Here is a 72089-nt window from a genome sequence, read left to right on the forward strand (position 1 = left end):
AATGAAAAAAAAAATTGGAGGCGTGTCAATAATAGTCCTGGATATTGATACTCCACGTGACGTTTGTTAACCTGCTTCAGCAATATCATTTCCTCCTATCTCTTCATAGGTAGTGATATTTATAAGTATAAAATATTTCATGAGGCAAAGAGATATTTGATATATATAAAAGTAGCAAGAATGTAAACAAAGCAAACTTATAAGCAGGATTGTAACCAAAATAGCTTCAATATATAAAGAAAACAAACAGAATTACAAGGTTAAGTTGGCAAATTCAGACTTATGGTAGGAGGTTCATCTTTCCAGCTCAGAAACAGATAATCAGATGAAATTATTAAGATACACAGATGTGCAATGCACTTAAGAATAAAGAATCTTACACTCAACACAATAACAATTATTTTCATATACAAAAAAATTAACACAAATAACCATATATCGGCCTCCCCAGTGGCCCATGGGGTTGAGTGCAGAGCTATGAAGCTGTCCACAGCCTCTGCTGCGAGAGTTTGATTCCCCGCCCACCATGGATATAGCCACTTGGCATGGCAGACCTCCCCTGTCCCACCCCTGCTCCCCTCAGCAGTATATTTCTGTAGGTCTGCCTGTTCTGCACCCCACTCTGTCTCTGGTGAATTGTCTCACCCTCCCGTGCTTCTAGCCTGTACCCCAGCTCTTGTATATATAAATAAATCTTTTAAAAAACATATATCCAGAAAATACACCTCATCAAATAGAAAAGAATCAATATTATACAGAACATTCTCTGGCAATATAATGATAATATACATAATATATGAACCATGTAAACCCAATGGATTTGGAAACAATCCCACTTTTAATAATTCATGATTAAAAAAAGTTAAGAAAATTACTCAATTTTTGAATATTTATAATTAGAACACTACCCATCAAAACCTGGAGAGTACCTAGCCCAACACTTAAGTAAAAGTTAACAGTTTTAATGCACTTATTGGAAAATAAGAAACTGTCCACCCAACAAGTCAGAAAAAGAAGAAATCTGGAAAAAGGAAGTAAAGGCATAGGTAGAAATGAAAGAAACAGAGCGATCAAAGATTTTTAAAACAGAGTTAAACAATATAATCAAAATTTGGTTCTTTTAAAGGAGTTGTAGATAGAGAGAGCTTTGAAAACCTGTTTAAAGAAAAAAAAAGAATAGGCACAATTAATGTTATGAATGGAAAAAAGGATCAAAAGTATAAATAACAGATTTTTAAAAAAAAATCTTTCAAAACACATGAAAATGTTAATAATTTTAAAAGAAATAGCATAAACACATATTTAGAAAAATACACATTGTCATGTTTCCTGGAAAAGAATTAAAAACCTTATTCACCCTCTGCTATTGAAGAAATTAAACTGAATGCTAAAAACGGCCATCTCTTAAAGTCACTAGACCCAGCTAATTCACAGAAGAAATTTAACTTGTCTTTTCTGAAACAGGTTATTCCTCCCTTATATAAAATCTTGTATAATAGAAATTGTGGCCTTTTGATGCCTGGAAGGACCTATGCATCTGCAATGTTTCTTCCCCCAAAAGGTGGCCACTAATCAATCTTTGGACTTTTCATACCCTAAGTAACTTCACTTCAATGAAATGGCATGTCATTTTCAATGCTGGAGATCCATGGCAACTACCGCCCAGTCAATCCCATATAATTCATTCTCCTACTCCTTTCCAGAAGGTTCCCTTAGTTTTACAAATCTTATCTTGACCCTGACATCTTGGAAAAATCTATAAGCCAGCCATGTTTTTTTAGGACTGAGCTCTCTCCTTCCATTGCTTTAACTTGATTTGGGGGTCAGATATGTTGTTGTTTTTCTTTCTTTTTTTTTTTTTCAAACAAAGACCTATGTGCTTGTTTTGAGGCCAGAAATATTAAGTTCTGAATTATCAAGCCGTTCATTGTTTAAGTCATGTCCATCTTCACCTTACTAACTTAGATAAACTTATCCAAATTCCTTTTCAGGATCCTTGCATCATGCACTTCAGGCACAGGTTGATCACTTTTTCCTTCTTGGTTCCTTTCTAAGGTTTCTATTCTGTGTGCTTCTTATTGGAGAACATATAACTCTAGAAATTCTTGGTCCACTAGAGCTCAGGGAAAACATGAATCTATATGTAACTTTATCCCTCGAAATGTACTTACTAATGCATGAAATAGTCTAAACTAATGGTCCACCATCTTGGCTTAAGCATCTATGGAATACTATACAGATGTGAAAAAAAGATGAAATAGTGGCTTTGGAGACAAAATGGATGGTCCTCAGTGTAATAATGTTAAGTGAAACAAATCAGAAAATGAAAGATAGATATTGGATGGTTTCACTCATACAAGTATGAATTACCAAAAAACACACAGACAAAATACAGCAGGAATAGATCTTAAACTCAGTGAAACAATTTAATGGTTACCAGAGGAAACGGGGTGGGGGGAGTGAGAAGGCAGCGAGTATAGAGATGCCAATGCCAAGGGGGTATTGACATGAGTGATATGGTGGAGGGTGAGTGGAACATGTGTGCATATGGAAAAATAAAATTAAAATATAAATACAAAAATCCGTTGATTTTTTTTTTGTAACCACTGACTAGCTCTTCTATGCTTCAAGAGCACTTCTCCAACAAAAAATCAAAGAATTGATTTCTGAAATCATATCTACCTTTCACTAAAATTTCTTAAAATTGCTCATCATGAAGATCTGTGCAACTCTAGTGCAGAGCAGATACGAGATATGAAAGGTGCAGTCTGAGGGGAAAACACTCACACACGGGACTTCTGTCTGTTTTCCTAATAATTAAAGGAGGAGAACTAGAAGGAGAACCAGAGGACCAGATCTAAACCTGTAGACAAGGAACAACAGTAACAAAAAAACAAAAACAAAAAACAAATCAGTAACCATTTGGGAAACTTTTGTAGAAAAGAGGAGAACATGCCCATACTTTTACTTGTAATCTAATTTCCCTAAAGCTTTCTTTCCATAACCACCATACCCCTGTTTTCGATTCACATGATTAAGGATGATAAAGTCTAATCAGTTATTATTTAATTTAAAAACCAAACAAAAAGTTAAGAGTAGGTGGCAAAAGAAAAAAATATATATTTTAAATATATATATATGCTTGTGTGTGTGTGCAACTATGTAAAGAAAATAATTCCCATAGTTACAGAGTTTAAAGAAAGTTTTATATATATATTTATATATATTTTATTATAACAAAATAGGCAGTTATTGTGGGTATATATATATTCATTTACCTTCTGCACTTGGATCCCCTTTGGGAGCATTACTACTATTTTCTCTGATATTTCTTTTTTTTCAGATTATAGCCACTCTCTGACCTAGTTAAATATTTTTTTATATAGAGGCATGTTATTTATTTATTTGTTTGTTTGTTTGTTTGTTTTGTTTATACATGCACTGGGTACAGACAGAAGCGCGGGAGGGTGAGAGAATTCACCAGAGCCAGAGCGGGGAGCAGAGCAGGCAGAAGGACTGAAGTACACTGCTAAGGGGAGCAGCAGGCGGCAGGAGAGGTATGCGCGCCATGTGGGACCCTCCTCTGGTGGCCAGGGAGCAGCCGGGGATATAACCGGCACTGCAGAGGCTTCAGGCAGCTTCGCAACCCAGTGCTCAACCGCTGCACCACCAGGGAGGCCCTGACCTAGTTAAATATTAAATTATCTCCCCCCTTTAAAGTCCTATCTCAATAATATTTCAGATCTTGTTTGCTTTTTTTACTTTTGTGTGCTGAGTACAACCTTCAATATCTCCTTTCTCCTTTTCTAATACTTCCGTTAATGAAATCTCTATTTTTATTTCCCTTAAGCAATCTCCAGTTTGTTTTCTACTATTTCTTTCTGGGTATCACTCTAGTACAGAAAATGGGAAATTCACTTTGTTATACAAAAAGGAATTTAAGGTCAAGGTTAAAGTAACTACTTTAAAAAGTTTTATTATGAGTGCTGTGAACCTGATCCCAATTCAGCAGGACCCTGTTTTCTCTTGTTTCAGAGCCAACAAGTTCCAAATGCACAAAACTTGTCAATCCTCTGATGTGTCAGTCTTACTAACGTCTCATTTGACCAAGTTCGCCAAACTCAGAGTCATTAAGAAAAGGGACCACGGAATGTCACAAATACTGACAGTCAAGATTCAATGGAGGCCACTGATGTTAAGAGTTGACCACACTACCATGATATTGATACACAACTTACCAATGTTTCCCCCACATATTATATTCATGATCAGTTCTTGCTGTTGACGCTATTAATCCTTACTTCAGTTTCTTTCTGAATTATTCATGTTTCAGCTTTAGAGCCCCTTCTCAATGTCTGCTGCAACTCTTACGATTTTAACCCAGAAAAAGAAAACTATGAGGAGCTCATAATGCCTAGGGGCAGCTTATTACACAAATTGGAACAACTCTACTGCTTTAAATCCTAACAAGGAAGAACGAAGAAAGGAAAAAGGGCTCATAAGAAGATACAAGATACTTCCTATCTCATTTAGCATAAAGGCACCTGAAAAAATCCTAGAGGATCTACATAGTACAGAATCCATTTCAGTTAATGTATCTACCATATCTTAATTAAATAAAACTAGAGTACAAGAAAGGCCAGGAGGGCCGTCTGAGTAGTGAGAATAAGCAGCTACATATTAGTCAGTTGGAAGGTCCTTTCTTTGCTGCCACTGCTGTATTCTCACCCATATTTGAATAACATTGAGTCTCCAATGGGTAACAAATGCAGGAATGAATAAGCCACAGTTCTTGTCTCTGAAGAGCTCATGGTCAAATGTAGGAAACAAATAATCACATTACTTACTAACACACAAATTTAAAAAGACATGTTATAAACAGCAGTGGGCAATATCCCTTCTTTCCCCTCACCAAACTAGCTCTAGCTAACCTGAGAGAGTGGGACTAAAAAGAAGGAAATTGGGAAGAAAATATGGCAGTGCACATGTACAGTGTCCCCAGTTGAGGACAACTGGGGAACAGAAGGAGAATAAAACTACCTACTGATAAAGGTAAGGATAGCAGGTAACTGAGCACTCGGTTATGCTTTGTCTGCTTGATTGGATCTAGACTGCTTATGCCTAAGAAGCAGATGAGATAAAATGTTAAGTTCTAAACTATGTTCTTTAATATCCCAATTCCTTTCCTGTTCTCATACAGACGGTATTTTCTAAAGTATGGAGGATCCTTCTCTGGGAAATTGTATTCCCATACTCAGTTGAAAGGTCAGGGCATTGTGTCAGTCGAAAGGAAGAAACCTAAGAAAAAAACCGACTCCCATGCCATGTCATTTGTATGCCATCTTGTCTCGGCTAATACTTGGTATGATCTCCAGATCTGCAGTCAATACAAAAGAGTTTCACAAATCAAACATATCAGGGAAACTCATAGAACAATCGGCCTGATCTTTTTTTCTTAGGCATTGTAAGAAAGCCAAATTCCTCTGTAGGTAAATGGTTTTCAGGCTTTTCTGCCCTCCCACTATTGGGATAGCTCTGCCTGATGGGGCCCTGCAGTTGTTACATTGTTGCCAGTTGTCTCCTTTACTTCTGTGGGCCATGGGAGGAGTATCCGATAGCCACCAAGAGAAGCAGCAGCAGAAGAGGCAGGAGAGAAAGACTTGGAGAAAGAAGCCAGAGAAGCCCAGAGTGAAGACTTGCCGGGGGCTTGGAGGCTTGCAGGACTCCTGTTCCCCAACATGCCCGCCTGCTCTGTACCTGTTTGCCATACTACATGTAAAGCTCAATGAAAGCCTGAGAAAGCCACGGAGGGCTCCAAGCCTCTCCTTTACCCGTCTGCTGGATCATAGACATCCTGCTCAGTGGCCCTACCTGCCACTACACTTCTTATAGTATACAACAAAATTGGCAGGAGAAAAATTAAATAACGGCAGTCTTTTTTGACAGACATTCTAGACTCAAACAAATGTTAGTAATCTATTTAAGTAGATTAATAAAATAATCTAGGAGAAGACAGGATAATATAGAATCCTGAAGCATATACTTGCTTTTCTATAAAAGTTAGTACTTAACAGCGACTGATTTGTGAACTCTTGTAGACATTCAGTAGTTGTATTCTGAGGGGGGAAATATGCTGACATGATGCTAAAGAAATATCACAGAGATGGTCAGTGAGAGGCCCTGTGCCTGGATTTGCTTCATGGTAGAGTAGCCCTCCTGCTAGTTTACTGTAACTTTCAAAGCAGAAAACATGTGCCCTCTTGTGGTCTCCCTTCAACCATGACTTTATGGAAAACCAACATTCAAAATCTATTTCTCCTTTAAAAGATTGTAAAAGATATTCCCATAAACTCTTAGAGTAGTCTTATAATCCGGAGATTGTATGGAAAATGCTTTTTCTACTTGCATTAAAAACATAATTGCTATTAATGCAAAGTGATTGCAACCATGGGAAAATGCCAAGCAATTTTCCTTATAATAGGAACTGTACATCACCCGCCTTTCCAAAGCCCAGTTAAAAGCATGCTCAAAGAGGCTTTTCTTTGACTGAGTCATTCTCTTCCTAGAGAGAGGTCTGTCCATTCGGCCTTGGTACCGTTGCTATTCCAAGGAATTTGTCTGTTTCATCCAGTGTGCACAATTTGTTGGCACGTCATTTTTCAGAGTAATTTCTTATAATTGTTTTAAATTTCAGAATGATCCATGGTAAATTTTCATTTCTGATTTTAGTCATTTGGATTGCACTGATTTTCTCTATTTATCAAGTCTCTAATTTATGCACATCCATTGTAATTTTCATTATTTTCTTCTGCTCTGGAATTTTAAAAACATATTTTGAGGCTACAAACTCCTCACAGTTTAGGATTGCCCCATAAATCAAACTCTTTGTCACTATGTGGTCACCTCTTTATCTGCAATATTTTTTATTCTTCTGAATATCCACTTTTCGTGATTGTAATCTAACTACTTCAACTTTCATGACTAGCATTTTATTAGTATTTCGATTTCTCTTCACTTTTAAAATGAAAAGTGGGGCCTCCCCAGTGGCACGGCGGGTTGAGCGCCACACTGTGGAGCTGTTCTCGGCCCCGGCCAGAGCGAGGGTCCCACATGGCGCGGCAGACCTCTCTTATCTTGCCTGTTGCTCCCCTCAGCAGTGTATTTCAGTCAATCTGTCTGTTCTGCTCCCCGCTCTGTCTCTGGTGCATCCTCTCACCCTCCCGCGCATCTGGCCTGTACCCCAGTTCTCAAATAAAATGGATCCTGAGGGCGGGAGCGCAGAGGCTGGAAACCACTTCCCCTCCACTAGGCCAGCTGGAAAGACCTGGCTCTCCAGCAAAGTACCCCCCTCACAGCCCACCTCTGCATTCCAGCATACACAGCGGAGGTCAAAGGTCGAGGGGCTGTGACCCTTGGCACAGCCTCCCTGTGGATTCCTCCCCAAAGCCGCTGGGGGCGGGGTGGGGGGGACTGAGCATGCCATCCAGTCACTGCTTTCCAGGTCTCCTATTGAACAACTGGTTGGTCCTTCCGGAAATGGGTGTCCATTCCTACAAGGCTGCACCCCAAGGAGGGTTCAAGCAAGGGGAGGCTTCAGGGGCTCAGAGGCCAGAGCAGGAGGACTGGCACGAGCCAGAGTCTGAGAGCAGAGCAGATCCTGAGGCGGCAACTGGGCCCCAGCAGCTCCCCGCCTCCGCTGGGCAGCCGGAGCAGGTCCTGGTGTCCAGTGAGGGGCAGGAGCCCGACGTTAGCCAGGCTTCAGGGCCTTCCCCAGACCCACCCTGCCTGCGTCTGAGAGAGGGGAATCACCGATCCCGGAAGCCCAGGGACAGCAGCCACCCCCTGGGAGGCCCCGCTGCCACACCAACTGCCTGGAGCAGCCCCTCGCCCAGGGCTTCCAGAGGATGGGGCTGGCTGTGGGCTCGCACCCCTGGCTCTTCCTGCTGGCGCCCCTGGTGCTGACGGCTGTCCTGGGCACCGGTTTGATGTACCTGCCCAGGGAGACAGAAGAGAACCTGGAGGAGCACTACACCCCTTTGGGCAGCCCAGCCAAGGCCGAGCGACGCTAGGTGCAGGCACATTTCTCCACCAACGAGTCGCACCTGTTCTCCCCGTTGCAGTCCAGCACGGAGGTCAACTTTGCCTCCATCCTGGTGGTCTCCAACACTGCCAATCTGCTGGATAAGTCACCTTCTCAGAAATTAGTCAACTGTATGAGGCGGTGCAGATGCTGACTGCGCCCCTGGGAGATGGAACCCAGGTTCTCTACCCTCAGGTGTGTGCCAGGTACCAGAGCACCTGCATGCCTTCCAAACCACTCCTGTTCATCTGGCAGAAGAATAACAACATGGACCTGAGAAGCATCACCTTCCCTATTTACAACACTTCTGCTGCGCCCCTCTACTTGGCCGGCCTCTTGGGAGGAACCGTCCTAGGTCCCGGCTCAGGAACAAGCCGGTTACTCCTGCACGCCAAGGCCATGTGGATGCAGTACTACCTGAAGACCATGGACCCCGAGGACAGTGCGCGCAGCCAGAAGTGGCTGCTCGAGTTCCTGGACCAAATTCATGCCATTGAAAAGCGTCTGGCCTTGAAGAACATCCTGGTGCCCTGGGCAGGGTTTAGAGGAAGGAGAAGGTGGGAGGGATAAGACCTGTCCAGGGATGTGCCCACACCTGGCTACTTGGTGGAGGCCTTGACATGGTACCGGGTCTGCTCCACTCTCTTTGAAGCTTAAGCCAGCTTTCTTCAAGGGACACCAAGGGAAGCCGCCCGCCTAGATACTGGGTCACATTCTAGTGGGAAACACTCATTTTATACTCCAGGGGTGGGCGTGTTCAGGGCAGACATTGATCTTCAGGGTTCCTTTTGGTTTTCTAGTCAGAATTCTCTCACTTCACATCTGCACTTTTTATGGAACCCCCAAAACTTGCTTGGTGTCACTGGAATAAAAAACAAACCTTTAAGCTGAAGTTCCCTGGTGTTTTTGAAAAACACAATTAGCTCAGGTTTCTCAAGTATTTTCTAGCATCCTGCCAGGCACCTTAGATGTTGAACAAATGCCTGGTGAGAGACACATGCTGGGAAAAGGCTTTGGATACCAGGCCTTGCTGAAATTATGCTTTGTATTTAAATAGCAAAAGACAGCAACCTACTCATCATTTATAAAAAGCCAAAATTTTGACAGTTATCAGTGATTACACAGTATTAGAGAAAATTGAGAATTTGTATACTCAGGAATATTAAACATTGTTTTTTGAAAGAAATCTTAGAAAGCATGCCATGAGTTGGTGGGGAACATTTTTTATTACCTTTATTCTAAAATCATAATTCACACTATTTTAATCTTTTACCGAACTGTAACATGTTTCAATCAATAAGCTATAATTTTTTGATAGATCTTGTCACTCATACACAAATATTGGAATTGAAAGTTATTTTACCTGACTGTATTTTTACGACAGGTGGTCTACTTCACATCACTCTCTAGGAAACTGGAATTTTTTTTTTGTTTTTTTTTTTTAAAGATTTATTTATTTATACAAGCACTGGGTACAGTCAGAAGCGCGGGAGGGTGAGAGAATTCACCAGAGGCAGAGCGGGGAGCAGAACAGGCAGAAGGACCGAAGTACACTGCTGAGGGGAGCAGCGGGCGGCAGGAGAGGTCTGCGTGCCAGGTGGGACCCTCCTCTGGTGGCCGGGGAGCAGCCGGGGATCGAACCCGCACTGCAGAGGCTGCGAGCAGCTTCGCAACCCAGCGCTCAACCGCTGCGCCACCGGGGAGGCCTGGAAACTGGAATTTGAGGCGACTGCTAGGTCAGTGGTCCCTTTGTTTTACACGGCATACCTTCTGATCATATTATTTGCAATCGTATCATGCTACAGGTAAAAAAGAACTTTTATTAGTTTTTAAACTTAAAAATATTTGTTGTAAGATTTTTTTAACGTAACACTTGCCATCCTAACCATTTTAAGTGTACAGTTCACTGGCATCAATCACATCCCCACGGCTGCATACTGTCGTGACTGTTTCCAAATATCTTTTCTAACCCGAAAGAAGAACTCTGTGACCAGTGATCAGTGGCTCCTGCTGCCCTTCTCTCCTCCAGTCCTGAATAACCTTGACTCTATTTTTTCTATGAATTTGCTTTTCTTAGATTTTCATGTCAATGGAATCATACATTTTTTTGTGACTGACTTATTTCACTTATCATAATGCTTCCAGGGTTTGTCCTTGTGCACAAGTGACAGCTTCATTCCGCTTGATGGCTCTGTGCTCCATTGTATGTGTGCTCCACAATTTGGTTACCCACGGTCTTTTGTGGGCACTTGGAATATTTCCTTCTCATGACAATCGTAACACTGCAAGGAACATGGTGTGCTCATGTTAAGAGAATCATTTACAGGTGGAATTGGTGGGTTGCGTGAGAATTCCATAGTCAGCTATTTGAAGAACCATCACATTGTTTTCCAGAGTCCACACCATTTTCGATCCCACCAGCAGTAGATAGGGGCTCAGCTTTTACACACTCTCCCTATAAACCAAAACTCATCCTTTTCCCTTTTATCAATTTTACCTGTCTTCTTAGTTGGTGTCAAGAGGTATCTCATTGTGATGATGATTCATGTTATATGATCATGTTGATTATCTTTTCAATTGTTTATTGGCCTCTTGTATATCCTCTTTGGAGAAATGTCTATCCAAGTCCTTTGCCCTTCTTATAATTGGGTTGTTTGACCTTTTGTTGTTGATTCAAGTTTTTCATTAGCACTTTGCATATTTCAGTTATTAAGCCACTTCTCAGCTATATGACTTGCTGATATTTTCTCCCTCTTTATAGACTGTCTCTTCACTTTCTTGACAATGGCCTGTAACAATTAACATTTTTTTTTATTTTTTTATGAAATCCAACATATCTAATTTTTTGGTACTTGTATTTTTGGTATTATATCTAAGTGTACATTGACAAGCCCAAGGTCATGCACACTGACCCTGTGTTTCCCTCTACAAGTTTTTATGGTTTTAACTGTTTTATTTAGATTATTGATCAATGTCTAATTCAGTTCTGTTTACGGTATTTAGTAAGGTCCCAGCATCATCCTTGTGTATGTGAAGATCCAGTTTTCAAGAACCATTTATTGAAAAGACTTTTCCAGTTTGTTAGACTTACTACACTTGTCAATCAACTGGCTATATTTATGGATTATTTCTGGACTCCTAATTCTATACTGTTAGTCTGTATGTTTATTTGCATGCTAGTACCACATTGCATTTGTTGTTTGTTTGTTTGTTTTTTAAGATTTATTTATTTTATTTATACCAGCACTGGGTACAGTCAGAAGCGTGGGAGGGTAGAGAATTCACCAGAGCCAGATAGGGGAACGGAATGGGCAGACTGACAAAATACACTGCTGAGGGGAGCAGCAGGTGGCACGAGAGTTCCGCGTGCCAAGTGTGACCCTCACCCAGCGGCCAGGGATGGAACTGGCGCTACATAAGCTGCGGGCAGCTTCGCAAGCCAGTGATCAACCGCTGAACCACTGGGGAGGTCCCCACATTGTTTTAATTACAGTAACTTGTTGTAAGTTTTGAAATCTGGAAATCTCAGTCCAGCAACTTTTTCTTATTTTTCGAGATTGTTTTGGATATCCTGGGCTCCTTGCAATTTCAAATGAATTTGAGGGTTGGCTCCTCCATTTCTGAAAAAGAAAAAAGGAAATTGCAATTTCAATAGAAATTGAGTTGAATCAGTAGATTGCTGGGTGATTGACATTTTAACAGTATTAATCCTTCACATCAACTAAGGTTGTCTTTCTATTAAATTAGGTTTTCTTTCACCAGTGTTTTATAATTTTCAGTGTACACATCTTTTACCTCCTTGGTCAAATGTATTCTTAAGTATTTTCTTCTTTTAGATACTATTTAAATAGAATTGCTTTCTTAATTTCTTTTGCAATTGCTCTTTGCACATCAGAACTGATGTTTATAAGTTCTTCTTGTATCTTGTAGCTTTGTTGAATTTTTTGTAACTAGTAGTTTTCTTGTGGATGCTTTGGGATTTTCATATCTGTGATTATGTAATCTCTGAAACAGGATACTTATATTTCTTCCTTTCCAGCTTGAATTCTTTTTATTCTATTCCTTGACTAATGGCTCTGGCGAGCAATTCCAGCACAATGCTAAATCTGGTCAGCATCTCTAAGTTTCACTTGTTTGTATTGTATATGTGTTTGTTGGTTGTTTTTTTAGCTTTTCAGCTCCAGAATTTCTGTTTGGTTCCTTTTAAATTTTTCTATGTATATTATTATTATTTCATTCATATATTGCTTTCCTTGTCAGTGTTCTCCTTGAGTATTCTGAGCATATTTAAGACAGTGTTTCTCATAGGATTTGTCTAGTATGCCTTCCTCCTTTCCACACTGCAAGACTACTTCCTGGGTTGGAGCAGGCACAAAGAGGAAAATAACCAGGAAATTTCTGTTAGCACAGGTGCTGAGTATAGTCCTAATACTTGCCTTCCTTGGACTTGAATATATGTAACTGATTTTCCTGCTAGTGCTTTTGTAGATTCTTTTGGCATCTCGCCCTCCCTCTCTCTGTTATCAATACGACTATCTTATGTTTGTTTAGCTCAGGGATTCAACACATTTGAGCATTCCATATTTTTTTGGCTTGGAATGAAATCATTTGGACAATAGTAAGACCTTCCCAAGAGAGTATGGCCAAATTGAACACCATTCTATGGCAAGTAGTGGTATATTGAGTTTGTAGTCTATTTCAAATTTGGCATTTTAGAAATGACAAAACTTATTATGCCAACTATTAGATCAATTTCTGAGAAAATCTGGAAAATCTTTCTCCTCTCAAATATACTTTAATTGTTCTTGTGTTTAATAGACATCATTATCTTTTAGAAAGATGTGGCCTCCACCCCAAACATACAGTTTTCTAAGTGTAATCATTTCCAATTCAGCCCGATGCTGTCAAGTTATTAGAATGTTCAGAAAATTGGCCATTTTGCTGCCAAGGATGCCTCAATTTGACTGACCATTGGAATCGTGTTTGGAAAATTTTAGATAAAATGATTCTGCGCAGCGTCATTGTAAACCTACTGAGTGAAGATCTGTTGATCCCAGGTCATAGGAAATCTAAAGTTCGATTATTCTCCAATCATTTTGATAAACTGTTTCTATCAAGTTTCTTGTAGGGTTCTAGAATATCTGTAAGTGCATTCATCAGTCTCCTACAGTGTCCATTTTCATATCTTTCCTTCACTTATAATTAATAACAGTTGCTTAGAAAACATCAGCACAACTAGTCAAAGTAAAGTCACTGTAGCCAACAATTTAACTTCCTACATCAGTGTCTAAAAATTTTACATAAAAAGGCAGAAAATTGTAAAAGGGATTGAGACTAAACATGTCCTGTGTAGCTCTTGCTAATCTTTTTGCATTTGAAGTTTATCTTTGTTATGTTCTTATCTTAAATATTTATAAATATTGTTTTCAAGAAATATTGCAAAAGGAAAACATTCATTATGTTCAAATTTGTTGTAACCAAGCGATTTACTTTTTCTCTGAAATTTGTGTGTGTGTGTGTGTGTGTGTGTATTTGGGACACTAAATTTAACTCGAGGCACCAGCAGTTTGAGAAAAAGTGAAACACATCAACGGTGCAGAAAACTTTTAATAAAAAGAAAGTTTTGCTATGTGAATATGGTCTGAAAAAGTCTTTTCGTCACATTCTGTTTTGGAATCGGTAGCTCCATTTCCTTAGTTTTCTCTCCTAATCTTCACACTTAGTTTCTTTTTCCTATAGAAGTCCAGAGAGACTTTTATCAATCATTTGTTTTAAAACTCTTCACATAAAATTAAAATATAAAACCACAGGTGGCTGTCAATATTTTAAAATGTAATGTAGTTATTGTGGAGGCAAAGTACTGCATACATGCTTTCAAATGCTCTCTCTATATTCACATTTCTGGTGCAGAAAAGTCTTGTGTTGATCCAAAAACAGTACATTTCAAAACATTTTTTTTTTTTTGCAATTAATAGCAACTTTTCTGAACCCACTTCATCAATAAAGGAGAATCTTGAAACTGTTTTAGCAGGATGCTTTCATGCATTTTATTAACCACATACTATCTCTGTTGTACAGGAACCCTTTAGGTTGGTGTTAATAGCTAGTTGGGATCAGGAAATGAGTGCAAAGATAATTGGATGTGGGTACTATCTCAACTACAGCTGCCTGCCCTTTAGTGTTGTGTTCGATTCACACACAACTCCTTGAACACTAGAGTGGAATTAACCATCTGCTGAGCTCCAGTACATGTATGTTGTTCTGAAACACCATCAGGGAATTAGTGCTTGGCCAGCTGCATAAGAAGATAGTTAAGTTAAAGCACAAAATGCCAACTTTTATTTTCCCTCTTTGAATTGGTATAGTTGGTCTGGGATAGTGCATGGGAATTAAAGGTCTCCAGGAGACAGGTGTAGAATGATTGCAGGAGCGATTTCAGAACAGGTCCAAATCAAGAATGTCATGAATTGATGGAATTTGAGTATGGAAGCTGCTTCTAAAAATTCATCATTTTTCCCTCCCTATTTACAGGTTTAGCTGTATACGAAACAAAATGTTTATTGCAGTCGTTGGAGTGATTTCTGTTGCCTTGGCAGTGGTGAGTGGCTTTGGCCTCATGTTGAACATGGGGGTGCCATTTGTGACAATAGTTGCAAATGCACCATTTCTAATACTAGGTGAGTAAAGCAAATGTGAGGCTACACTATGTGTGTGTTTGGGAGAAAGTAGATAACAGAAAGAGTTTATGATAGATTAAATAAAAGAACTGTGCTTAGATGACGACAGATCCAAAATAAGGTGTCAGAAATGAAGACAAACATTAAATTGTGTCTTCAGAGCTGGAAAAAATAAGGACCCCAAATGGAAAAGAAAAGAGAATGACATGAGCAGGCAGTTCTCTCTCTCTCTCCTCTCTCTCTCTCTCTCTCTCTCTCTCTCTCTCACACACACACACACACACACACACACACACACACACACACACACCCCTGAAAAGGGAAAATACAATACACTGAAAATGTAAGGGGGAAAATATATGACCTCTCAATCAAGGGATGCAAATTAAACCAAAACTTAGATGCCTTGTTTTCTTATTAGAATAATAAAAATTGCGAGACTGAAGCTTTTGGGGTGGTTGTATGTAATGAACACTGTCATCTGCTGCTAGGAGAAGATTATGAATTGGCTCATACTTAGTCCAATTTTTGTATCAAATCAAAAGGTTTACAAGGGGATTCAAGGTGCATGTCTTTCACCTCTTCATTCTACTTCTAGGAATTTGTCCTAATAATTGAAAAAATGCTCCAAAAAGTAGAGTAAGTATGTTCATTTCAGTGTGATTGAGAATTGAAAAAATAATTAAAAGCAATCTACCATATCCACATGAGATTGGTGAATTCAAACCTAGGAAACCTTTATATTCCCACCAAGAAAGTACTAGGGTTCTTTTTCTCCTTATCTTAACCAACCTCTGTGGTTTCTGTTAGATACACATGTAGACCATTCTCACTGTGAGGTGGTACATCCCTCTGCTTTTGATTTGCCTTTCCATGATGATACGTGATGTTGAACATTTTCTTCATGTGCCTGCTGGCCATCTGTGTGTTGTCTTTGGAGAAGTGTCTATTTAGCTCTCCTGTGCATTTTTGATTGGCTTGTTTTCATTTGGTTGAGTTGTCTGAGTCCTTTGTAGATCTTAGACATTAGCTACTTGGCAGGTGTGTGATGTGCAAATGTATTTGCCCATTCAGTAGGGTGTCATTTCATTTTGATGAGACTTCCTTTCGCTGGGCAGAAGCCTTTTAGCTTGTGTAGTATCATTTGTTTATTTTTGCTTTTGTCTTCTTGAAGTTGGAGTCAAATCCCCAAAGACAGCCATGAAGCCAATATTATGGCGTATTTTGCCTGGTTCCTGGAGAGAGTGGTCTAGTTCGTTTTTCTACTTGTGGCTACCCAGTTTTGCAGTACCGTTTGTTGAAGAGAACTTCGTTTTTCCATTGTGTACTCTTGACTCCTGTTTTGTACATAAACTGTCCATAAAATTATGGGTTTATTTCTCGGCTGTCATTTCTATACCATTGGTCTGTGTGTCTGTTTTAATTCCAATACGTTTTTTGGTCAATATTGCTTTGACTATTGGGGGTCTTTTCTGGCTCTATATAAATTTCAATTAAATTTGCTCTATTTCTTTGAAAAATTCCACTAGAACTTTGATAGGAATTACATTTCATCTCTATCTGTCTTACTTTGGAGAAGGTGTACACGTTAACAATATTAATTCTTCCAATCCATGAGCGGGGAATATCTTTCTATTTTCTTGCATCGTCTTCTATTACTTTTAGCAATACCTTATCATTTTCATTGAATCGATCATTCACCTCTTTATTTTTTTTTACTTTTATTTCTTTTTTTTTTAATTTTTTACATCATTGTTCATTTTTCAACAATGTTTCCTTCCCCCCATCCCCTCATGTGTAGTCCCCATAGAGTTTCCTTCCCCAATGCACCCGTGCACCATCACCTCAGTCCCCAGTGCTCCTCCCTCCCTCTGATCCCTCTCCTTCCTCCTCCCCTGCAGGATGTCTCTGATTTATAATTTTGTCTTTGTTTTGTTGTGTTTTGTGCTGTTATTATTTTTTTACGCTGATGTCTTTTTTGGTTCCCCTATATTCCTGCTTTAAGTGAAACCATCCGATATTTTTCTTTTTCCTTCTGGCTCATTTCACTGAGAAAAATCCTTCTAGATCCATCCATGTTGCTACAAATGGCATGAGTTTATCTTTTTTGATTGCTGAATAATATTCCATTGTGTATATGTGCCACCTCTTCTTAGATCATTCACCTCTTTTGTTAGGCTTATTTCTAGGTATTTAATACTTTTCAATGTTATTATAAATGAGATTGTTTTCCTGAGGGCTTTTTCTTCTAGTTCATTATTTGCATATAGGAATTCAACAGAATTTTGCATGTTGCTTTTGCAGTCTCTCACTTCACTGATTGTTCGAATATTTTGTAAAATGTAGTGTTTAGGTTTTTCTATATGTATTATCATGTCATCTATAAATAGTGATAGTTTGACTTCTTTGTTTCCAGTTTGGGTTCCTTTTGTATCCCTCTCTTGCCTAATAGCTTTAGTACCTCCAATACTCTGTTGAACATAGGTGGGGATAGTGCACATCATTGTTGTGTATCTGAAATCTTGTCCTATTCTCTCCCTGAGGATGTTACCTGTGGGTGTGGTATAGATGCCTTTTATCTGTGGAGATATGTTCCTTCTACCCCCTTATACTAAGAGTTTTTTCTTACTGAGTCTAGCTAGAAGTTTTCTATCTTATTTTTCCCCTAATTTCCAGCTACTCATTTCATTGATTTTTTAAATTAAAATACATTTTTAACATTTATTTATTTATGCATACAAGGTGGGGAGTACAGGTCAGAGGTATGAGGGGATGAGTGGATTCACCAGAGACAGAGCGGGGAACGGAACAGGCAGACTGATGAAAATACACTGCTGAGGGGAACAGCGGGCAAGTCAGGAGATATCTGCTGCAAAATGTGCGCAGCTCCCTGGTCAAGGATCGAACCCGTGGCCCAGTGGCTTCAGATAACTTCATAGGATGTGTCTTACCCTTGCACCACCTGGGAGGCCCTCAATGACTTTTTTAAACTGTCATTTTAAATTCTATGTCATTTATTTCCACTGTGATTTTTTATTATTTCCTTCCTTCAACTAGCTTTTTTGCTAATTCTTTCAGGTAATGTTAGCATATTTATTTGAGTTCTTTCTTATTTCTTGATGTGTGCCTGTGTTGCCGTGTACTTCCCTTTTGGAACTGTTCCTGCTCCTGGCCAGAAGTTCTGATAGGTTGTGTCTTCATTTTCCGTTGTCTCCAGGTGTTTTTTAAATTTCTTCTTTGATTTCCTCATTAACCCAATAGTCATGAGTGTGGTGCTTTATAGTCGCCACCTACTCAGGGTTTTTCCCACCTTGCTTTTGTGCTTGATTTCTATTTGATACCATTGTGATTGGAAAAGGTGCCTGACAATGATTTCAAACTTCATGGATTTATTCCCACTTGTTTTATGATCCAACATGTGATCCACTCTGGAAAATGTTCCATGTGACCTTCGGAAGAAAGTGTGCTCAGCGTTTGGGGAGTGTAGTTCTCCATAAATGTCTGGTGGGCTCAAGCGGTCTATTGCTCACTTAAGGCGATTGTTTCCTTGTCGATTTTCCCTCTGGTTGATCTGTCTTTGATGTAAGTGGGGTGTCAAAGTCTTCTACCATCATTGTGTTGTGGCCAATGTCTGTTTTTAGGTTTGTCAAATAGTTGTCTTATATATTTGGGTGCACCTTTGTTTGCTGCATGTATACTGATGGTATATTGATCCTTTCCTGATGTGTTGCTCCATTAATCACTATGCAATGACCATTCTGCCTCTTGTTCCCCTTTTTAACTGCAAGGTTTTTCTTTGTCTGATGAAGTATGTCTGTCTCTGCCTTTTTGAGGGTCCCATTCACTAGTAGGATTTTTTTCCCAGCCATTTATTTGCTTTGAATCTGTTCATCTTCTGAACTCACATAGGTCTCCTGGAGACAACAAGAAGTTGAATTTCTTTTCAGATCCAACCATCCTTTCTGTGCCTTTTGCTTGGCAAATTCATTCCATTCACACTTAAAGTGATCATTGATATAAAGGTATTAGCTACTGTATTTTTGTCTTTAGTTTTCTGTTCTATAATTTAGCTTCTTGTGACTTTTCTCATGGGAAATTCAGATAGGAGTTCTCTTTTCAATATTTCTTGAAGAGGAAGTCTAGTGATAACAAACTCCTGCTTTCATTTGTCTGGGAAGTCCTTATTTTCTCCCTCACATCTGAACGAGAGTCTTGCAGGATATGTATTCTTGGCTGGCAGTTTTGATCTTGGAGTGTTTCGAATACATTATTCCATTCTCTCCTCACTTGTTGAATTTCCTCAGAGAATTCAGACGTAAGCCTGAAGAGGGTACTTTTATAGGTTATCTGCTTTTTTCTGCCTGACTGCCTTCTTCGTTCCGTCTTTGCCTTGAACTCTTTCTAGTTTCCTTACTGCACATTTTGACATAGGTCAACTTCAGGAGGGGACCTACCTTGGTGGATTTGCTTCCAGGCCCTGAGGTCTGCCAAGGGCTACTTCCAGGACTGCCTCCTGCCTCCCCCCCCCCACTAGAGATCACTGATGTCTGCACCAATGCCTGCTGTGGCTGGTCTGCTTCCAGTCCTGCCCTGGCTCACTGGGAACTGCCAAGGCCTGCAGTCAATGGGCCTGCTTCCATGAGCCACTGCTGAGCTCACAGATCTGAACCACTCTCTGGGGGCCTGGGTGGTGGTTCTGCTTCAGGACCCAGTCTGGAGGCTTGCTGAGGTCATCCAAATGTTTCTTTGTAAGCACATTGCCAGTTCTGCCAGGCCCACTGGGGCTCACCTCACTGCCTAGGCAGGCTACCTGTTTGGCCTGTTCCACTGCTGGCTGGGGTCTCCCTCCTCTGGATGGGCACTTAACTTGTACTGTAATTGTCTGTTTTTCCTTCAGGAGTCATTGGCTTTGTTCTGTTGCAATCTAGTTTGAACACATGGAGAGGGTGAGCCCAGCATCTTTACTGTGCTGCCATTTTGCCCCTTTGGCATTATTTTTTAAGTGAACTTTCTATGCCTTTATTTTTGTTACTTCTAGGACCCATATGAGATGGATGTGATTTCTCTCTGTTTTCCCAAAAGGAAAACATGATATCCTTTTTCAAATTCCTTTTTTCCTGCATTGTTATATTGTGTGTTTGCCAATATGGTGTTTCTTGAGCTCACCGATTATTTCCATTGCTTCTGTTTGCCTGCTACTGAGGCCCTCAATGAATGTTTTTCATTCAGTTATAGTGTTTCAGACTTCTGTGATTTCTAACTGTAGCCACCTCATATTGCTTTGTTTGTATTCTCTTGTTGGCTCATGTCCTCTGTTATTGGAGTTCCATGGCTTTGTTAGAACTGTTGCCCTAAATCTATGTCAGTCATGTGTTGCCGTTTTGCTTGAATGGGGCTCCCATCTTGTTTGTCTGTCCCCTCGTTTTTAATTTTGATGGGTTGTAGTGGGGATAGACTTTCAAATCGTTGTCTATTCCCCTGTTGAAGTAACAAGCGAACTGGTACTTATGAGGGGCAGAAGGTACAGTGAGTGCCAGGGCAGTGGGGCACCAAAGAATCACCCCAATGAATGCCAGGAATTCAAGCTTCCTACTGTGCTGTGGATACCAGAGGTGGTACTGCAAAGTGCTCCCCACTTCTTTGCCCACTTCTCAGCCTTAATGACCTTCATGGCTTCATGCTCACGCTAAGCTGTTCTTGAATGCTTGAGCGTGAGCTTGAGCACTGGGCTCAGATTGCAGCTGACATGGACTCACAGGCAGGGAGTTCTCTTCTCTTTTGACACTCAAAGCCTTATCCTGGGGTGTGAGTGCCTGTCATTAGCAGGCACTGAGCTCTAGTTTACCAGGATTCCTTTGTTGTTTTGGATTTAGCCACATGTTAGGGTGGCAATTTCTCTGAATATCCCAGTCTCGAGTAGTAGCCTTTTCTATGGGAAGACACAGGTGACCTGACTCAGCTCTCCCTGTTGAGAGGTCAGGATCCAGCTGTTCTATACTGTGAGACTCCACTCAAGCCAGTAATGCTCATGCTGAACTACCACCCCAAAGCTTTCCAGTTCCTGGCTGTCAACTTGCTGACTCCCTTATTCAGTGCATTGCCAGGTCTCAGGAGTCCCTGGTATTGCTGTGTGTCAAACCCACAACTGTAGGGGTTTCCTTTAAGATTTATTTATTTATGTATACAAGAGCTGGAGTACAGGCCGGAGGAGAGGGGGCATGAGAGGATTCTCACTGACTGAAATACACAAGCAGACTGACTGAAATACACTGCTGAGGGGAGCAGCGGGCGAGTCAGGGGAAGTCTGATCGCCATGTGGGTTGCTCCCTGGCCAGCCAGGGCATCGAACTCGTGCTGCAGAGTCTGTGGATTTCTTCACAGGCTGTGTCTCAACCCCTTGCGCCACCAGGGAGGCCCAAATGTAGGGGTTGTTGCATAGCATGTGCCCACCCGCCACGAGTTGTGCAGCCCCAATCTCACTACACAGAGTTTGCTTCATGTTTTCCCACCCTTGGGCCTGCTGCTCCTCAGATATGCTGTGGAGGTCTGTTTTTTCCTTCAGGGGTTTTGGGCTTTGCTCTATTGCAATCTAGTTGTGGGTATCTGGAGAAGGTGAGGCCATCTTGCAAGATTCAGCTAGGGAAGTTCGAATGACATAATCTGGATTTCAAAAACACACTAGCAGGAAAACTAGTGTGAGTGTGCCTGTCAATGACACCGTGCCTCTCAAGTCATACTGCAAAGATAGATTGATGCTGTTGGTGGTCAGATAGGTTCAGTAACAGAAGGTTGGCTGAAAGTGTTTATGCATTTCTGTGAAATGGCTTATGAGAGAAAATGGTCTCTGAAGTAATCTAGTGGAATCAGAAACAGATTGCTAATCCTGCTTGAACTAACATGCATCCACCAGGTTTCCTGATCTCAACACCGAGGTACCATAATTGGAGAGGTGGAGTATACTGCACGGTGCGTAAATAATAGGAATCCGTGCAAAGCACAAGCTTATTACAGAGGGAGGAGTATGCTCTGTTGTGGACTCAGAGACAACCAAGGAGAGTGTTACCTAAACACAGATTCTGTGAGATTAATAAAACCTGAAGGACCAAAGAATAAGACCTTAAGGGACAAAGGATCATTTCACTTAGATGTGGAATATAGGGAAACTAGACAAAGGGTCAGACAAAGACAAACTTTCAAAGCAACTCTTGAAAGCTGTCCTAGAGCTGAGACAGCCAGGAAGCAGGGGGAGGAGGGGGGGTGGTAAGAGGGACCGGAGGAGAGCACAAGGACGCTGGTGGAGGACCAAAGGTGCGCTGGTGCTGGGAGAGCGAAGGTGGCCACACCTGAGGGGAGAAATCCTAGACTGTCAAAAACTCAACAAGGATGTAAAACAATGTTGCTTCATTCAAAAGAGAAAAAGGGGGAAACCTTTTGAATTATGCTATTTACACTTTTATGGATATTAATGTGCATTAAGATTTTTTTTTTTACAGGTGTTGGCGTTGATGACATGTTTATCATGATTTTTGCCTGGCAGAAGACCAACATCATGGACAGCGTACAACAGCGAATGTCTGACATCTACTCCCACGTGGTGGTGCCCATTACCATCACCACTCTCACAAATGTCCTGGCCTTCTTTACAGGGGTAACAACCTCCTTTAAGTCCGTGCAGTACTTTTGCATTTACACGAGAACAACCTTGCTCTTCTGTTATTTTTATAACATCACCTGTTTTGGAGCCTCTATGGCCCTAGATGGTAAGAGAGAAGTGGCCTGTCAGAGCAGGCTGCAAAGGTCAGAGGGTAACCCGGACCAAAACTCTTCCTCGCTGATAATGTGCTGCTGCCTCCCATTTAGTTCTCTTCGAACTGATGAAGAATCGAGCATCCATCCAATGGACTTGTTCTTTAGAGATTATTTTGGCCCCTTTCTCACAAACACTAAGTCCAAATTTGTGATAGTGGTTTTATACCTTCTGTACATCGCATTCAGTATATATGGCTGTTTCCAAGTGCAGGAAGGTTTAGACCTTCGGCATCTGGCAAGTGATTCCTATATCACACCCTATTTTAACATCCATGAAGAGCATTTTTCAGATTATGGTCCCATAGTGATGGTTATCATGACTGAAACAGTTGACTACTGGGATAAAGACACAAGGCAAACATTGGGGAAATGTCTGATCGCTTTTGAAAACAGTGATTATGTCGTTGAAAATCTAACACAGTTTTGGTTACAAGCATATATACAGTATATGGAAGCCAACAACTTAGCTGTAAATGACAGAGATAGTTTTATAAACAACATTCCTGTTTTTTTATTGAGTTTCCAATTTTTACATATGATATTAATATTTCATCATCACATGAGATTACTTCTTCCTGGGCCTTCATTCAGACCACGGGTGTTTCTTCTTTGCGCAGTAAGAACAACATGTTATTCCAATTACGAAGTATTGCCAAAAGGTGTGAGATTCCCCTAATGGTGTATAACCCAGCATTTATCTATTTTGAACAATATTCTGCAATCTTAGAAAACACTATTGGAAGTGTCATTGTTGCAACTATAGTTATGTTCATTGTTTCTTTATTGTTAATTCCCCACCCACTGTGTTCCTTGTGGGTCACTTTTTCTATTGGGTCTGTGATTGTAGGAATAACAGGTTTCATGGGATTCTGGCATGTCAACCTTGATTCCATATCCATGATGAATCTTGTGATTTGTATAGGGTTTTCTTTTGATTTTTGTGCACATATTTCATATGCATTTGTTTCCATTTCTAAACCCTCAGCAAACCAAAAAGCAATTGAGGCATTGTTTTTGCTAGGTAACGCAGTGTTACAAAGTGCACTGTCAACAATAACAGGAGTGTCTGTTTTATCTGTAGCTAACACATACATCTTCAGGACCTGTTTTAAGATTATGTTTCTTGTCATGGTATTGGGGGCTATTCATGGCCTAGATTTTATTCCAGTATTCTTAACCATTTTTTGAAGATTTGTTGGAATATCCACTTACAAATCAGAGCCCCATCCTAGAATTCTTGACTGCCCCAACCCAGTCTGGTAAAAATGCTCTATTAAGGATAGTTGATAAACTGAAAACAAATGCATGTTTCCTTGATTGGGAAATCTCATTCCAAGCTGTTCTTTAAAATATCCTTAGAAAAATTAATTAGTCCTACATTAAAATGTTTTATAAATTAGGAACTGTTGTCATCTTTATTTTAAACTATAAAAATTGGGTGTAACCAGGCATATGAAAAAATGTTCAACATCACTTGCAATCAGGGAAATGCAAATCAAAACTACAATAAGATACCATGTCACACCAGTGAGATGGCACATATTATAAAAACTAGCAACAACAAATGTTGGCAAGGTGGGAGTGTAAACTGGTCCAAACACTATGGAAAGCTGTGTGGAGATTCCTCAACCTACTAAAGATAGAGCTTCCATATGATCCAGCAATCCCACTCCTAGGTATTTACCCAAAGGACACAGAAACATCAATTCCAAAGAGCACTTGCACCCCTACGTTTATAGCAGCACTGTTTACAATAGTGAAGCTTTGGAAACAGCCCAAATGCCCAAAAATAGATGACTGGATCAAGAAGATGTGGTACATATACACCATGGAATATTACTCAGCATTCAAAAAAGATAAACACATGCAATTTGCAGCAACATGGATGGAGCTGGAAGGGATCATGCTCAGCGAAATAAGCCAGAAAGAAAAAGAAAAATACAGGATGGTCTCACTCATAGCAGGAATCTAGAAAACTTAAATAAGGGATCAGGAAAATAAATAACTATAAGAAAGTGAAAATCAAAATCAATAAACTATGAACCAGAGACAGTCTATGGTGGGTACGGGTCAGGGAGGGGAGGGATTGGGGTCAAAATAAGGGGGTTGCAATTGTATGGGGAATATAAAAATAAAATTTATTTAAAAAATAAAAAAAAAGACACATTTCCCTGTAGATTACTATGGCGATCCCAGGTTTAGCTCTGCTGGGATGTCATTGTATGCACATTCTGAACAAAGTTTTGAAGTACCTAAATTATCTCTTCAGAAGAATAGAGACAATAACTGTACCTGTGTCTTTTAAAAAGAGCAGAAGTGTCGACCTCCCTACGATCATCCTCAAAGTTTACTCTCTCCCCATCACCTATTTTCTTGGCCATCTCCAGCCTCGGGCCTGCACAGACTATTGCCACTTCTTACAGAGACAGTGTCTATGAGTAAGAGATGAAATTATTTTATCTACTGCCACAGTAACCTGTTTTATTCCATAAATACCTCAGACCATCTGGCCTAAAGACACAAGAGCAAAATCCAAAGGGAAGGACCATCCTATTCTTATTCACAATCAGGAGGCATGGACCTCAACAGACTTTGCGGTGTGATATTTAATCTACAGTGTAAGAATCTCCTAAGGTGAGAGCTACTTTAAGCTAGACATGGGGCAGCTCACTGGGTTTTAAGTGTCATTGGATATAGCTTTTTGAACATACATTATTACACTGAAGGTAACTGAAGATGAAGAAATGAGGAGCTATGTGAAGATCAAAGCTTCTATGGCAGGAGCCTGACCTCCTTTTAGGTTTGGAAACCCATGGGGCCTGTTTGTGAAACACTGCATTTAAAATTAAAAAATGCCCTTTAGAGAACCATTCAGCACAAAGTTCATTGTGAAAACAGAAGAAAATAAATGCTGATGCTGATAGCAGCAAAGGGGCGGGCTAGTGTCAGGACCCTTCTTTCCATGAGGTCACACATTCCTTCCCCATGGGTCTGTTTGTACACTCCCTTCCTTCCTTGCTCTAGCAGAGGATTCCTCCTCAGCTTTCTTAAGGCAATAGTTATGTGCTCATCTTCCCACCAGGAGGAAAAGTCACTCCCTTCTCACCATTCATCCCATCCATGCATTGCCTGCACAATGTCAAAGAATGCATCAGAGAGAGATCAACATGGCAGAGGGGAAATGCTGCGAGTAAGTCCTCCCATAAAAAAAAAAAAAAGTTAATAGGGAGGAAAAATGGCAGGTCCCTGTGAGAACTGGGATGCAGAAGATAAACGGGTGACTCTGGCAAACTGCACAGAGAAGAAAGTTGTCATAAGAGGACAAGAAGGGAGGAAAGCTCAGAACCTGGCTACCCTCTCCCACCCACAAAGTCAGCACTCTCCGACCAACAGAAAGGAGGAAAATAAACAAACAAGCAAAAACAACTAACAAGAACAAACTACACATCAAGCAGGACTGTGAGTCGAAAGGAACTATTTCAGGCACTGTACCCTGTGAACTGGAACTGTGGAGATCTGGGCAAGGATAACTGCGGAGGTGAGTGAATGGCTCGCGCCATTAGAGGAAGATAAGGACTCCACGGAGACCTATAAATAGCCCAAGACCAGCCCAAATAGCCCAAGACCAGCCCGTAAGCTTGTGCTGAGGAAAAGCAGTGCACTTGAAAAGAATATGCAGATTGTGGATCCCAGCTGCCCAAGTCCCTGCTCCTGTGGGGAGATGCGCGGGAGCACTCATTGAGGTGGATGTCCCTCACTGAGTAATCAGAAACCAGGCGCCCAGACATGGGAGCAGGTTGCAAAAGGCGCACCATGTCTGTGGATACTAAACTGGGCTACAGCCCGCATCCTGGATCTGAGGGCTTCGGAACTGAGAGCACAAAATTCGGGGTGCAGGATCTCCACGACAGTGGGGCACAGGGAAGTCCCTGCACCCCCATGCCTTGGAGGCTCTCCATGCCACTCCCACTCTGTTCCCCTGGGCCCATGGGGGAGAAAGACAGTTCTGGAAGAACACTAGAAAAGACCTCTGGCGACACCTAGTGACCAGAAAAAATCACCAACATCCTGAGAGTTGGAAACCAGGGATCCCAAAAACACCCTCAGGCTCCAAGAGAGGGTGGGCAGCGCAAAAGGGGGTAAGGAGGGAAATAAGGCATAGAGCAAGACCCCATCCTAAAACTGAGAGCCAGCCACAGGATCCGGGGCATGGGATGTGCCATAACAGCAGGCACTGCACAGGGTGACAGCCAGCATTTTGGATCTGATAGCGCTGCAACTGAGACCTAGAGTGCAGAAGTCAGGGCATGGAATCCATACATCTGTGGGCACAGCACCGGGTGAACACGGAGCAGACACAGCACCCAGCTTGAATAAGAGCCCCTGTGTTGAGGTGCTCACCCTGGTAACCCTCCTACCCCCATTTCTCACAGAGAACCACTGGGAAAAAGCACAGGTCAGCAAGTACGGATCTCTGGTGCCACCTGGTGACCAGAACAAAATCACCAACTAGTTGATTCCTTGTTGGAACAGTAAATACAGAGAGAGGGAACTGTAAGGGACAGTGCCCAGCAACACAGCATCAACACCCTGGTGGAGTTTAGGCCTACCAGTGCTGGTCTCAGTCTGGTAAACAGTTTTTAGAACCCATAAAGGAGCACTCCAGAGAGACACCTGCCAACACCAGTGGCACAACGTCCCAACACATAGAACTAATTAGAAAGCAAACAACCGGGAGAAGAAAACATATAAATAACCAAGTAAGCCCGCAGGAGAACACACCACAAAAAGAAATAAGGTCACCGGAGCTCAACAATGACATGGAAGAACTCGGCCTATCAGATAGAGAATTAATGATCATCATGGTTAAAAAGCAGAAAGAAAACAAAAAGGGAAAAAAATGAGTTGAGACAAATAATCACTGAACTTAAGAATGAAATTGAGATATTAAGAAAAGAAAGAAAAGAAATGCAGGAGATTAAAAGATTACTAGAGGAGCTAAAGAATTCTGGGGAAAGCAATGAAAACAGAATCAATGAAATGGAAGAACAGATCAGTGGTATTGAAGATACAGAAATAAAAAGAGCCAAAAGAGAAAAGGAGAGAGAAGTGCAAATGAAGCAGTATGAGGAGACTCTTAGACAATTACCAGGCTCCATGAAGAGAGGAAATGTAAGAGTCCTGAATAGGAAGTCCTTCCTGAATAGGAAGGCAAAGAGAAAGACAAAGGAACTGAAAAATTATTCAAGAAGATAATTGAAGAAAACTTCCCAAGCATGAAAAAGGAGATGAGTGTAGACATACAAGAAGTGAGAAGAACTCTCAATTATCACAATGAAAAGAAAACTACAGCAAGACACCAAATAGTAAAGATTCCAAGAGTCCAAGACAATGAAAAAATAATGAAACTGGCAAGGGGGGAAAAACAGATGACTTCTAAGGGAAAATCAATCAGGTTAACTTCAGATTTCTCTGAAAAAAATTATGGGCAAGAAGAGGATGGAGTAACATATTCAGCAAACTTCAAGACAGCAAATGCCAACCAAGAATACTTTACCCTGCAAAGCTCTCCTTCCTCTATAAAGAAAAAAAAATATATATGGACCTTCTCAGACAAACAGAAACTCCAGAAAGTCATTACAACTAAACCCCCCACTCCAAAAAATTCTACAAGAAGTCCTAAAGCCAAAACCAACAGAGGAATGAACAAGAAGAACAGAATAAAGCAAGGAATGAAATCACAAAAAAGACAAACAAAATGACAAACACAGATGCCAACATACCAATATTAACTCTAAATGTAAATGGATTAAACTCATCAATAAAAAGACACAAAGTAGCAAGCTGGATTCAAAAACAAAATCCGACCTTCTGCTGTCTCCAGGAAACACATTTAGCCACAAAAGGTAAACATAGATCGGCCTCCCCTGTGGCGCAGCGGTTGAGCGTTGGGTTGAGAAGATGCCCGCAACCTTTGCAGCACGGTTCGATCCCGGCTGCCCCCCTGCCACCAGAAGAGGGTCCCACATGGCACGCAGACTTCTCCTGCTGCCCACTGCTCCCCTCAGCAGTGTACTTCGGTCCTTCTGCCTGCTCTGCTCCCCGCTCTGGCTCTGGTGAATTCTCTCACCCTCTGCGCTTCTGACTGTACCCAGTGCTTGTATAAAAAAAAAATAAATCTTTAAAAAAAATAAAAAAATAAATAAACATAGATCGAAAGTAAAAGGTTGGAAACAATCCTACAAGCAAATGGACCAAAAAAGAAGGCATGAAGAGCCATACTTATATCAGATGAAATAGACTTCAAATTAAAAGAGGTATAAAGAGACATAGATGGACACTACATTATGATCAAGGGGACAATACATCAGGAAGATACAACACTTGTCCACATATACTCACTAAATGAAGGGGCACCAAAATATATTAGACAATTATTACCAGCTCTGAAAACAGACATTAAAGAAAATACATATATACTGGGAGACTTCAACACCCCACTCTCACCAATGGACAGATCAACGAATAAACAGACAAAAAAAATAAACAAAACCACTAGAGCCCTAAATAAATACATAGAACTCATGAACTTAACAGACATCTATAGGACACTGCACCCAAAAAAATACGGGTACACATTTTTCTCAAGTGCACATGGATCATTCTCCAGAATCGATCACATACTGGGCCACAAGAAAAACATCTACAGATACATGAGGATCAAAATCATTCCAATTCTCTTCTCCGATCATAAAGGCATCAAACTAGAAATAAATCATGATAAGGAAAACAAGGAACCCTCCCACTTCATGGAGATTGAAATCCACACTAGTGGAAGAACACTGGACTAATGAGGGGATCAAGGAAGAGATTAAAAAAATATGTTGAGTTGAAAGACAAGGAGGATACCACTTTCCAGAACTTATGGGATGGAGCAAAAGTAGTAATAAGAGGAAAATATATAGCAATACAGGCTCACATCAACAAGCAAGAAAGAACTCAAAGAAACAACCAAATCTCACATCTCAAAGAGCTAGAAAAAGAACAACAAAAAACCCTACAGCCAGTAGGTGAATGGAAATAATAAAAATTAAAGCAGAAATAAATGAATTGGGAATTAAAAAAAAACAATCCAAAAGATTAATGAAACCAAAAGTTGGTTCTTTGAAAAAATAAAACAAAATAGACAAACCTCTAGCCAGGCTCACAAAGAAAAAATGGGAGAAAACACATGTAAATAGGATTACAAATGAAAGAGGAGAAATCACCACAGACTCAGTAGAAATCAAAAGAATAATCAGATTACTATGAACACTTATGTATGCAAAAATTTCAACAACCTAGAAGAGATGGACAAATTCCTAGAACGATATAATCATCCAAAGCTGGACAAAGAAGAAATAGAACAACTAAACAGACCAATTACAAGCATAAAAATTGAGGCAGTAATCAAAGCACTCCCCAAAAGCAAAAGCCCAGGCCAGACGGCTTCACAAATGAATTCTACCAAACGCTCACAAAGAGTTTGTCCTACATAAAATCTTTCAAAAAATTGAAAAAGAAGGAATACTACCAAATACATTCTACAAAGCCAATATTACACTAATACTAAAACCAAACAAAGACAGCACAAAAAAAGAAAACTACAGGCCAGTCTCCCTAATGAACGCTGATGCAAAAATCCTCAACAATCTCCTTGTCAACAGAATCCAACAATGCATCAAAGGGACAGTACACCACGATCAAGTGGGATTCATCCCAGGGGCACAAGGATGGTTCAACATACGAAAATCAGTAAGTGTAATCCAACACAACAATAAAAAGAAAAATAAAAAACATATGATCATATCAATAGATGCTGAGAAAGCATTGGACAAGTCCAACATCCATTTATGAGGAAGGCCCTTGAAGTTCTCGGGATAGAAGGAACATACCTTAACTTGATAAAAGCCATATGCAATAAACCCACTGCCAATATTATTCTCAATGGCGAAAAGCTGAAGGCCTTTCCTCTAAGATCAGGGATAAGACAAGGATGTCCTCTCTCACCACTGCTCTTCAATATAATACTGGAGGTCCTAGCCAGGGCAATAAGACAAGAGAAAGACATACAAGGATTCCAAATAGGCAAGGAAGAAGTCAAACAATCACTATTTGCAGAAAATATGATAATATACATAGAGAACCCTAAAAACTCCTCAGAAAAACTTCTCAAAGTAATCAATCAGTTCAGTAGAGTAGCAGGATACAAAATCAACACGCAAAAATTAGTAGCCTTCCTATACACAAACAATCAATCGGAAGAAGAAGAAATCAAGAAAACCATCCCTTTTATAATTGAAACAAAAAAAATCAAATATTTGGGAATACACCTGACAAAAGAGGTGAGAGACCTATACAAAGAAAATTATAAAACACTGTTAAAAGAAATTGAAGACGACACAAATAAATGGAAAGACATCCCCTGCTCATGGATTGGAAGAATCAACATTATTAAAATGGCCATCCTCCCAAAAGCAATATACATATTCACTGCTATTCCAATAAAAATCTCAATGACATTCTTCAAAGAAATAGAACAAATACTGATGAAATCCATATGGAACCACAAAACACCATGGATAGCCAAAGCCCTACTGATGAAAACAAAGGAAAAAGGAGGTATCACACTTCCAAACTTCAAGCTATACTACAAAGCCATAATAATTAAAACAGTTTGGTATTGAAACAAAAACAGACACCCAGACCAATGGAACTGAATAGAGAGCCCAAAAGTAAAACCACACTTATATGGACAACTAATCTTTGACAAAGGAGCAAAGACTATGCAGTGGAACACAGACCGTTTGCAGCGCTATACCTCCACATGCAAAAAAAAAATGAAACTAGACCACTACCTCTCACCGTGCACAAAAATCAACTCAAAATGGATAAAAGAACTGGACATAAGACCTGAAACCATAAAATACATAGATGGAAATATAGGTAAAACACTACAAGACATACATCTCAGAAACTTCTTTATTTTTTTATGATTTTATTTATATTTTATTTGTATATTCCCCATACAATTGCAGCCCCTTATTTTGAGCCCAATCCCTCTGCTCCCCGCCCCCATCCCCCATAGAGTGTCTCTGGTTTATAGTTTATTGTTGATTTTGATTTTCACTTTCTTATACTTATTCTTTTTCCTGGTCCCTTATTTAAGTTTTCTAGATTCCTGCTATGAGTGAGACCATCCTGTATTTTTCTTTTTCTTTCTTGCTTATTTCGCTGAGCATGATCCCTTCCAGCTCCATCCATGTTGCAGCAAATTGCGTGTGTTTATCTTTTTCGAATGCTGAGTAATATTCCATGGTGTATATGCACCACATCTTCTTGATCCAGTCATCTATTTTTGGGCATTTGGGTTGTTTCCAAAGCTTAGCTATTGTAAACAGTGCTGCTAAAAACACCCAAAGCAGTGATAGTGAAGGCAAAGATACACACCTGGGATTACATCAAACTGAAAAGCTTCTGCACAGCAAAAGAGACATTAACCAAAACAGAGAGACACCCCACTAACTGGGAAAATATCTTTGCACTCCATCCAACTGATAAGGGACTGATCACAATAATATACAAGGAACTCACATGGTTCAACAAAAACAAAATAAACAATCCAGTCAAGAAATAGGCAGAAGAAATCAAAAGACATTTCTCCAAAGTGGAAATGCAAATGGCCAACAGGCATATGGAAAAATGTCCAACATCCCTGATAATCAGGGAAATGCAAATCAAAGCCACACTGAGGTACCACCTTACACCAGTAAGAATGGCACATATCAAAAAAACAAGCAACAGCAAATGTTGGCAAGGATGTGGTGAAAAAGGAACTCTTCTACATTGCTGGTGGGAGTGCAAACTGGTCCAATCATTGTGGAAAGCCGTCTGGAGGTTCCTCAGTCTACTAAAAATGGAGCTACCATATGATCCGGCAATTCCACTCCTAGGGATCTACCCAAAGGACACAAAAACAGTGATTCAAAAGAGCACCTGTATGCCTATGTTTATTGCAGCACTATTTACAATAGGTAAAACCTGGAAACAACCCAAATGCCCAGAAATAGATGACTGGATCAGGGAGAGGTGGTATATATACACGATGGAATATTACTCAGCAATCAAAAAGATAAACTCATGCCATTCGCAGCAATGTGGATGGAGCTAGAAGGAATTATCCTCAGTGAAATAAGCCAGAAGGAAAAAGAAAAATATTGGATGGCTTCACGTATAACAGGGATATAGGGGGACCAAATAAGACATCAGTGTAAAAAAATAATAACAACAGTACAAAACACAACAAGGCAAAAACAGACAATTATAAACCAGAGACATACTGCAGGGGAGGAGGAGGGAGAGGGGTGAGAGGGAGGGAGGGAGGAGCACAGGGGACTGTGGTGATGGTGCATGGGTGCCTTAGGGAAGTAAATTCTATGGGGACTCAATCTTAGGGGGTGAGGGGAAGCAAATATTGTCCAAAAATGTAAAAAAATGATAAATGTTAAAATAAAAAAAAAATCTGGAAATAAAGAGAATGCATCAGTAAATCTTCAACCTTCTCCTTTTTAGACTGTTGGAAGTGCCCAGTACCTTATGTAACCAGGTTTCTCTCACCCGTTGTTCTCAGTTGAAATTATCAGCTGAAACATTAATATAACGTGGAAGCCCTGGGCACACAGAGGGCTAGAGCAAGAGGGCCTGTGAGAACCAGTGAGGCTGAGAACGAATGGAAACAAAGACCATGTGACCAAGAATACTGCACCATGGTGGCAAAGGACACATGCACTTGTGAAGTCAGCAGTAAAGCTGTGGGCGTGGCCCTGAGAGCCATTCCCCACAGGGTGTGAAGGACACGTGTGTGGGGAGCCCTAGACCCGAGGGGCCGGTGCCAATAATTTGACAAGTTTTCAACCGAAACTTCAAATCACATTAGGATAAAGTCTTCTCTAATTTACATATTCCTGTACTTTAAAGAGTGTTTCCTTTTCTAATATTCATAGTTGTCTTTGTAAGTCATTCCCATTTTTTAATTATTTGAAATGGATGCTCAGACTGCCAACATAAATGCTAACTTTTCAGATATTGCTCCTCCTTGTCACACCAAGAATGGAGAACTCTCTCTCTGTCACTTCCTTAAGCCCCATAGGAAGATCAACAAGGTAGAAATTATGCTTAAAAGTCAGGTTTCTTACCTGATAGCTTGTTAGAGCTGAGTGAGAGCCCATGTTTCCATAGCTCTACCAGCATATGCATGCAGCTGGCTGTCCCAAAATAGGGTAGAAAATGTCATTTGGAGTTTATAATAAACCAGACTGGATTCTTTCAAAGTTAAAGCTGATCCAGTTTACATAGTGGGGAAAAAAAGCTGCTCATGGAGCCTGTTTTTCCCAAGAAAAGTACAGTCATTATGGCATTACAATTGGTTTGAGTTTTCAGAAAGAACCTTTGGAAATCAGGAAATCTATGATGTATGTAAGTGAACTCAGCAAGATGCTGTTGCGCTCAGCACCTGGCACGAAGCACTTCCTCACGCAGGACACGCCTGTCTCCACAGAGCCAGCCACCTCCTGGGAGCTCCCACAGCACACGCACAGCCCCTGGGGAGATGAAAGCTAATGAGAGTCAAGAATAAAGTCAACACCACATAGAAAGTTTTCTTCATCAGCACAACTATGTGACCACTCACCAGGATGAATGAGCAGCCCCACTTTGAGTACAAAGAGTTTTGTACTAAGATTTCTGTCAAATGCCCTAATTTCAGGCTTCAGCGCCACAAGTGCATACAGTGAATTAAGGGAGATCCAGTCAAATCTCTTGGTAAAGAGAGAGAGGGAAAGAAGAAGGCAGAAAGAATAGAGAGGCGGGGCCAGGGGTGGGGGGAGAGGGAGAAACATACAGAGATTGACTTTCCATCTGGAAGTTAACCCACCCACCCTAGAGTTCGCCCATGGAAATGAATGGCTCCAAGAAGCAGAATGCTGGAGAAACAATGGGTCAAGCATGCAGTTACCTCCATGAGCCTCTCCTCCTAAGTTGAAGATCTCGATACTTATGTCTAGTCTTTGCCGATAGCTATTAGACTCTGCATTTTCACTGCATTTATTTAGTAGAATATATCATCGCATCAGGAACATTGGCTTGGTGCCATGTCATAGCCCTGATATTTCCCTGGGAAGATGTATGGGCATGATTTATCACCTAGGACCTTTCAGGGATACCCACTTTTTTCTGTTGCATTTTAGTTGTAATTATTGGAGGATGCAAGCCTGGCTTCTTCTTTCTGCTGCCACCTTGCTGGACTTCTACTCACAAATCCCTATTTACTGCAGTGATCGTGGTTTTATAGTCTGAGTCCATACTTAAGGGAAGATTCTAACCAAACCTTCCTAATCCTTGTAATCTTGAAAAAGTTAAAAACAGGAATGTGCTAAACTTTGAAAAATAAGAAATTGATGCCATCTTGTGGTTATGAAGTAATTTTTTTTATCTTTTTTTATTAAAGAATCATTGTCAAAATCAGAACTACCTTAAACAATTTCCCCGTGTTCCTGAACACTCAAAAGTCACTTTCTCTTTTAGAATATTGCTAATGCGTAGATACTTTTTTCCAAATAACAATCAGACTTGTTATTTCAACCAGGTAGTGCCAGTTTCCCGAAAAAAAAATCATTTTTATGATTATACTTGATTTTTTTTTAATCAGGCGGATCGTAATTCTGAATGCTAGGGTAATGCATTCATGGAAAAAAGATTCTAAAACATTTTCCAGGCATTCACATGATAATCAACAAATGTCTTTGAGAGATGGTCCAAAGCACTGGAAACAGCAGTGACTTGATTTTTGAGTCTTTGAAAGTGTCGATTGACTTCCAGAAAGCATAGGGTTATAGGAAGGTTGTTCTTCTTCCAAGGAACTTATTGATCACAGAAATAAGATTGATCAATTCTTATTGATCAAGAAATAGCATGATCCAAGATGTCATACCAATTCCCACATTTTATAGACTAGACTGGAGGAATATGCCAAGAACTGCCTGATGAGTATTCTTATGAAGGCAAAATGGAAACAAGGATTGGTGCCGTCCTTCCTCTGCATTGTACAGTCTGGGCAGGTCAATTCCTGATATTAAAGGGATTTCCCCACAAGTAATCATGTTTCAGTGACATGCACTTAAACTAGCAGATAGGGCCTCTTAGTCTAACATGATGTGATATTTTTAGTTAAGCTTAGTAATGTACTTAATATTTACTAGGGATTATATACATAAATATGCATAAATAAATGAATTTGTACTACTTATTAACAGGAGGGATGAAAATACTAGAGAACTTGAAGGATAAATGTGGAGTTGGCCACAGCAAAGTGAAAAGGAAAAAGAGAAAAAAATGAGTTGAGGAGGGGAGAGATAAAGACCAAGAAGGTATTACATAGGCACAGGCTTTGAGCGCCACAGGTGATGGCAGAAGGTTCAAGAGATCTACCTGACCTAATACCTCACCACATGAGGGTGCAGGAGGCACCACCAGTGGCGCAGCAGTTGAGCGCTGGGTTGCGAAGCTGCCCGCAGCTTCTGCAGCAACGGCTTGATCCCTGGCCATCGGGCAAGTGTCCCACATGGCGCACAGACCTCTCCTGCCACCCACTGCTCCCCTCAGCAGTGTACCTCTTCACTCGTCCTGCTCTGCTCTCCCCTCTGGCTCTGGTGAATTCTCTCACCCTCCCGAGCTTCTGACTTTACCCAGTGCTTGTATAAATAAACAACAACAACAATAAAATACATGTGCTGAGTGGGGTGAAAAAATAATCACAAAAGCCAGTATTTGCTGCATACTCACCACACGCTGGGTAGAATGCTATGATCTGATTGTACAGTATTTCATCTAATGCTCTTTGAGAAGAGAAAAAAAAATAGGGGAACGTCCAATACTTTACAATTGGATCTCTAGATGGGGATTTTTCATAGATTTTTCCCCCCTTCAACTATAAATATCTAGATACACTTTTTAACCTGTGTGGCATTCTTCTCAGCAATACCTTTCATGATGCCCATTCATTGACTAAACAAGTATGCCAGGCATTTATTTATTTTTTTGAGAGGATGAAACATTAAGAAACAAAATGCTATGTAGACACAGATTCTTGATGTCACTCTAAAAAGTGAGTTGTCAACTAAAAAAATGGCTGAAATCAGGATTATATCTTCTGTGCTGAAGCTAGAAACAGGACAACTCTTATACTCCAAACCTTGCAGCAAATTAAATGCAGGAATGGAAAAGTGACTTCCTTTCTAGAGATGAGCATGCAAAAATAACAGCAGTGGTGGGGGGAAGCTCGAAGACCCTACTTAACTGTAGGCAGTTCAAGGGCCAGAAAATACCTTGTTTGTGCTGAAGATTGTGAAATTATGTGTTTTTTTCATAGGTCATGGATTAAAAATGATGCTAGTTAAGTGTCAATGAACTATTTTTACTCTTTGAATATGAAATGTACAAATCTCCAGGGTGATGGTGGCAGTGGTGCCTCCTGCACCCTCATGTGGTGAGGTATTAGGTCAGGTAGAACTCTTGAACCTTCTGCCATCACCTGTTTAACCTCTTAGTGCATTTCATAACCTCCCAATGCAGGTAACTCAACTTATGTGACCTGACATAATTAATAATCAATAAAATATGAACTAGACACACACATAGAAATACTATACACATTTTCATGATGCAAAAATATTTTAATATTCCTTTTGATTTAATTTTAATATTCCTTTAATAAAATGTAAGAAACAATTACAGTGTTATGTAAACAGCCCAGGGGAAAATTTTTCATTATTTAGCATTCAGATCATATAATTTTTCTTCAAAATCTGTACATATTCTTGTGATGTTTTCCAAAGCAGATCTTGATTTGAACATCAGTAGATCCTAGAGGAGAAGCTCGATAGGATACAGACTCAAATTCAGCAGCAGCTAGAAAAAAGAAAACAAGCCCAAAGAATGATATATTTTTTTAATATTTTATTTTATATAATTCTTACATCATTTTTCATCTTTGTACAATGTATGCATTTTCATTTGGGTTATATTCCCCATACAATTGCACCCCCCCTTATTTTGATCCTAGTCCTTCCTCTCCACACCCCCAAAGTGTGTCTCTGGTTTATAGTTGCTTGTTGATTTTTTTTATTATTATATCTTTTTTTATTTTTTTATTTTTTAAATAATAAATTTTATTTTTATATTCCCCACACAATTGCAACCAAACCATTCTGACCCCAATCCCTCCCCTCCCGCCCCCCACCCCCCAAAAAGCATCTCTGGTTCATAGATTTTTGTTGATTTTGATTTTCACTTTCTTATAGTTATTCATTTTCCTGGTCCCTTATTTAAGTTTTCTAGATTCCTGCTATGAGTGAGACCATCTGGTATTTTGCTTTTTCTTTCTGGCTTATTTCACTAAGCATGATCCCTTCCAGCTCCATCCATGTTGCTGAAAATTGCATGTGTTTATCTTTTTTGAATGCTGAGTAATATTACATGGTGTATATGTACCACATCTTCTTGATCCAGTCATCTATTTTTGGGCATTTGGGTTGTTTCCAAAGCTTAGCTATTGTAAATAGCGCTGCCATAAACATAGGGGTGCAGGTGTTCTTTGGAATTGATGTTTCTGTGTCCTTTGGGTAAATACCTAGGAGTGGAATTGCTGGATCATATGGAAGCTCTATGTTTAGTAGGTCCAGAAATCTCCACACAGCTCTCCATAGTGGTTGGACCAGTTTGCACTCCCACCAACAGTGCAAAAGAGTTCCTTTTTCTCCACATCCTCACCAACATTTGTTGTTGCTAGTTTTTTTAGTATGTGCCATTCTCACTGGTGTAAGATGGCATCTGATTGTAGTTTTGATTTGCATTTCCCTGATTACAAGTGATGTTGAACATTTTTTCATATGCCTGTTGGCCATTTGCATTTCCTCTTCAGAGAAGTTTCTTTTTAGCTCTTCTGCCCATTTTTTGACTGGATTATTTTCTTTGTTGTTGTTGAGTCTCATCAGCTCTTTGCAGATATTTGTGATCAGTCCTTTATCATTAGTGTTGTGTGCAAAAAGGTTCTCCCAGTTGGTGGGGTTTCTCTTTGTTTTGGTTATTGTCTCTTTTGCTGTGCAGAAGCTCTTTAATTTGATGTCGTCCCAGCTGTTGATTTTTGCCTTCACTATCACTGCTTTGGGTAATGTGTCTGTAAAGATGTCTTTGATGTGAATATCATGTAGTGTTTCGCCTATATTTCCTTCTATGTATTTTATGGTTTCAGGTTTATGTCTAGTTCTTTAATCCATTTTGAGTTGATTTTTGTATATGGTGTGAGGTAGTGGTCAAGCTTCATTCTTTTGCATGTAGCGACCCAGTTTTCCCAGCACCATTTATTGAACAAACTTTCTTTGCTCCAATGCATAGTCTTTGCTCCTTTGTCAAAGATTAGTTGTCCATAAATCTGTGGGTTTATTACTGGATTTTCTATTCGATTCCTTTGGTCTGTATGTCTGTTCTTGTAACAATACCATGCAGTTTTTATGATTATGGCTTTGTAGTATAGTTTGAAGTCTGGGAATGTGATGCCTACATTCCCTTCTTTTTTTTTTCTGGAGAGCTTTGGCTATTCGGGGTTTTTGGTGATTCCATATGAATTTCATCAATAATTGTTCTATTTCTTTGAAGAATGACATTGAAATTTTGATTGGAACAGCATTGACTCTGTATATTTCTTTTGGTAGGATGGCCATTTTAATAATGTTTATTCTTCCAATCCATGAGCAGAGGATGTTTTTCCATTTCTTTGTGTCTTCTTCTATTTCTTTTAACAGTGTTTTATAGTTTTCTTTGTATAGGTCCTTTACCTCTTTTGTTAGATTTATTCCCAAATATTTGATTTTTTTTTGTTTCGATAATAAAAGGGATGCTTTTTTTATTTCTTCTTCTTCAGATTTATTGTTTGTGTATAGGAAGGCTACTGACTTTTGCATGTTGATTTTGCATCCTGCCACTTTACTGAACTGATTGATGAGTTGAATTAGTTTTTCTGTGGAGTTTTTGGGGTACTCTATGTATATTATCATATCATCTGCAAATAGTGATAGTTTAACTTCTTCTTTTCCTATTTGGATTCCTTGGATGTCTTTCTCTTGTCTTATTGCTCTGGCTAAGACTTCCAGTATTATATTGAAAAGCAGTGGTGAGAGTGGATATCCTTGTCTTGTTCCAGATCTTAATGGAATTGCTTTCAGCTTTTCACCATTGAGAATGATGCTGGCTGTTGGCTTGTCATAGATGGCCTTTATGATGTTGAGGTATGTTCCTTGTATCCCAAGAATTTCAAGGGCTTTTATCATGAATGGGTGTTGCACTTTGTCGAAAGCTTTCTCAGAATCTATTGGTATTATCATATGGTTTTTTATATTTCTTTTTGTTGATGTGTTGGATAACGTTGATTGATTTTCGGATGTTAAACCATCCTTGTGTCCCTGGAATGAATCCTACTTGGTCGTGGTGAATTATCTTATGGATACATTGTTGGATTCTGATAGCTAAAATTTTATTGAGGATTTTTGCATCAGTGTTCATTAGGGAATTGGCCTGTAGTTTTCCTTTTTTTGTGTTGTCCTTGTTCGGTTTTGGTATTAGTGTAATGTTAGCTTCATAGAATGTGTTTGGTACTGTCCCTTCCTTCTCAATTTTTTTGAAGAGTTTCTGAAGGATAGGCACTAATTGGTCTCTGAATGTTTGGTAGAATTCATTTGTAAATCCATCAGGTCCTGGGCTTTTGTTTTTGGGGAGGTTTTTGATTACCATTTCAATTTTGCTGCTTGTAATTGGTCTGTTTAGGTGTTCTATTTATTCTTTATCTAGCTTTGGGTGATTGTAGAGTTGTAGGAATTTGACCATCTCCTCTAGATTGTTGAACTTGTTTCCATATAACTGTTCATAGGAGTTACTGATTATTCTTTTGATTTCTGCTGTGTCCGTTGTGATTTCTCCTTTTTCATTTATGATCCTGTTTATTTGTGCTTTCTCCCTTTTTTCCTTTGTGACCCTGGCTAGGGGTTTGTGTATTTTATTGATTTTTTCAAAGAACCAGCTCTTGGTTTCATTGATCTTTTGGATTATTTTTTTAATTTCAATTTCATTTATTTCTGCTTTGGTTTTTATTATTTCTTTTCTTCTACTGGTTTTGTTTTTTTTTGTTGTTGTTCTTTTTCTAGATCTTTGAGCTTCGAGATTAGGTTGTTTCTTTGAGTTATTTCTTGTTTCTTGATGTGAGCTTCTATTGCTATATATTTTCCTCTTATTACTGCTTTTGCTGCATCTCATACATTTAGGATATTGGTGTTCTCCTTGTCATTCAATTCCAAGAATTTTTTAATTTCTTCTTTGATCTCCTCATAAGTCCAGTGGTCTTCCAGTAGTGTGGTTTTTAATTTCCATGAGGTAGGAAAGTTCCTTGCCTTCTTTTTATGGTTTATTTCTAGTTTGATGCCTTCATGGTCAGAAAAGATGGTTGGTATGATTTCAGTCTTGGTGTATATGTTGATGTTTGTCTTGTGCCCCAGTATGTGATCGATCCTGGAGAATGATCCGTGTGTGCTTGAGAAAAATGTGTACTCCATTTTTTGGGGGGTTTAGTGTCCTATAGATGTCTGTCAAGCCCAAATGCTCTAGGTCCTTTTTAGAGCTTTGGTTTCTTTACTTATTTTTTGTCTTGTTGATCTATCCATTTTTGATAGTGGTGTGTTGAATTCTCCCACTACTTATGTGCTTTCTCTGATGTGTTTTCAGAGAGGACAACAGTTGTCTGATATAGTTTGGTGAGTATATGTTAATTAGTGTTGTTTCTTCTTGAAGTATTGTCCTCTTGATCATACTGTAGTGACCATTGGGGTCTCTTTCTATTTTTTTGAGTTTGAAATCTGTTTTTTCTGATATAAATATAGCTGTTCCTGCTTTCTTTTTTGGTCCATTTGCTTGTAGGATTGTTTCCCATCCTTTAACTTTGAGTCTATTTTTATCTTTTGTAGCTAAATGTGTTTCCTGGAGACAGCAAAAGGTTGGGTTTTGTTTCTTAATCCAGGCTGCAACTCTGTGTCTTTTTATTGAAGAGTTTAGTCCATTGACATTTAGAGTTAATATTGATGTTAGCATCTGTATTTGCCATTGTGTTTGTCTTTCCTTTGATTTTATTTATTTATTCTTTTAATAACTTTTTTTTTTTTTTTGGCCTTCTTTCGCTGTTATTTGTCCCTCTGAGGTTCTGGATTTGGGATTCCTCGTAGTAGTTTTTGGAGTGGGGGTTTAGTCGTAATGAAATTCCAGAGTTTCTATTTGTCTGGGAAGGTCCTTATTCTTTTACAGTCTCTTAAAGGAGAAATAGATGTTGAATGTTGGTTTTCCATAAAGTCATGGTTGAAAGGAGGAGGGGGTGCTGGCCTGTTGCCTTCAAGGCCTGTGGACCTTTGGCTTCCCCGGGAGCGAGGCCGCCTCCATCCTGGCTGCATTCACTGTGTCCAGCCCGTGGTCATCGTCGGGGTCAAGGGCTCGCCTTCGTGTGTGCTCACACCTCTGTCTCCTGCCTTCAGTCTCTGCAAGCCTGTCGGGGCATCGCCCCTGGCCTTCAGCGCTTTGCTGGTGGCCTTCCGCCCGACCCCTGGGCGTCTGCCACTGGCCTGCGCCCCGGCTCCACCCACTCCCAAAGACCACCGGCCCCTCCTGCCTGGGCCTCCTGCCTGCCAGCCCAGCTGACCACTGCTCCCCCTCCCCCGCCAGTGCACCTGCTTCTCTACCAGGGACCCCACCGCCCCCAAACACGCGCTTGCCCGCAGGCACACACAAATCCTCATGCGCACACACAACACACGCGCACATGCACACACACATACACACACAGGGCCAGCTAGGGGCAGGCGGCCGGCACAGCCCAGCACCCCGGGCCTTGAAGCTGGCATGCAGCTCGCCACCCACCCTGCCTCCACAGGCTGGCATGGCTCGCCTCGGTACTCGGCCTCTGACAGCCCAGGCGCCGGCAGGCCTGCGTCCCCAACCTGGCCAACGGCTCCGCAGGGCCCGAATGGACGCTGGCCGCCGCAGATACAAGTGGCCCCCTCCTTGCCGGCCTGCAGTCGCTTGCCCAGGGCACAGCCTGCCCCCAGCCAGCAGACACCAGCCCCCATAGCCCTGCTGGGGCCGACCCGGGCACCCGGGACCCCGGTGGGCACTGTGGGCGGGCGCCCAGACACCGGCGGGCGGGTGGTGCCGGCCAGGCTCCAGGAGAGAAGGCTGTTTCTGGCTGTACCACTGGGGGGCCATGGGTTTCACTTTTTTGGTTCTGGGGATGGCAGTGGGCCTTGGGTGCGCCTTTGGCTGGCCACTGAGTGGTTTGTGCTGTGTATTTCTTGAGCAAGCTTTGGGATTGGGTGACTGTTTTTGGGAGTATCAGGAGTGGGTAGAGTGCTGTGGATTATGGTAGACTATAGGAAGGTGATGACAACAGCTAGGAAAACAACCCAACTGTTTCAAACACTGATGAATCTACCCATGTTGGGGTTTGCCTTACATTTGGGTAGAAAGCAGGATGATTGAATTTAAACGGGTAAATTAATCCTTGGAAACCTGGGCAGGATGAAGGGGTGGGGGGCCACAAGCAGATGGTAAGACCTTCCCAAGAGAGTATGGCCAAATTGAACACGATTCTATGGCAAGTAGTGGTATATTGAGATTGTAGACTATTTCAAATTTGGCATTTTAGAAATGACAAAACTTATTATGCCAACTATTAGATAAATTTCTGATAAAATCTGGAAAATATTTCTCTTCTCACACAAAGTTTAACTGTACTTGTGTTTAATAGATAACATCGTTATCTTTTAGAAAGATGTGGCCTCCACCCCAAACATACAGTTTTTGAAGTGTAATCATGTCCAATTCAGCCCGACGCTGTCAAGTTATTAGAATATTCAGAAAATTAGCCATTTTGCTTCCAGGGATGCCTCAATTTGACTGACCATTGGAATCGTGTGAGGAAAATTTTAGACACAATGATTCTGCAGCTTCATTGTAAACCTACTGAATCAAGATCTGTTGATCCGGGGTCTTAGGAAATCTAAAGTTTGATCATTCTCCGATTATTTTGATAAACTGCTTCTATCAGGTTTCTTGTAGGGTTCTAGAATATCATCAGTCTCCTACAGTGTCCATTTTCATCTTTCCTTCACTTACAATTATTAACAGTTGCTTTGAGAACATCAGCACAACTAGTCAAAGTAAAGTCACTGTAGCCAACAATTTACCTTCCTACCTCAGTGTATAAAAAATTTACATTAAAAATGAGAATCTTGTAAAAGGGATTGAGACTAAACATGCCCTGTGTAGCTCTAACTAACCTTTTTACATTTGAACTTCATCTGTGTTATGTACTTATCTTAAATATTTATAAAAATTGTTTTCTAGAAGTATTGCAAAAGGAAAATATTCATCATGTTGAAATTTTTTGTAACCCAAGTGATTTAATTTTGCTCTGAAATTTGTGTGTGTGTGTTTGGACCCTAAATTAAACTCAAGGCACCAGCAGTTTGAGAAAAAGTGGAACACATCGATGGTGCAGAAACCTTTTCATAAAAAGAAAGTTTTGCTATGTGAATATGATCTGAAAAGTTATTTTCATCACATACTGTTTTAGAATCAGTAGCTCCATTTCCTTAGTTGTCTCTCCTAGTCTTCCAACTCAGTTTATTTTTCCTACAGAAGTCTAGAGAGACTTTTATCTATCATTTGTTTAAAACTGTTCACATAAAATTAAAACATAAAACCACAGGTGGCTGTCAATATTTTAAAATGTAATGTGGTTATTGTGGAGGCAAAGTACTGCATACATGCTTTCAAATGCTCTCTCTGCATTCCCATTTCTGGTGGTCCAACAGAGAAACAGAAAAGTCTTGTGTTGATCTAAAAACAGTACATTTCAAAACAATTTTTTTTTGCAAATAACAGCAACTTTTCTAGAACCCTCTTCATCAATAAAGGAGAATCTTGAAACCGTTTTAGCAGGATGCTTTCATGCATTTTATTAACCACATACTATCTCTGTTGTACAGGAACCCTTTAGGTTGCTGTTAATAGCTAGTTGGAATCAGGAAATGAGTGCAAAGATAATTGGATGTGGGTACTTTCTCAACTACAGCTGCCTGCCCTTTAGTGTTGTGTTCGATTCACACACAACTCCTTGAACACTAGTGTGGAATTAACCACCTGCTGTGCTCCAGTACATGTATTTGGTTCTGAAACACCATCAGGGAATTAGTGCTTGGCCAGCTGCATAACAAGATAGTTAAGTTAAAGCACAAAATGCCAACTTTTATTTTCCCTCTTTGAATTGGTATAGTTGGTCTGGGATAGTGCATGGGAATTAAAGGTCTCCAGGAGACAGATGTAGAATGATTGCAGGAGCGATTTCAGAACAGGTCCAAATCAAGAATGTCATGAATTGATGGAATTTGAGTATGGAAGCTGCTGCTAAAAATTCATCATTTTTCCCTCCCTATTTACAGGTTTAGCTGTATACGAAACAAAATGTTTATTGCAGTCGTTGGAGTGATTTCTGTTGCCTTGGCAGTGGTGAGTGGCTTTGGCCTCATGTTATTCGTGGGGTGCCATTTGTGACAATAGTTGTACATGCACCATTTCTAATACTAGATGAATAAAGCACATGTTAGGCTACACTATGAGTATTGGGGAGAAAGTAGATAACAGAATGAGTTTATGATAGATTAAGTAAAAGAACTGTGCTTAGATGACTACAGATCCAAAATAAGATGTGAAAAATGAAGACAAACATTAAATTGTGTTTTCAGAACTGGAAAAAATAAGGACCCCAAATGCAAAAGTAAAGACAATGACATGAGCAGGAAGTTCTCTCTCTCTCTCTCTCTCTGTCACACACACACACATGCACAATCCTGAAAAGGTAAAATACAAGTCACTGGAAATGTAAGGGGGGCAAATATATGACATCTCAACCAAGGGATGCAAATTAAACCAAAACTGAGATGCCTTGTTTTCTTATTAAATTAGTAAGTATTGTGAGACTGAAACTTTTGGGATGGTTGTGTGTAATGAACACTGTCTTCTACTGCTTGGAGAAGACTGTCAATTGACTCATACTTTTCTTAGTCCAATATTTGTATCAAATCAAAAGGCTTGAAAGGGGATTCAAGGTTCATGTCTTTCACCTCTCCATTCTACTTCTAGCAATTTGTCCTAATAATTGAAAACAATGCTCCAAAAATTAGAGAAAGTATGTTCATTTCTGTGTGATTGAGAATTGAAAACCATCTCCCCTGTCCACAGGAGATTGGTGAATTCAAACATAGGAAACCTCTATATTCCCACCAAGAAACAGACTAGACGGAAAACTAGTGTGCGCGTGCCTGTAAATGATGTTGTGCCTCTCAAGTCATACTGCAATGATAGACTGATGCTGTGGTGGTCAGATAGGTTCAGTAACAGAACGTTGGCTGGAAGTGTTTCTGCATTTCTGTGAAATGCCTTATGAGAGAAAATGGTCTCTCAAGTAATCGAGTGGAATCAGAAACAGATTGCTAATCCTGCTTGAACTAACACGCATCCACCAGGTTTCCTGATCTCAACACTGAGGCACCATAATTGGAGAGGAGAAGTGTGCTCTGTTGTGGACACAGAGACAACCAAGGAAAGTGTTACCTAAGCACAGATTGTGCAAGATAAATAAAATCTGAAGGGACAAAGAATAAGACCTTAAGGGACAAACGATCATTTCACTTAGATGTGGAATATAGGGAAACTAGACAAAGGGTCAGACAAAGACAAACTTTCAAAGCAACTCTTGAAAGCTGTCCTAGAGCTGAGACAGCCAGGAAGCGGGGGGGGGGGGTGGCAAGAGGGACAGGGAGGAAAGCACAAGGACTCTGGTGGAGGACCACAGGTGCGCTGGTGCTGGGAGAGCGAAAATGGCCAAACCTGAGGGGAGAAATCCTAGACTGTCAAAAACTCAACAAGGACGTAAAACAATGTTGCTTCATTCAAAAGAGAAAAAGGGGGAAACCTTTTGAATTGTGCTATTTACACTTTCATGGATATGAATATACATTAAGATATTTTTTAACAGGTGTTGCATTGATGACATGCTTATGATTTCTGCCTGGCAGAAGACCAACATCATGGACAGCGTACAACAGCGAATGTCTGACGTCTACTCCCACGTGGCGGTGTCCATCACCATCATCACTCTCACAAATGTCCGGGCATGCTTTACAGGGGTGATGACCTCCTTTAAGTCCGTGCAGTACTTTTGCATTTACACGGGAACAACCTTGCTCTTCTGTTATTTTTATAACATCACCTGTTTTGGAGCCTCTATGGCCCTAGATGGTAGGAGAGAAGTGGCCTGACTGTGCTTGTTGCAAAAGTCAGAGGGTCACCCGGACCAAAATTCTTCCTCGCTGATAATGTGCTGCTGCCTCCCATTTAGTTCTCTTTGAACTGATGAAGAATCGAGCATTCATCCAATCAACTTGTTCTTTAGAGATTATTTTGGCCCCTTTCTCACAAACACTAAGTCCAAGTTGTGATAGTGGTTTTATACCTTCTGTACATTGCATTCAGTATATATGGCTGTTTCCAAGTGCAGGAAGGTTTAGACCTTCGGCATTTGGCAAGTGACTATTCTTATATCACACCCTATTTTAACATCCATGAAGAGGATTTTTCAGATTATGGTCCCATAGTGTAGGTTATCATGACTGAAGCAGTTGACTACCGGGATAAAGACACTAGGCAAACATTGGGCAAATGTCTGACCACTTTTGAAAACAGTGACTATGTCATTCAAAATCTAACTCAGTTTTGGTTACAAGCATATATACAGTATATGGAAAACAACATCTTAGCTGTAAATGGCAGAGATAGTTTTATAAACAACATTCCTTGTTTTTTAGTGCATATTCCAATTTTTACATATGATATTAATATTTCATTATCACATGAGATTACTTCTTCCCGGGCCTTCATTCAGACCACGGGTGTTTCTTCTTCGTGCAGTAAGAAGAACATGTTATTCCAATTACAAAGTATAGCCAAAAGGTGTGAGATCCCCCTAATGGTGTATAACCTAGCATTTATCTATTTTGATCAATATTCTGCTATCTTAGAAAACACTATTGGAAGTGTCATCGTTGCATCCATAGCTATGTTCATTGTTTCTTTATTGCTAATTCCCGACTCATTGTGATCCTTTTGGGTCACTCTTTCTATTGGGTCTGTGATTGTAGGAATAACAGGTTTCATGGGATTCTGGCATGTCAACCTTGATTCCGTATCTATGATGAATCTTGTGATTTGTATAGGGTTTTCTTTTGATTTTTGTGCACATATTTCTTATGCATTTGTTTCCAGTTCTAAACCCTCAGCAAACCAAAAAGCAATTGAGGCATTGTTTTTGCTAGGTTACGCAGACCTCTCCTGTCTCACCCGCTGCTCCTCTCAGCAGTGTGTTTTGGTAGTCTGCCTGTTCTGCTCTCCCCTCTGTCTCTGGTAAATCCTCTCATCCTTCCGTGCATCTGGTCTGTACCATGGTTCTTGTATAAATAAATAAACCTGAAAAAAAAAAAAAAGAATTAACCACTGAAGCCATCAGGTGCTGGACTTTTGTTTTTTGGTAGGAGTTTGATTGCTGATTCAATCTCCTTGCTAGTAATTGATCTGTTTGGAATTTCTTTATCAGTTAAATTTGATACCTAAATGGGACTTAAATGATAATGGATATATGTCTCATTTATAGATAAACAGATACAGATAATAAAAATAAGTATTAACTAATGCTGTAAAGAAAGGAAGTGATATTCCTGGTAATTGTAGGTTTAAAACTATTTTACTTTTTATTTTTTTACCAATAGAGAATAATAATTCCATCTCTCTTATTATATAGATAATTGAAAAGGATAAATTCTTTCTTTGAAAAGGAAACGGTTTTGAGACTTCTCAAGTTCAAGATGTTCTCAAAGGGCATCTGACTGCTAAGGGTCTCATTCTCCTCACTCTGCACGGATGATGCCCTAAACATACTCTTCCTGTCCAGATCATCAATAGAGGCAAGTCAGGGATTGGCAATGATGTCACCAGGAGGAGCCACTAAAACCACGTCCTTCGTTAGCCATTATAAACCCAGTAGGAAGAACTGATTCAAAGAATGCCCTCCATTAGAAGAAGGAGGTGGGTTACAGATGGGTGGTTGGCAACACTTCTGCCCTTTTTTTTTTTTTTTGGTGAGAATATATATATATATATATATATTTTAATTTAGACATCATTGTTCATTTTTAAACAATATTTGCTCCCCCCTTTCAGGTGTAGTCCCCATAGAATTTCCTTCACCAATTATGCTCAGTGAAATAAGCCAGAAGGAAAAAGAAAAATATAGGATGGTTTCACTTATAGCAGGGATATAGGGGAACCAAATAAGACATCAGTGTAAGAAAAATAACAGCAGTACAAAACCCAAAAAAGAAACATACAACTATTAATCAGAGACATCCTGCAGGGAAGGAGGAAGGACAGGGAGCAGAGGGAAGGAGGGAGGAGCACATGGGACTGGGGTGAGGGTGCACTTGCTTTTTTAACAGCTGTACTAATCGGCCTTTGTCCTGGTTTTACATTCCCAGTGTTAAAAGTACACAATTCATTTACTTCACAATTTGTTTTAAAGCACTTGCATTGTGGCAAACACTCTTCCTGGCTTTTAGCATAAAGCAATGAAGAAAGTGAACAGCAGTCTCTGCCCCTGGGCTGAGGAAGAAACACTCAAGGCAGATACTCAAATGCACATGTTAGGAAGTGATACCTGTCCAGGAGAAACCTGCCAATCACCGTGGAACCCAGCAAGGTCTTGTGAGCCCTCCGCACCACACAGGGAGCTGCATGCTTGTGCACAGGCTTATGGGAAGGGGGCTGCAATGTGTAAGGGACTGAGAAATGTGTGCTGTATGTGTGTTAACATGCAGTGACTTGCAATTTGAAAAAGTGGGTAAAAAGAAGTACACTACTATGACATTATCAATCATGGTTATTCTCTTTTCTAAAAAAAAACTTAGCATCAACATCAATTTTGGGGTATTTAAAAGAAACTGATTTTAAATTAAAATTCAAATGGCACTTAATTATCTTAACAGTTTTTTAGATTTGAAGTTTCACAGTAAGGTTTTTAGCTTTTCCTAAGTAGAAAAACCATAAAGTGAACTGACATTCTAGGGGGATTTCAAAAGAAAAAGCCCATATCTCATTTCACTGTAACAAAGGTCATCACTCACTGGGGACTCCAGCCACACCCTCCAGATCTTCAGCACAAGCTGGCTGTGCTGAAGCAAAATCCCAAATGGAGGAGCCATTCATTACTCTGAGAGCGACCTTTTTGAAAGGCAGAGGAGGAAAAGGAGTTCCATAATGTGACACAACCAAATGCAACCAAAGGGAAATTGTTCCTCAAACTCAAAGTCTGTCCCCTATGTATTTATGGAGAATCAGTTTATCAGACACTACAAATACATCGAGGCGGGCTTACTTCAGGGAAACACACAAATATATCAGCAACAGCAAAATAGAGCCAAGGAGCGTGAGCCTATGCTTGGCATGAAAGCAGGTGATGGACAATGATTTGTACAGCTTTGTCAAACACCCAGGGATTTTCTTAAATCCAAATGATGCCACTTTTTTCCTCCTCTGTTGCAGTGTTGTTCAAATAAAACGATTCTCATCCACTTAAAGGTTTAGGTTGAGTAAATCCATGTGACTATCAAATCATCCAAATAATAGCTATCACCACTGAGATGAGTAAAATCATCAAGATAAGGCTTTTAAAAGACAGTGAATGGAAAGAAATTTAATATATTTCTATTTTTTTCTCTCTCCAAGACGACAACAACAATAAAAACAACTATAATTGAGATGTTAAACTGATGCAAAATTCATCCATAAAATCCTAAAGCCAACTAAATCTTGAGCAAAGAATCAACTGCAGGCCATGATGAAGCTGTGAAGATTTATTTTTTGTCATTTATTGAAGAAACAGATATTTCCATGAATGCAAGATGTTCTTAGTAAGTACGCACAATTTTTAAAGAGATGTTACCAGTAGCGGTGACAGCCATTCTCTCTCTTTCTCTCTCATAGGATGGAGAGAGATGGAGAGGGAGAGAGATTGCAAACTAGATTCCCGAATTTACTAATAAGTCAAGGTTTTATTTTCTGTTTTTTTCTTTTTACTGAATTATTTCTTCTTAAGACATATTTTATTCTCTGAGATGGGCTACCGGATAATGTTCCCTGTAAAAGTGCACCTACATCTTTCATCTTCTCTGATGGAAATTCTGTGTGAGCGAGCGCCTAAGCTAGGAGCCTGACAGTCAATGAGGAGGTAAAATATTATCAAATTTTGATTGCTGAACAAGAGATACCATCCGTTTCCTACATTATTTGTCCTGTTAAAGTGAAGGTCATATCACTTCTGGAACATAAAATAACTTTAAAAGCAGGGCCTCCCCTGGTGGCACAGCAGTTGAGTGCTGGGCTGCAAAGCTGCCCACAGCCTCTGCAGCACCGGTTCGATCCCCGGTATGAAACGGGCCAAAAAGAAAGGGGATAAAAAAGGGCATTGGAGGGAAAGCAATTTGGATAATAGGTTTCTCTAATCCCTTCTGAAACACTTTGCTACTTTAGTTCACTATGCCTAGCCAAAGAATCAAAGAATTTGACATATTTACATCAGATAGGGTTTGAGAGATTTCTGTTCTACCCTCATTATTAAAGTGAAAAATGAAGGCCTTCAGTGTTCACATAAGGTCACATAAATGGAAGCATTAATTTCAAAATCCTGACCTCGCACGTAGTTAATTCTCCAATAGTCTGCATTCACTGGAAATTCAGCACCCGTCTTCTTGTTGGCTTCACCCACAAGGATCTAATGAACACTGTGAATGAGTTTTTCTTTCCCTTACTACCTCCTTCAAGCCAGGAACAATACTTTTGGGAATTTCAACTGGGTCATGACTCCTGCTATCCACATTCACTGGAAGGGCAGGACCACTCTTGTTTATTTGGCCAACAGATTTTGATGAAGGTGATAAATCATTGTTTTGCTTTGTTGCTAAGTTTTTCAGGAAACCAGGACCGCTCCTTCGGACAATCTCATCTTGGTCACATCTTTTGACGTCTGCATTCACTGGAAATTCAGCACCCGCCTTCTTGTTGGCTTCACCCACAGGATCTGATGAAGACTGTGAACCAGTTTGTCTTTCCCTTACTACCTCCTTCAAGCCAGGAACAACACTTTTGGGAATCTCATCTGGGTCATTACTCCTGCTATCCACATTCACTGGAAGGGCAGGACCATTCTTCTTGTTTATTTGGCCAACAGATTTTGGTGAAGGTGATAAATCATTGTTTTGCTTTTTTGCTAACTTCTACATGAAACCAGGACCCCTCTTTCTGACAATCTCATCTTGGTCACATATTTTGACGTCTGCATTCACTGGAAATTCAGCACCCACCTTCTAGTTGGCTTCACCCACAGGATCTGATGAAGACTGTGAATCAGTTTTTTTTTTTCATTACTACCTCCTTCAAGCCAGGAACAATACTTTTGGGAATCTCAACTGTGTCATGACTCCTGCTATCCACATTCACTGGAAGGGCAGGACCACTCTTCTTGTTTATTTGGCCAACAGATTTTGATGAAGGTGATTAATAATTGTTTTGCTTTGTTGCTAACTTCTTCAGGAAACCAGGACCCCTCCTTCTGACAATATCATATTGGTCACATATTTTGACATCTGCATTCACTGGAAATTCAGCACCCGCCTTCTTCCTGGCTTCACCCACAGAATCTGATGAAGACAGTGAATCAGTTTGTCTTTCCCTTACTACCTCCTTCAAGGCAGGAAAAACACTTATGGGAATCTCAACTGGGTCATAACGCCTGCTATCCACATTCACTGGAAGGGCAGGACCACTCTTCTTGTTTATTTGGCCAACAGATTTTGATGAAGGTGATATATCATTGTTTTGCTTTGTTGCTAACTTCTTCAGGAAACCAGGACCCCTCCTTCTGACAATATCATATTGGTCACATATTTTGACATCTGCATTCACTGGAAATTCAGCACCCGCCTTCTTCTTGGCTTCACCCACAGAATCTGATGAAGACAGTGAATCAGTTTTTCTTTCCCTTACTACCTCCTTCAAGCCAGGAAAAACACTTATGGGAATCTCAACTGGGTCATAACGCCTGCTATCCACATTCACTGGAAGGGCAGGACCACTCTTCTTGTTTATTTGGCCAACAGATTTTGATGAAGGTGATATATCATTGTTTTGCTTTGTTGCTAACTTCTTCAGGAAACCGGGACCCCTCCTTCTGAACATCTCATCTTGGTCACATCGTTTGTCATCTGCATTCAGTTGAAATTCAGCACCCGCCTTCCTGTTGGCTTCACCCACAGGATCTGATGAAGACTGTGAACAAGTTTGTCTTTCCCTTACTACTTCCTTAATGCAGGAAAAATACTTTTGGGAATTTCAAATGGGTCATGACTCCTGCTATCCACATTCACTGGAAGGGCCGGACCACTCTTCTTGTTTTTTTGGCCAAGAGATTTTGATGAAGGTGATAAATCATTGTTTTGCTTTTTTGCTAACTTCTTCAGGAAACCAGGACCCCTCCTTCTGACAATCTCATCTTGGTCACATCTTTTGACGTCTTCATTTACTGGAAATTCAGCACCCGCGTTCTTATTGGCTTCACCCACAGGATCTGATGATGCAAAAACAGAAACCAACTACTGGCTAGAACCCTTTCAGATTATATCCATGACATATGTTTTTATACTAAGTCACTTTAAAAAGCATCTATTTTCATTTTAGTGGAATTATTTTTTCTCCTCTTATACAGAAAGATAAGTATCAAGGTTTATTTTCCTTAGCATATCATAAATAATGTTTATCTTGCTAGAAAAATAAGACACTTTTTTTACAAATGCCATCCTTCTTGAAACAGGTATTAAAGGTGTTCAACTACTGCAGAGAGCATCTGACAACTCACCACTAAGTATGGAAGAAAAGTTTGGAACAGATTAGATCCACAAACCTTTGAAGTAGGGGATCGGAGAACAAGAAATCACTTTAAAGACTGTGGTGTGGTGGAAGAACCTCAATGAAATCAACACTGTACTTTGAGTTCATCTTTAAAAAACCTCTCACAGAGCCTTCCTAGGCAGTGATCCACCCAATACATTGAGAAAAAGTTCCCTGCCATTTATTGGGTTGATTCACATGAAATGATTTTCATCTCGACTTCAGATTTAGCAATATGATATGCCTTAACCTAAATGAGAGTCACATCTCAAGTAACAAAGATGGTCACAAGGCTATGGAGTTCTTATTGAGATAATGCCAGTATAAACCTTTTAAACCATCAAAACGAATGGTGATCATTCTATCTAGCCCTTTCTCTCTCCCTCCCACCCTCCTCCGCCCCCCCACACCCTATACTTTCCCTAACCCAGTGTTCCATGACTGCAATCCTTGTTGAACACAAATCCTTCACTCCGGTGCAGAGGACATTAAAGAAGAAAAAATATGAAAATATATTACCATACTTAAAAAATATATAAGACTTCAGAACATATTAGAGAATAAGATTTCAAATCCTTAAGTCTCTAAAAATCTGTAACTAGAAAGCGATTAAGAAAGCGACTTGAAATATAAGTGTATCAGGAGCGAAAACAGGAAATGTGGTGAGGATAAATTCTCCCGGGGAACTGCTCCACAGCCCTGGACGAAATCAGTACGCTCTTCTACACCGCGAGCTCCATGTCTCCGCCACACACTCAAGTCTAACTATTGTCAGTATCACTCCCCTCGCGCCAAGACGGAAAAAACAACACTTTGTTATCTTCTGTGCTGCAGCAGAATGGAACCATTATTTGTAAAGGTGGCTCACAGCTTCTGCAGAACTATCTTAGAGCACAGGGAGTTCCTCAAGCAGCTGGAAGACCAAAGAGATCTCTCAGAGCTGACTCGTAAAACACGACAGCAGCAGCGGGGCGGGCGTCACAGCACGGCCAGGACGGTGCCTTCCGATGTCCCGAGACTTCCCTGCACGTCACGTCCTTAGAGAAAGTCCAGCCTGAATCCCGAAGTGATAAAGTCCCGACTCCAGCTCTCAGGGCACGAGCGGCCTGAGATGAGCATCAGGACCCAGCGCGGGCCCGGCCCCCAGGCCTCGCGCGGCAGGAGGCAGCCGCGGGGCGCTCTCGCCCCGACAGGGGGAGCAAGACCCGCCACTCGGCCGGCGCGGGCCGGTGGGGGCTGCGGGCGCGGGGTGGGCGGGGCGGGCAGGGGCAGCGAGGCCGCGGGAGCCAGGGCTGCCGGGCCGCGAGGCGGAGGGGCCCGCGGCGCACAAGCGGGGACCCCGCGCGGCCACTCGGGGCGCGCCGTTGACGGTTCCCGGCCGGCCCGGGCGACGCTGCCTCGGCGGCCCCGTCCGCCGCCCCCGTCACGACCGCGGGGCCGCCTCACCTGGACTTGCCGACGCCGCTCTCGCCGATGATGAGGACATTCAGGGCGGGCAGCACGTCCTCGTCCATCCTGACGCTGCTCCGCTCCAGCCCAGCTGGCCGCCCGGTCTGGCTCTCACCCCTTCACCCCGAGAACTGCCCGCGCATGCGCACCGCTCCGCGTGCCACCACCTTTACACGCCGGGTATGTCAGTCCCTGGAGTGGGTGATGCCCCAGTTCCGCCTGGAGGTTGCTCTGCGTCTGCGCTAGCCCAGAGTTCCAGGAGGCTTCCCCGAGCGGGTAGTCCTCTCGCGCGCAAGCGCAGACCTAGAGGGCGGAAGTGTGTGACCTCACACGCCTGCGCACTTCCTCCTTCCGGCCCTGGCCTCCATCGGCCTTGTTTGTGCTGAGTCCCTTTTTTGGTTTAGTTGCTGCTCATAACAGCTGTACGGCGTCGGGAAGCACTGTGAGGAAAGGCAAATTACGGTAAAAGTAGGTCCCAACTCTACCCCATGGCCAGCTAATTTATCTAGCCTTCTGAACCTGTTAGCTCAGCTCAGAAAGGGAGGCCATCATGTCTTAGAATAACACCAGCTTCTTGGATTGCTGTGAAGAGTGAGAACGTTTATGAACACACTTTGTAAACGCAAGTAAACCATTTAAGTGTGACCAGGTATGAATTTCCTGTTTTACCCTCCTTTAATGAAGAATCCCCTTCCTACATCTGTACCTCTTGAAAGGGAATTGTAGACTCTATAGATCCGGTGCATAAAAACTTACAGTGGTGCAATTTCAAACTAGCTATTTCTGTTCTTAGAAACTACACAACTACAGGAATCGTTTACATGTGCTTTCTTTCCTTCACTAATTTGTAAATCTTATTGAAAGTCCCAAATCTCATATGGAAATGAAAGCTAATGAAATGCTTGGTACTTTGCAGACACTGAACTTTTCTTTCATCTTCTTACACTTGCAGATACAATAGATTTGATTACAGAAGGAGTAGGGGGAAAATTAAAGAATTTTTTTTTAATCTGGGAAAGCACGTTTGCCACATATCCAATTGGTTCCTTCATTTCCTTCAGGTCTTTACTCAAATAATCCCTTCCTAAGGAGGCCTTCCTTTGTCCTGTGCACAGCCTTCCAGTTTTCCCTATACCTCTTCACATTATTTTTCTGCATAGAATTTGCCATCCTTACATATACATGATAAATAAATTGTACTTTATATTTATATATATATTACTAGTTTATTTGTTCACTGTTTAATCTGCCCCAAAGCGAACAGAAAGAGCCCTGGTGTCTACTTCCTGGCATATAATGTAAAATTGTACTAAATGTTTGATGAGTGAACTGAGTGAACATTTTAGGCTCGTTCCCAACTTTGAAAAGTGATATCAACCAGACAACCTCTCATAAAATCATCTTTGAAATCTCAATTGGTCTATTCCAGTCTGCTCCTGGCTGTGGCATCAAGAATGTATTTCTGAGATTCTCAGTATATTCAAGCTCTCCTGCCGTGGGGCAGGGATTCTACTAAAAGTGTAGTCCCCCAATCCTAGGAGACCATTTCTGGGGATCTGCAAGATCCAACTCTTAATAAATATTTAAGATGTTATTTAGTTTTTTTTCACTTATTTTTTTGTGATACCACAAAACTAAACGGGAGTTTTCCAAAGGCTACATAAACCATGATAGCAAAACAGAATGCTGGCAGAACCAGGTAGGGTAATTCAGCTTTTTTCTATTAAGCCAGACATTAAAGAGATTTGGAAAAAAAAACATACTTTAAAAAAATAATGTTACTCATCACTATTTTTGTGTTAAAATAGTTAATTTCATAAACATTAACTAGTAATAACACTTGTTAATTTAAGTGAATGAACACATGTCTAAAATTTTTCTGATTTTTTTTTTATTTCTAGTAGAATAAATATTGATAGCTATAGCCATGTAATCAGCTTTGAGTGTTCAATGATTCGAAAAAGTAGACAATACATTATAGAACCAAAAAGTGTGAGAACTGACACACTGTACTATTCACATCAAAATATAAATGAAAAAAATGGAAGCTTCTCAATAATAGTCCTGGATATTGATACTCCACCTGATGTTTGTTGACCTACTTCAGCAACATCATTTCCTCCTATCTCTTCACCACTTTTGGGTTTTTTGCGAAATCTTCTTGCTCATCTTTTAAATATTGTTGTACTTTGGGTAGGTCAGCAGACATAATTGCCAAGCCCTTTCCACAGGGGTGTGCCCAGATGGAGCACATTAGTGACTGTGACCTTATTTTGTTCTCCTCTGTACTTGCTATTTCTCCCTATTTCCTTCAAGAGAATGACAGTGCCACCCATTGAACTTTCTCTCATTCCCCATGTTGAGTACTCAAAACTGTATGTCCCTTAAGCAGCCGGGATTTTTTTTTTAAGATTTATTTATGTATTCATACAAGAAATGGGGTATTTCTTATATTTCTTGTATGAATGGGATATTTATTGTATGAATAGTTGCCAGAGGTGAGAGCATTCACCAGAGACAAAGTGGGGAGCAGAACAGGCAGATGGACTGAAAAACATTGCTGAGAGGAGCAGCAGTTGAGATAGGAGAGGTCTGCTGCGCATGTGGGTCACCTCCCTGGCTGGGTATCAAATTCGTGCTGCAATGGCTGTGGATAGCTTCATAGCTTGCATCTTAACCCCTTGAACAACCAGGGATGCCCAGTATCCCTGAAATTTATCCATGTTTTTTGGTCTCTATTAATCACAACTGTGATTAGATCATCATCTTTTGGCTGAATGAGCTACCATACAGATTGCCCAGTATGGCGATCCTGCCTCCATTCTCCTCACCCCTCAGACTGTTCTCTACACTACAGCCAAAGTGCTGTTCCTAAAATGCAAACCAACCTGAGTCATTCCACTTTCCATAGGCTGCTCGCTGTCCTTAGAAGTGTTTGTTTAGTAGCCTAAGCCCTAATTATTCCTCCTACCTAATCCCTTGGTAGCCAGTGCTTTCTACTTGGTGTTTTGGCAAATTAATTTCTTTTTATATTTTCAAGAACCATGTTCTCCTTGTCAGCAGGACCTTGCACAGGCCATTCCTTCTGCCTGTGGAGCCCTCTTCAGTCTCCCATCCCCCATCAACCTCAGCACATACTCATACACACTTTTCTCTGGGCAACTTCTACTCATCCTCTGTGTTCCAGCTTTTGAGTCCCTTTCTCCTTGGTCAGCGTTAAATGTTCCTATTACATGTTCTTATAACGTTCAATGCATCTGTTATGGTAGACTCTATAGTAGTAGTATTGGCCTGTGTACTGGATTTCAGTCCCTACTAGTGAGAAGAGTCATATGGCATGCTTCTCTCACCCCACCCCCACCTGTGTTGGCCTGCACTGAGCAGAAGTTCCAAAACAACACTCCACCTTCCAGCTATCTCTTTGCCTTTGTCAATGAGCACAGGCCCTTCAGTTTACATGCAAGGAGAAGTGCCTTTCACTGTTTAGCTGTTTTGATGAAGCATTGGGAACTTGGGAGAGAGAAGGTCCTTAGAGGAGAATGCTTGTGTCCCCTTTGGCACCGTGGGTGGGATTTCAGTCCTAAGATGAGAAGGGTCACAAGCTGGAGCAGACAGTTTAAACTTTTTAGCTTAACACAAGCAACATTATCTCCAGGGCCCATGGGACAGTGTAGCCCAGACTTGGAATAGGACCTGTTATTGTTATTCTCCTTTTGATCCCAGACCTATTATAACTCACACACCATCACTTCCTACCAAGCAATTCATTTTACAGCAAAAGAAATGTGGCAGTGGGCTCACGTTTGCCCTTGGACCTCGCTGGTTTCATCACCTTACCTATTGGGCAAGGCAGTCAAAAGAATATACCTCCAAACTGACCCTGAAGCTAGAACTAGGCTCCATAAGGCTACTTAGCCACCTCCCCTGGCATGTGAGTTCCCAGAAGCTGCTCCAAGGCTTCTGCCTTGAGAGTGTTAGCATGGAACCAAGGGGCACCTAGGGACCCCATACTATCAAGTTCTGCCTGCTCTGAAATGCATCAGACCATCTACACACAAAAAAGATAAAAGAAAAGAAACATACTCTTTGTGTGAAAGATCTTTAATAGAATTAGTGTGCATAGAGATGAGAGGAATGGGTATTCCCATTAATGGTTTCCCAGTAAAATGAAAACTCTTAGTTTTCCCGATGTAAGAATGCATTTCTTTCACCTTCACTTCTGAGGGATATTTCTACCAGCTCCACAGTTTTGAATTGATAGCTCTTTACTTTTAGCACTTGAAGATTTTCTTACTTCTTTCTGGCCTCCATGTTTTCTGATAAGAAAATCATAGTCATGAGAATGATTGTTTCTCTAAGAACAATGAACATTTTCCTCTGGTTGCTTTCAAGATTGTTCTTTGTCTTCATGAGAATCATTGTTTCTCTAAGAACAATGAACATTTTCCTCTGGTTGCTTTCAAGATTGTTCTTTGTCTTTAGTTTTTTTATGTGTATAAATATATATATATATATATTTGTCATACTGTGAGAATGGATATTCTTGGGATTATCCCATTCAGGATTTGCTCATTTTCTTAAATTTGTAGATATATATCTTATGCCAAATTTCTTAATATTTAACCATTTTTTAGGAATGATTTTTCAGCATCACTCTCCTCTCCTTTTAGGATTTTTATGAAATGAATGTTAGGCTTTTTTCCTAATATCCCAAAGTTTCCTGAGATTTATGTTCTTTTTCTCTCCCTATCTTTTCTCTCTGTTGTTTGAACTGGATAATTTCTAGTGATCTGTCATCACATTTTCTGGATCGTTCCACTGATATCCCTGTGTTTGCTATTAAGTTCATCTAGTGAGTTTATTAGTGAGGTTATTTTTTATTTCAGTTACACAGTTTTTCAGTTTTTTTAAATTTTTATCTGCTTTTAATATTACTTTCTCTAAGATATTTTTTTTTTCATTTGTTTCTTGAGCCTTTGTAATTGCTTCCTGGAGCATTTTAAAATAGCTATTTTAAGTCTTTGCAAATAATTTCAAATTATGTGTCACTGCGGCATAGAAATTTACATGTAGTCTTTCTAGGTTGCAACTTTCCTGATTCCTCAGAAGCTGAGTAATTTGGATTATATTCTGGACATCTTCAATGATGTCATTGAGTCTTGCTTTAAACTGGCAAGAAATATTGACACATAGTTTTTGCATGAAGCATACCTGACTAGATTCAAAAAAAGAGTTCCAACCCACCTTCAGCCAGCAGTAGCCCCAATATTTGGTTTTCAGAGCCTTAGCAGGGCTATTGGACCTCTCTCCAGTGTTTGTGATGCCCAGTGCCTCTTCTCATATGCTGAATAGGATCAGATTGAATCACATGATCTTGGGGGCCAACCCAGGAGCTCATAAACAACTTAAGAGTCATTTTCCCAAGAACTTCCCTCTTAGTGATCTGCCCAATATTCACTTAGTCACTGTAGATCCTCTTCTCATTCCTCAGCGAGAGAACAAAGACCATAGTTAACTCTGGTTTTGGAAAGTTTCACAAATAAGCCCAAGTCCAATGACAAATGGTGGAGAACTGAGAGAAAGAAAAGCATTTTGGCCTCCACATCTTGAAACCAGAATTCCACTAAACAGAAAGGAAAGATCTCCGAAAGCATTTTGCATCCTCTGTACCAACTACTTTTGCTGACACTGAATTCTTGGAGGCTGAGGCACAGTACAAGAAAGAAGAAGGGAAATGGTGCCAGATTTCCACATTCCCTGAGTATAGAAGTTGTGTTTCCATCCCCAAGCTACCACCACAGGACTTCCCAGGAGCTCACTCTTCTACTTGAAAAAGATTTGTTGGCCAGTAGATTTTGAGATTTGTAATGCATGACCCACTAGTTTCTCACTAGATCTATTGAATAATAAAGAATAATCTACTCTGTCATAGCTCAAATTTAAGAAGAATGTCTTTCTTTAGTGCATTTAAAACATAATCATTTATTGTATGAAATGCCACAGTCCTTTGTACATATGGAGGATATTGCCAGGGCTTGTTTCACATCTTTTTTTTTAAAGATTTATTTATTTATTTATTTATACAAGAGCTGGAGTACAGGTCAGAAGCACAGGAGTTTGAGAGAATTCACCAGAGCCAGAGCAGGGAGCAGAACAGGCAGACAGACTGAAGACATTGCTGAAGGGAGCAGCGGGTGAGACAGGAGAGGTCTGCTGTGCCATGTAGGGTTCTCCCTGGGCGGTGGGGAATCGAACCGGGCTACAGATGCTGCATACAGCTTTGCAGCTCGGTGCTCAATCACTGCGCCACCAAGGGAGGCCCTGGGTCCTATTTTCTTCCTCTTTGACTATATTTTGCAATACCCAGTCTCAATCACATAGTACTTCTGTATTACTCTGTTTCAAATCACCCTCATGTAACACTAAATACTCAACAAATTGGCAGAACAACAAAAACATAAAATCACATTAGCAAAAGTTTCCTGCATATGTTTCCATGTATTGAATTGCCTCTGTTACCTTTTGACATTCTCATCTGGGCCACGTCTCCTGACATACACATTCACTGGAAGCTCAGCACCAGCCTTCTCGCTGGCTTCACCCGCAGGATCTGGTGAAGACTGTGAATCAGTTTTTCTTTCCTTTGCTACCTTCCTCTTCCAGCCAGGAACCGTACTTTAGAAAAGGAAACAATGGAAGCGGATATTTGTCAAGAAATCTACTCATAAAGACTAATAAATCAACTTTTGTAAAATTCTAATATTTATCCATCTTCATTCATTGACTACATCTTAAAACCATGATGAGGTAACAATGATAAGCAAGGAAACACATCCATGTTTCAAAATTAGATATGCAATCACGATGTCCAAGAGAGATTAGAGCACCATCTGTGAGATAAGAGGAATCAAAAACCCAGACAATCACCAGGCAAGGAGCTGGAAGGAAAACCATTCCTCATAAAGATTACAATGTGAGCACAAATATTAGGCAAATCACACCTATATGTTTCAGTAACTTGAAACGGAAGATACACATTACTGACAGTCGAGTGGAAACAGCTTGAGTGTTAATCATAAAAGTCTAAGTTCTCTGTCTTAAAATATTGATTCTGAGACACAGAAATACTACTTAGATGTGTACTTTGATACTGGCTTTGCTTTTTTAAAAAGGTAATAATGTGCAACCATTTGAAGAATAGAATGAGGCACAAATGTATATAGTGAAAGAAATCCAAGAAATATACCAGGGGTGAGAGAGATTTACTTTTCAAATACCCATATCTTGGAATGATATCAGGGTCATGACCAAATAAGTTTTACCTCATCAGGTCCCCCTACCAACAATCCAATTTGGCATCACCAATAGACTTAAATAAAATAAAATTTTAAAAAAAGGACATTTTGAGATCTGTGGATTCCAGTGTCATACACCAAGGGATCAGAGGTGCCCCAGATGCAGGTGCAGTGAGAACATTTCTGGAATTAAGGAAAAATATCTGCAGAGTAAATACAAATTTTTGGATCATTAGCATATACAAGGAAGTAAAAGTCATGAGACAGAAATCAAGGACTGAATCCCGGGATTCTTATTTTTGTACAAATGGAGGGTGTGGTTGGAGAGGTACAGGAAACACAGACAAGTGATAAAACAAGAAAAAACATGGGAGATGCTCTGTAAGTAAGTTTTCCCTCTGCTGATACCAGTTGTAAGAGTCAAATGAGAAAATTATGTCACAGGAGAGATTATTCTGGATGCAAATGTAGTTCATGAATCTAATAACAAATGTGTGGATACTGTAAAGTGTAAAATCAGTGGTAACCTTAAGATTCATTTTGGAAGCTATGTGACTGGGAAGTTATGGGTGCAAGTTCAAGAGTGAAAAGAAGAACTGTAGGATGGACAGTTCTGTAGGCCTAGGCTAAGTGGCATGACCATGCAGTATCCCATCTTCTCCTCCTTTTACTATATTTTGTAATATCCAATCACAATTATTTAGTTTTTATTACTCTGTTTCAAATCACCTCCATGTGACACTCAATAGTCAACAAATTGGCAGATCAAAAAATACATACAATCATATCAACAAAGTTTCCCGAACATGTTTCCGTTTATTGAATGGATTCCATTGACTGAATTTGGAATAGAAAGCTGTGAATAGAAATGAGTGTATTTCTTACCCCTACAGCTCCTCCACAAAATCATCAAGGAATGGAATTGCAACTCTGCAACAGAATATATCCAGGCAATATGACTAGAGAATCAAGGCTAATGGAAGGGGAGAAGTGAGAGAACGAGAACACAAAAAGGAAAGGCCCCAAGGTCTACGTAAAGCTCTGCGGGTGCTCTGCTGCTTGGTATTATGTGGCAAAACACATCTGATGAGGAGTGACTCTATCCCGGAAATCATACACAGGCGTATAATTTGTGTGCATCAATAAAGGGACAAACAAATGCACTGGTCCTTTCAACAGTGCTTGTCTGCTAAAGCCAGAATTCTCTTACCTCGCCTAGTAACACTATATTATACTGTTTCATTCCGAAAAAACACTGCCATTATTCCTTAACCTGAAGGGAAGAATGCGGCAGCCTCTGCCGCTGAACGCCAGTGAACTTACTGGAAAGAGGGAGGCTTTCACTCAGACACATCCCAGTGAGGAAGACCCCCTTCCCCTGTGCGCTGGACTGGACAGTCAATGACGAGTAAGATCGGGGGCAGACTAAAGAAGGCACTGGCCAGCCTCATGTCTGTGACTCCTGACGAATTAAGACAGGCGCAGTCCCCGAGGGGCTTCATCAGGAAAATCTTCGGCGTTCAATTCAGGCAAATGTCTAAATGGCTGTAAGCCCAATCTAAGCAATAAGTCTACAGTAAAAATCCCCTCCTTTGCTTGAAAACAAGGCTACTAAGACCGTTGCCTACAAACAAGCCTGATGGAATTACCTACAAAGCAGATTAACCATTAACCAGTTAGTCATTGTTTCTGAATAAGTAGTAACTCAGCAACTTGTCTATAATTATACTATTTTCTTACCTACCTGACTTTGTCTATATATGTAAAAATCAGTTTCAGGAAATGTATTGTAACCACATATGCTTAGCAACTTGTAAACTATTAGCTAGAAAATAGCGTTCTATGCCTAGGTAACAAAAAACATTGTTATGCTGGGAAAATAGATTTGTGTGACCTAATGCCTTTTAAAAATGTATAAATATACGTAATGATTTGAACAAATTACATTCAGATCTTCACTCTTAAAGTGTGTCTGTCTGTCATTTATGCGCCAAATCCGTGACCATCCTGCACGAGTTTCACATCCCTGGGACGGACTTGCCAGTCTGATGAAGACTGTGAATGAGTTTTTCTTTCCCTTACTACCTCCTTCAAGCCAGGAACAATAATTTTGGGAATCTCAACTGGGTCATGACTCCTGCTATCCACATTCACTGGACGGGCAGGACCACTCTTCTTGTTTATTTGGCCAACCGATTTTGATGAAGGTGATAAATCATTGTTTGGCTTTTTTGCTCTCTTCTTCAGGAAATCAGGACCCCTCCTTCTGACAATCTCATCTTGGTCGCATCTTTTGACGTCTGCATTCACTGGAAATGCAGCACCCACCTTCTTGTTGGCTTCACCCACAGGATCTGATGAAGACTGTGAATCAGTTTTTCTTTCCCTTACTGCCTCCTTCAAGCCAGGAACAATACTTTTGGGAATCTCAACTGGGTCATGACCCCTGCTATCCACATTCACTGGAAGGGCAGGACCACTCTTCATGTGGATTTGGCCAACCGATTTTGATGAAGGTGATAAATCATTGTTTGGCTTTTTTGCTCTCTTCTTCAGGAAACCAGGACCCCACTTTCTGACAATCTCATCTTGGTCGCATCTTTTGACGTACAATTCAGCCGAAATGCAGCAGCCTCCTGCTTGTAGGCTTCACCCACAGTATATGATGAAGACTGTGAATCCGTTTTTCTTTCCCTTACTACCTATCTCAAGCCAGGAACAACTTTTGGGAATCTCAACTGGGTCATGACTCCTGCTATCCACATTCACTGAAGGGCAAGACCACTCTTCTTGTTTATTTGGCCAACCAATTTTGATGAAAGTGATAAATCATTGTTAGGCTTTTTTGCTCACTTCTTTAGGAAACCAGGACCCCATCTTCTGACAATCTCCTCTTGGTCGCATCTTTTGACGTCTGCATTCACTGGAAATGCACCACCCGCCTTCTTGTTGGTTTCACCCACAGGATCTGATGAAGACTGTGAATCAGTTTTTCTTTCCCTTACTACCTCCATCAAGCCAGGAACAAGACTTTTGGGAATCTCAACTGGGTCATGACTCCTGCTATCCACATTCACGGGAAGGGCAGGACCACTCTTATTCTATTTTTGGCCAACCGATTTTGATGAAGGTGATGAATCATAGTTTGGCTTTTTTGCTCACTTCTTCAGGAAACCAGGACCCCTCCATCTGACAATCTCATCTTGGTCACATCTTTGGCCATCTTCATTCACTGGAAATGCAGCACCCGCCTGCTTGTTGGCTTCACCCACACGATCTGATGAAGACTGAATCAGTTTTTCTTTCCCTCACTACTTCCTGCAAGTCAGGAACAATACTTTTGGGAATCTCAACTGGGTCATGACTCCTGCTGTCCACATTCACTGGAAGGGCAGGACCACTCTTCTTGTTTATTTGGCCAACCAATTTTGATGAAGGTGATAAATCATTGTTTGGCTTTTTTGTTCACTTCTTCAGGAAACCAGGACCCCTCCTTCTGACAATCTCATCTTGGTCGCTTCTTTTGACGTCTGCATTCACTGGAAATGCAGGACCTGCCTTCTTGTTGGCTACACCCACAGGATCTGATGAAGACTGTGAATCAGTTTTTCTTTCCCTTACTACCTCCTTCAGGCCAGGAACAATACTTTTGGGAATCTCAACTGGGTCATGACTCCTGCTGTCCACATTCACTGGAAGGGCAGGACCACTCTTCTTGTTTATTTGGCCAACCGATTTTGATGAAGGTGATTATTCATTGTTTGGCTTTTTTGCTCACTTCTTCAGAAAACCAGAACCCCTCCTTCTGACAATCTCCTCTTGGTCGCATCTGTTGACCTCTGCATTCACTGAAAATGCAGCACCCGCCTTCTTGTTGGCTTCACTAACAAGATTTGATGAAGACTGTGAATCAGTTTTTCTTTCAATAGTACCTCCTTCAAGCCAGGAACATTACTTTTGGCAATCTCAACTGGGTCATGACTCCTGCTATCCACATTCACTGGAAGGGCAGGACCACTCTTCTTGTTTATTTGGCCAACTGATTTTGATGAAGGTGATAAATCATTGTTTGGAGTTTTTGCTCACTCTTTCAGGAAACCAGGACCCCTCCTTCTGACAATATAATCTTGGTCGCATCTTTTGACGTCTGCATTCCCCGGAAATGCAGCACGCGTCTTCTTGTTGGCTTCACCCACAGGATCTGATGAAGACTGTGAATTGGTTTTTCTTTCCCTTACTACCACATCCAAGCCAGGAACAATACTTTTGGGAATCTCAACTGGGTCATGACTCCTGCTATCCACATTCAATTAAGGGCAGGACCACTCTTGTTCTTTTTTTGGCCAACCGATTTTGATGAAGGTGATAAATCATTGTTTGGCTTTTTTGCTCACTTCTTCAGGAAACCAGGACCCCTCTTTCTGACAATCTCATCTTGGTCGCATCTTTTGATGTACAATTCAGCCGAAATGCAGCAGCCGCCTGCTTGTAGGCTTCACCCACAGGATCTGATGAAGACTGTGCATCCGTTTTTCTTTCCCTTACTACCTCCTTCAAGCCAGGAACAATACTTTTGGGAATCTCAACTGGGTCATGACTCCTGCTATCCACATTCAATGAAGGGCAAGACCACTCTTCTTGTTAATTTGGCCAACCGATTTGATGAACGTGATAAGTCATTGTTAGGCTTCTTTGCTCACTGCTTTAGGAAACCAGGACCCCTCCTTCTGACAATCTCCTCTTGGTCGCATCTTTTGACGTCTGTATTCACTAGAAATGTAGTACCCACCTGCTTGTTGGCTTCACCCACAGGATCTGAGGAAGACTATGAATCAGTTTTTCTTTCCCTTACTACCACCTTCAAGCCAGGAACAATACTTTTGGGAATCTCAACTGGGTCATGACCCCTGCTATCCACATTCACTGGAAGGGCAGGACCCCTCTTCTTGTTTATTTGGTGAACCCATTTTGATGAAGGCGATAAATCATTGTTTGGCTTTATTGCTCACATCTTCAAGAAAGTAACACCCCTCCTTCTGACAATCTCATCTTGGTCGCATCTTTTGACGTCTGCATTTACTGGAAATGCAGCACCCGACTTCTTGTTGGCTTCACCCACAGGATTCATGAAGACTATGAATCAGTTTTTCTTTCCCTTACTACCACCTTCAAGCCAGGAACAATACTTTTGGGAATCTCAACTGGGTCATGACTCCTGCTATCCACATTCACTGGAAGGGCAGGACCACTCTTCTTGTTATTTGGCCAACCGATTTTGATGAAGGTGTTAAATCATTGTTTGGCTTTTTTGCTCACTTCTTCAGGAAACCAGCACCCTCATCTGACAATGTCATCTTGGTCGCATCTTTTGACGTAGAATTCAAAGGAAATGCAGCAACCGCCTGCTTGTTGGATTCACCCACAGGATCTGCTGAAGACTGTGAACCCGATTTTCTTTCCCTTACTACCTCCTTCCAGCCAGGAACAATACTTTTGGGAATCTCAACTGGGTCATGTCTCCTGCTATCCACATTCACTGGAAGGGCAGGACAACTCTTCTTGTTTATTTGGCCTACCCTTTTTTGATGAAGGTGATAAATCATTGCATTCACTGGAAATGCAGCACCTGCCTTCTTGTAGGCTTCACCCACAGGATATGATGAAGACTGTGAATCAGTTTTTCTTTCCCTTACTACCTCCTTCAAGCCAGGAACAATACTTTTGGGAATCTCAACTGAGTCATGACTCCTGCTATCCACATTCACTGGAAGGGCAGGACCACTCTTCTTGTTTATTTGGCCAACAGATTTTGATGAACGTTATAAATCATTGTTTGGCTTTTTTGCTCACTTCTTCAGGAATCCAGGACCCCTCCTTCTGACAATCTCATCTTGGTCGCATCTTTGGTCGTCTGCATTCACTGGAAATGCAGCACCCGCCTGCTTGTTGGCTTCACCCACACGATCTGATGAAGACTGTGAATCAGTTTTTCTTTCCCTTACTACCTCCTTCAATCCAGGAACAATTCTTTTGGGAATCTCAACTGGGTCATGAATCCTGCTATCCACGTTCACTGGAAGGGCAGGACTACTGTTCTTGTTTATTTGGCCAATCGGTTTTGATGAAGGTGATAAATCATTGTTTGGCTTTTTTGCTCACTTCTTCAGGAAACCAGGACCCCTCCTTCTGATAATCTCATCTTGGTCGCTTCTTTTGACGTCAGCATTCACTGGAAATGCAGCACCCGCCTTCTTGTTGGCTTCACCCACAGGATCTGATGAAGACTGTGAATCAGTTTTTCTTTCCCTTACTACCTCCTTCAAGCCAGGAACAATACTTTTTGGAATCTCAACTGGGTCATGACTCCTGCTATCCACATTCACTGGAAGGGCAGGACCACTCTTCTTGTTTATTTGGCCAACCGATTTTGATGAAGGTGATAAATCATTGTTTTGCTTTTTTGCTCACTTCTTCAGGAAACCAGGACCCCTCTTGGTGACATTCTTATCTGGTTTAATTCTCCTGCTCTCTACCTTCACTGGAAATACAATAGCAGGCTTCATACTGGCTTGTGGCTCAGATTCTGATTCTCTGGTTTCACATCTTCTAAACCCAATTCCATTGTCAGAGGTTCATCCATTTTAGGAATAGGCTCCCTGCCCTCTTGTACCCTTGCTCATCTAAGGGTGCTTACGCTAAGGATGTCTATGGTTCCAGTACTCGTAAATGTATTGACAAATCCACAACATGTTAAGTGCAGGCTCTACCTGACTCTTCTACCTACAACATTTAAGGGCTCATGAGTTAATACCCTTAGTGTTATGGTGTCAGTGCCTTTTGGATAGCAAGCCAGCTGGCTGGAAACTGCTTCCTTCTTCATTCATGCCAGTCCCATTTCCTGGGGGCTGGGTCTCGTTCTTTTGCTCTCCAGTTCTAAGATCATTCTTAGGTAGACCTGGCTCTGTATTCAACACTCCCGCTGTCCTGTTCCAAAGCAAGCCTATGACCTCATGCTTTAGATCACATTTTCCCTGCTGATATATTGGACAGAATCGTTCACTTTTCTTAGTTTCATCTTTTCATTGGTAGAACAATTTTCCCACCTTTTATTTATGGCATCATATTGTATCTGTTTTCTCACTTAATATACTGACAAACATTTTGTTATTAAAAATTAAGTAAAAATGATAATAAGGATCTTCAAGCAAAGACATCTTTTAGATGTATGAAGTTTGGAGCAAATCACTCAGTATACATGCATTCTACTAACAGGAAAATATTAGGTTAAAAGAAACATGAGCAATTAAAAGGGGGAAAGTTATCATTACAAAAGCCTCAAGAGAAGAGGTGGAATTTCCAATTACATTTTTTGAAACTTATGGACAAGGCTGTTACAGGAGTCAGAGACATATCTGCGGATAAGGCCAGGGCAAATAACCATGTCACCTCTGGGATGCTTTCTCATGTCATCAGCCATTGTGTAAATAATGAAACATCCAGGTGAAGGCAGGATGAAGTCCCAAAGAAGAGCTCTGAGACATAACTTCCTACTGGAGAGTCAGAGAAAGGAGGCATGTGGCAACATGAAAGGAAAAAAGGGCTGAATTTCCTTCTGCAAGGAAAGACCTCCATAGTGCTGCCAAACATCTTCCTGGACTCATTCTGAACTGAGCTTGAACTTCCTCTGCCGTCTCCCTTGAGTAGAGAGTCTTCTAAACTCACTTCCCCCCTTCTATCACCAGCAGCTTAAAGCTGTCAGAATGTAGCTGTTAAGTGCTTATTGTTAACCACAAAATTAAAACAGTAATTTTCAACTAGCAGTGACTTTGCCTCTCAAGGGTAATTTTGCCCCCAACAAACATAGGCGTCATTTGGCAATGTGTGGAGACATTCTGGTTTGTCACAAGTGGGAGAGTGTTAACGGCATCTAGAGAGTGGAGGCCAAGGATGTTGTAAAATATGCTCCAATGCCCACGTCTGCCCCATAACAAAGAATTATCCAGCTCAAAATGTCAGGAATATCCTCGTTGAGAAACCCTGTGTTGGTGGTAAGACGGTAGTCTAGTTAGTAGTGGTTTCAGCTTTTTGATGCCTATGCACATAGTAACATTCCTTAACCTTAACCTATTATTTCTTTAGTCTGTGAACCCTCATAAAGAATGACAAAATTTCCTTCTAAAGTTCCCTTTTGATTATGTGTTCAGACCTATAAATCATGCACTTATAATATCAATACCAAGTTTCTGCTCTGCCTCATGTAAGTCAGTAGACATTCCTTTCCACGCCCACTAAAATATGTACTTTATACATAATAAAATATGTGTATTTCGTAACATGCTGTCATTTTGAAAACCCATCTCAAGCAAAACTCAGTAAACCAAGCCCCATCATACCCAACCCATAACTTAATAAAGTGGATAGAACTCTTTCTAGTACAGAAACAGTGACTTTCAGAGTAAGAGCCTTCTTCATACCAATCCTATGTGCTGCAGGAGGCCTTGTAGCCCCAGCCAGATAAACTACTGGCAAGCAGCTAAGCTCAAAGGGCCTCACACCGTGGGGCCGAAGTTAAAGGGCCTCACACTGTGGGGCCGAAGTTAAAGGGCCTCACACCGTGGGGCCAAAGTTAAAGGGCCTCACACCTTGGGGCCGAAGATTCCTTGTGCCTCACACCGTGGGGCTGAAGATCTAACATCCCTTCACATTTTATTCTTGGTCATAAAAGGAGAAAAATTTCCCAAAAAGTGCATTAGGCACTGCATTATATGCATCAATATACAGTAAATAAACGGCACGGAAAATTGTCTCTTAAAAACTTATTATTAAACAATTTGTCCCACTTGACAATGGGAGACAAGTTATTGAACATGCCTGACAAGCATTACAATACAACTATTATTCTAAGTCCTTCTTTTGCCTTCCCTTGAAGTTTCTTGGGAATGTTCTTAAATGAAGTTATTTAAGTTAAGGTGTTTCTAGGTAAAGGAAGTTCTGATAGCTGAGTAGCAGCTGGCCCCTGGTGTGAAGGCCATGAGCATAAGAAAAGTATTTTCTTTGCTTAGGCTTTAGCTGATAGGGATGTACTGGCGGCTATCAATTGTCTTAGGTTATCGTTTAGCTGAAACAATGAATTTTAGTGTAAGACTTAGTTTTTTATTAATCTTGAAGGTTGCCTTCTTGCTGAGAGCACGAAAAAGGAGATGCACTAATTGTTTCTGCTTTGTTTCTATGCACTTGATAATGTAATCTCAATGCTTGCAAAAAATGTATAAAGAACCTGCTGAGCCTTTCGGCAGAAGATACTAACACCTCACCAAGTGTCGGTGTCTTCTCATTCCCTTCCCCTCAGTCCCTAAGTTTCAGATCATTCGTATTCGCTGAGGCCGTCTCATCCTTTCAGGAACCCTGACACGACATTTTGCCGGAGGCTGGTCCCCGGCACCTATGTCTTAATTTTAGAGATGAGAATGAGAGAACTCAGAACTAGAATAAATAATTGTTCAGAAACATTTCTGTTATTGCACAGTAATTATTAGAAATATTCTT

General features: G+C 40.7%; 1 pseudogene across 1 annotated transcript; it reads left to right on the forward strand.

The window, feature by feature from the left end:
• The first annotated feature begins 8227 nt into the window (after window positions 1-8227).
• Window positions 8228-23754, forward strand: LOC311187970 (patched domain-containing protein 3-like; annotated as a pseudogene). Its single transcript has 4 exons — window positions 8228-8605; window positions 9650-9885; window positions 14612-14757; window positions 22251-23754. The product of its transcript is annotated as a patched domain-containing protein 3-like (transcript).
• The last annotated feature ends 48335 nt before the right edge of the window (window positions 23755-72089 follow it).

The sequence above is a fragment of the Talpa europaea genome (assembly GCF_964194135.1).
Source record: "Talpa europaea genome assembly, contig: HAP1_SCAFFOLD_87, whole genome shotgun sequence".
NCBI lineage: Eukaryota > Metazoa > Chordata > Mammalia > Eulipotyphla > Talpidae > Talpa > Talpa europaea.